General features: G+C 43.3%; 1 pseudogene; it reads right to left on the reverse strand.

Annotated features, from left to right (window-relative positions):
• Positions 1 to 2909: 2909 nt before the first annotated feature.
• LOC148435843 (kelch domain-containing protein 7B-like) lies at positions 2910 to 60418 on the reverse strand (annotated as a pseudogene).
• Positions 60419 to 67712: the final 7294 nt, after the last annotated feature.

Below are 67712 nucleotides of genomic sequence, written 5' to 3' on the forward strand. Positions count from 1 at the left end.
GCAAATGATTCCCTCGCAAGTTGCGTCCCTAAGTTCGGATCGGTAGCTGGCCGACCATACGCCCCCTTCTCGTACGCATTACACGTTCTCTCCGGGCATATAAGGATTAATCGAGACCATCGAGAACCATCGGAATTGGTCGTAGAGCTTAAGATTGACCATACCCTCTCTTAAGCTCTACGATCATGTCAGTGTAAAAACCTCCCATGTCACATGTGCCATGACGCTACTTTGTTAATTATGCACTCCCATAAACCGTATGCACTCCCATAATACGCCGTTCGCATAATTAGGCATGCCTGCGTTCGGATCTCCACTCCCCCGTTTTCAAGCACCTTCCCCTGTTACCACCCACAAACGCCTCAATCTGTCACTAAAACTACCGACCTGGCTGTGTTCAAGGAGAGAGAAATTTCTGATCGTAGCGGCTAGTTTGCGCACGCGCATTGCGAACTTTACGCATGCGCAGTATAGCGAACATCGGTGGCGTACGACGGTGCGGCTGCTTCGACCGACTCTGAATGAGGTCCTTAGTTACATTTGCAAATATATGAAAAGCACCAGGCCAGCATCAAGGCTCCTGTATACTGGCGTCCCTAACATTATGGAGTTCACGTCCGAGGCGCAGGGAACCCCAAAAAAAATTCCAGCCAAGGGCCATCCCCAGGGCATCACACAAAAAAGGGAAAAAGGTGATAGTGAAGTGTAAAGTATAGATGGGTAAAGATAAATCAATAAGTGTTAATATGATGACAGAGTTAAAATTACATAAATAATAGACAAACAAATATAAAAAAATAATTATTTATGTAATTTTAACTCTTTCTCATCATATTAACACTTATTGATTTATCTATACTTTACACTTCACTATCACCTTTTTCCCTTTTTTGTGTGATGCCCTGGGGATGGCCCTTGGCTGGAATTTTTTTTGGGGTGCCTTGCTTCTCGGACGTGAACCCCTTAATGTTAGCGACCCCAGTATAGAGGAGCCTTGACAACTGGCCTGGCGCTTACTCATATATTTGCAAATGTATGTAACTAATACCTCTGAATTTCTATTATTATGTAGGATTCAAGTATTTTTGTTGATATTGCTGCAGTGTGCTGGAGGGCAAATCTCTCTTTTTTTCTGTAGTTCTCAGCCTTTATTCAGCCTATCATCCCCTAGGATTATGGCCAGACTGAATGAGTAAACCAAGAATTGGAAAAATTAATTAGGATGTATGTTTCAGCCAATCAAGATGACTGGGTCTCTCTGCTACCTTGTGCTGAATTTGCCCACAATAACCTGTACCATGAGGCATCGGGACACTCTCCATTCTTTGTTCAGTATGGTCTGCATCCAGTGTTACCCGAGTTACCAGGCCTTCAGCCAGTATCACTTCCAGTCGTACGTGGTACAGTGAATCGATTCTTTAGGATCTGGAAGATGGTAAAAAGGAATTTGTGTAAAACTTCTTCAAGGTACAAGCTGTTTGCAGATAGGAGAAGGAGGAGAGGTCCGGTGCTGGCTCCTGGTGATAAAGTCTGGCTGTCAACCAAACATCTGAGATTAAGGGTTCCAACAATGAAATTCGCTCCCAGATTCGTTGGTCCTTTTCAGATCTTGCAGGTGCTTAACCCAGTAGCATATCGTTTGAAACTTCAAACACTCTAAGAATACCCAATGTGTTTCACATTTCTCTGCTCAAGCCCTTGGTACTTAATCATTTCTCAGCACCTTGCAGCCCTCCTCCTGCGATTCTGGTAGACCATCAGGAGGAATATGAAGTGAAACAGATTCTGGATTCTAGGGTTTCTAGAGGAGCTGTTCAGTTTCTAGTTAATTGGAGGGGGTATGGTCCTGAGGAATGTTGCTGGGTCAAGGCTTCTGACATTCATGCGCCTCAGCTTCTTCAGAAATTCCACCGGAAGTTTCCCAACAAACCATTTGTGGGGTGTTCGGTGCCCACCCCTAGAGAAGGGGGGGGGGGTAATTTCACAGTGTGCCGGACACCGGCTACCACTTAACGGGGCTGGCAGTACTGGAATCTCCGTTGGAGGCAGGCAGCGGGCTGGGAGTCCCCAGCGCCTGCTGCCATGACGTCTGCTCCATGCCCCCCTCACGCTGGCTGGAAGTGCAGGTGGGCGCGGCTCTCCTAGGAGCTCACGCCAACCTGCAAAGAAATTTAAAGTGACAGGCGCGCCAAACGTGAAGTCACGTTTGGTGCAAGATTTGAACTTACTCTATTAAAGGAAGTCTCTGGCATCAGACAGGTGCCAGAGTATAGGCTCCATACCATACTCCAGCATTCCAGTACTTACCTGTTATCCTGATCTTGACCTTGGCTTGTTTGTGACTCCGATTTCGTCTGATCCCTTGTACTGCTCCTGATATCTGGTTCTGACCTTGGCTACTCCCTGTGACCCGTTTACGTCTGCTCCCTGGTACCGTCTCGTCTGTTTTGACCCGGCCTGTCGACTACGTTTATTCTTCTGCACCTCATCCAATATTCACCAGCACCTGTATAGGAAAACCTAACCTGAGGGCCGCGACCTGTGTGTCGGACGCAGCCAAGTCCATACCTTCTTGCGAGGGTCCCTGGTGAATACCGCCGGCACATTAGACTCTGCGCCTCAGGCATAGGTCTAGCCAATTCCCTAAATATGGGCCCCATCCACAATCCGTCCAAGAGTTCTGACAGATATTAACACCTATTCAGGCACTGACCCCCCTGCTGACACAGGTGACACATTATCATTTTCCCAAACACACCATTGTATGCACCAATAAACTCAGAATTATAAATAAAAAATATTTTCTTCCAAAACTAAAACAAATGAGGAAATGTATTTGATGTTAATACATAGCGCAAATATTTGGGTTATTTTATTGAAGATGTAGGTGTAAAAAGTCCTTCAATGATTTATATAGATGTTTCTGTAACTGCCCTGCGCAGGTGTAAACCAGTGAAGCAAGGGTAGTCTATACACCGAACGGGGACTGCGTTGAAATAAGCTGGCTTCAATGCGGCTTTTCCATTGTTCACTGAGAACAACGCAGTTGTCTGACTGTTTACGCAGTATATGTTGTCATCCAGTGTAGCGCATCTAAACGGAACCTTGCATTCTGGGAAAGTTGTTTTGTATTGTGACCACTTCTTGGAAGCGGTATTGTACCTGATAATATTGATGCAGTCCTTGTCTTTGTCAAATCTGTAAAAAGTGCGGCCAACTGCCACCATGTCCCAGGAGTGTCCCAAGCAGGCTTCATAAGGACGTTCTTTCTAACTGTCACTGCTGGTTTTGTAATTGAAGAGGCGGTAATATAAATTACCCCCTGTGATATAAATCTTCCCTCCATAGACGGCAGCTTCATGTGCCTCTGACAATGAGACTTTAAGATGGGAAGCTGCAAGGCTTCAGGTGTCTGACCTTGGATCGTATCTCTCAACGGTAGAGAGGCAGGCCTTTTCCTCCAATGGCGTACAGATAGCTGTCAAGCGGGATTAGCTTTAGGTAGCACCTTGCTTTTATCATTGGTGCAAGTCTTCTCCAGATGCTAGTAAGAGGGTTATAGCACATGAATGTGTTGGAGCAAACTGAGCCCTCATTGGTCTTTCAGAGGCTTCCTGCAATGAACAGGTAGTTGTGCATAGAGCAGCGGTGGCCAACCCGTGGCTCTCAAGCCAAATGTGGTTCTTCTGATGCTGCTCTCCTGACCAGGGCGCCCCATCAGGAGGGAACTGCCAGAACTGGAGACCCGGGCCTAGACAGAGAGGGGGGCCCGCTCCCTCTATCCCACTGACTACCTGCTGCCAGCTCTTATCACCAGTGCTGTGTTGCAAAGCTTGAAATACAGCTTTTTTGGTTTGGAGACCTGGTGGCAGTGCGCTTGATGTCATGATGTCCGATAACGAAAGGAGCCACGGTGTGTGAGGACCGAGGAGAAAAAAGAAGTAGCAGGTAAGTTTGGGGCTGGGGTTCGCTGTCTGGGGCTGGGCTGGAGAGACAGAAGGTGTCAAAATAGAAAAGAAAGCCAAAAGACTGTGCTGCCTGGTGTCACTTCAGTGCTGTACTGAAAGATTATATCTCAATTATCAAGGGCGTATATAATTATTAATACCCAATTAAAAATACTATTACCCCACATAATCGCTGTTCAAAAAAAAGGTCCCCTAAATAACTCACCACCAGCCTGACTAAAAATAAGGGTGTGACACATGATCACGCTCCTACAGACGTTATACCAGAGGTGTGGACCATGCCCCTTTTTGCATGTGCTTTTGGCGCGTGCAATATTTTTGGTCTCTGACTGATTGGCCACCACTGGCATAGAGCATATGCTGCATCCTATGAGACAGGCTTCCTCTGGGATATTTGTTATGATTTTCCAGTGGTTTGTTTGCATATCAAGCGAGTAAAATTGCGCTTCTAACTGAGTCTGCTCTTCCTCCGCTGAACAAGCAATGTACGTATTGAAGTCAAATGCTCTCCTTGCCTCAACTTTACACATGGACAATGTTTCTGTCATCCATAGCTGCAGAATCCAATCCGTTTTCTCTCCCAGCCAGTCAAATGCCCATAGATGGCAGAATCCTTCAGCACACTGAGGTAGTTGTCGCTTATTATGGTGTACAGTGCTTGAAGAAGTCCTGGCACACGGTTCTTCCTTGCCGGCTGTAACTCCAATGTCAGCTGAAACCTCTCTGTTCCGTCTCTGTACTGAAGGTACTTAGGAATAGATATTAAAGTTCCTCTTGCGACTCTTTCAACTGCCCCGTTCTCCAAAAAATGCTGAGATGATAAACATAATTGGGTTAGCAAATGGGTTTCTTCCAGTGTGGGCTCCTGGCACGATCATCCAGGCTGGAACTCTGGTAACATGAGCTCTGGATTCTCAGCTATAGAGGATATGCTATTTCTCCTGGAAAGGGAGATGTAATCGGCCATTACTGCACACGGTGGTTTTATATTAGCGAATGGTATGACATATCTTCATCCTGTGTATGACTAGGAATGGAGTTACAACATGTTAACTAATTTTGCAGCTCTTGTTCAATACTGCTGGAACTTGTACACATCATATCCAGAACAGTCTTTACTGCAGGTCCAGTCTGTGGCAAGAAGGTGTCGAATGTGTCAAATGTTAGTTCTCTACTATCTTCTTTTACATGTCATTAGCTTCAGCAATACAAGATGTATCTACAGAACTTACTGAGAGTCCTGGTAGCTGAAAATCATATGGTAGAGCTGTAGACTGTCAACCTCATCACTGACCTGTGGTACCTTGACGTTCTCCCCTGGTACTTCATCAGACACTTTAGGACTGTCCTTTGGGGTGTGTCCATCCTCTATTAAGACTTGGTTTATCTGTAAGCTAGCTTCATTATCCTCTGCAATTCCTTCTGGCTGTCACAAGAAAGATATCAATGGATGGCTGCAGTTATGCTTGCAGCCACAGTGCATGACCAACAGCTCGGATGCCTGGGCCTGAGACCCAGCCGTTGCCAGTCATTGCTGTGGGTATCTGTATCACATGATGACAGGTCGTTACAGGTCGCAGACAATGGTAGATGCAATGTGCGTCTTTTTTCCAGGTTACTGGGAAGAAAAACAGCTAGGTTTCAGTGATGTCATTAAAGTATATTTTCGAAACAGCTTTACCTCTAATTTTGTAGTGGAACATATTTCAGTAATTGCTTCATTTAATGTTACCAACTGATATCCTTTCTGCCTGTAACATGCAACAATTTCGTCCATTTGTGGGTGATTATTATATATATTTAGCAGTAATTTATATAGAAGTGTCACTTTTTTTAAAAAACAGAAGTCTCATTTCTTGAACACCATTTCTGATGCATGTACCGGTGTGAGATTTTATACCTAACCCATTGTCTTGAAAGCTCAGAACATAAGAAATTATAGAAAATTTTTGTTGCCATTTTATTCCCTCAACATTTTCTAGCAAGTACTGCTAAAGAGTTTTATTAGGCTGGATACCCGAAGGCAGTGTGTATAGTCTATTTATATAGTGCCAGCAGTGCACACAGCTTCTTTCAAGATTTGTAAGTTGCAGACAAGGGAAAAAGTTGCAGAATATAATAGAATAAGTTTGATAGCATCCGTGAAATTTACTATTAAACTTAAATATTTATATATACATAATTGTGTGTGTGTGTGTGTGTGTATATATATATATATATATATATATATATCAGGGTATCAATAAGCAACAAGCCTGCAGTAGCCAGTGGTGGCGATTCATTTAGCCGTGAGGTTCCGTAATTGCTTTACGCTTAAAGGAAACATTGCTCATTTTAGTCTGTGCCCCTTGGAGTAGCAAGTGGAAATAAACAAAATTAAGCCCTATTTCCATAGATGATAGTTACTGCTGATCTTGTAACTTTTTTTACCAGATTATTAGACATATTTTCTACTACTACCTTTTTTTTTTTTAAGGAAGTCCTCTGACATGATTATCACAGCCCAGCCGCTGCAGCCAGGACACTGCAATCAGCGCCTTGAGTGCCACCTGATGTTTGGGAGTCTCCGGCAGTTCCAGGAGAGTAGGAAAGTATGGATAATTGCTTTGGATTTCCAATGAGAAGGCACAGTAAAGACAACTCCACTTTCAAAATGGCATTTATATAGCAGTATTGGCACTTCCCAGTATCAATAACTCCCAAAGTGCTCTTTAATCATCTTGTAATTCACACAAAATGGTTGCAGCTGTATACACTGGTAGACTCAGGCACAACTACACTATCAGCTCATACAAGATGAATACCACGCTGTCTGTGCACCCGCAAACTCCTAGTTCTGTTGCTAGCTGGTCTCTGTTTTGGCACGTAAAGGCTCCACCTAGTGGCAGCCTCCTAAATTACAACGTCCATTGTCTTCTATTAAACCAGGGGTATCACCAGTACACCACCTCCAGTAAGGTCAGCACTCTCAAACCTTGGTGCTGTGACTATTAAGATGAACTGATATTTTGCTTTATCCATGCTGACATAAAAGCTGGGAAGTCACAGATGTCTGACACACTCCAAATGCAACTTAGAAATGTAAAATTACTAGGGAGGGAATTTACAGACGTGCAGCCTGACAGTCCTGGGGTATGATGCTTAATGGCAGGCTCCCGTTTTCACTGTTGCTAACCACAATGGGGCCAGGGGCAACTCGCACATTCCAAACATTTGAGGGGGGCACCAGGCACCTACTTGCTGGGAAGAAATCAGAATTTTACCGTATAATTGACAGTGAGGACGTCGGGTCCATTAGAACATGCTCTGACCAATCAACAGCACTATCCTGAGCTGTCAATCACACGTTCTCCAGCAGAGGAAGGGGAGACCATTGTGAGTGTGCTGTCCCTCCCTCCCCTCACCCTCTACTCCTCACAGGATCCGAGCAGCCCTCCTGCTGTGTGGCTGGAGGCTATCACTAGAGGACTGTACTGGGGCTAAAGAGGAGGCAGTATGTGGGAATTATATCTGCCAAAGACTCTAGAATTTGGTGGAGGTTGCCTTGGGGGATACACTTTGGGCAGCTAGGGGAGTGGGAAACACTAAGGGGAGTGGGGGGATACACTAGAGGTGGATACACTATGAGGCTGCCATGGACAGAAAGAGTAGACAAAAGATGGGGGTAATACAAAGCAAAACACATATAGGATATGTATCAGGCATAGGCGAGGGGCCTAGTTCATATAAACCCCTGTGTGCATATATGAACTGTGCCCATCTACTATACAAAACCCATATCCAGTATGTGTTCTGCTTGTGTGTAATGTCAGTGGGAGCAGGTCAGGGATAAGCAGTAGAGGTGCATTATTTATGTCAGGTGTAGGTAACATGCTGTGAACTACATATCTCAGCATTCCTCAGGGTATGCAAAAACTATGGCGGGGCATGCTGTAATGCAAAGTTCGATAGCAGCTGTAGTGCCACAGGTTGCCTGCCCTGATATATTTTATGTCAATGGTGGTACTACAGTGAAAGTGGAGTATGGGTAGTCTATATATACAGTATATGAATTGTCAGTAGGGGTAGAGCCAGGGTAGTATATGACTGGTATGTCTGTATATTATATACCACAGTTCTGGAGCATCCTCCAAGCTTTGTGCAGTGTAATAATCACACTACACACACAGCAAAAATAACATGACTGTGCAACTTACATAGGACCCTGACTGTCATCTACTAGCAGGATTAGATGTGCATTATAAGGGGCTTGCAGGAAGGTCTGAGGGCATGTGAGAGTAATTGAAGGGACATGTGGAATCATCTGAGAGTATGTGGGGGGGATCTGAGAGGCATTTAAGGAGTATGTGGGGTAATCTGATGCCATGTGTGGAGGTCTGAGGGACACAAAGGTCTCATAGAGACCTCTGAAGAGGTCTTTGGGGCAGTTAGAGGACATGTGGAGAGGTCTGTGGGCATATAGGGACATTTGACGGGCATATAAGGGGGTGGCAGAAATTCAGCAATTTAGGGTCGCAGAAATTAAATAAAATTATATCTTGCCCTGATTTGTCTATATATGTCAGTGCTAGAAAGGTGTCTACAATCTGAAAATGCTGATGTAGATATAAATGCCTTGAAGTGAGAAGCAAGCCAAGTATGTAAAGAGCATCAAGTGCCTGTGCAATAAGTGTGTCCAAAATGAGGTTACTAGTGTCAAAGAAGGGGTTAAAACCTTCTAATAAAATGTTTAATGTATCACATAAATCAGCTGATGCGGGTTCAAGTAAACAACCTATGCAAATTTAAAATGACTTTATAGCTCATCTATTAGGTACCAACAACAATGCAATTGAAAAGTTAAAAATAAATTTATTTAAACTAATTTCGTATACAGACAAAACCAAATCACAGCAAAATAATTTTAAAAATACTGGCAGCCAAATTGGTATACTCAAAGCATTTTATTAAATATTTTTATAAAAAATGCAATACTTCCAACTTTGTGGCAACAGTTTTGGGAAGGCCCTTTTCTATTCCAACATGACTGTGCCCCAGTGCACAAAGCAAGGGCTATAAAGACATGATTTGAGGAGTTTGGTGTGGAAGAACTTGACTGGCTCGCACAGAGCCTTGACCTCAACCCCATCGAGTGCCTTTGGGATGAACTGGAACGGATAAAAGTAATTCAGAAACTATGTGAGTTCAAGTTGAGTCAAGAAGAAATCAATGTCAGACCTACATATAAAGGATTATTAGTCAATACCCTCCTGATAGCTTGCAACCCCCTATGGTGGGGGATACTGGTATACAGGCTAACCATATCTATAGTGCACATTAGCTGCTTGTAAAATGCCAATTTTCAGACTAATAGCATTTTTGTTTTTATTTGCAGGTGTTTGACGTCATAAACTGAACCATGTCAATGCAAAGTATTGAAATATCGAATGTGGAACTCTGGGCTGTCATGAAGTTTCTTTTCCTGCAGAAGAAAACTAGAAAGAAAATCCATGAATGTATGATGCAAACATTAAGGGACAAGTGGCCCTCTTATTCCACTGTGAAGAAATGGTTTCCAAACCTTTAAAAAAAACTTTGAAAGGGAAGCATTTATTTTAATGATTTGGAGGTAATATCAGCAGCAGAGCAGTATTTGAGTTATCAACCTTCAGAATTTTTTTTGGAAGGGTTAAAGAAACCCCATAAATGCTGTGCCAAGTGTGTTGAACTTCGTGGTGAATATGTGGAATAGTCTGTAAGTTTCATGGCTCTAGCCCATTTCCTTCTTGGGAGAGGCCGAGGACTTTTCAGCAGAAGCCAGAAGCTCTCCGGGGCTTACGACAAGTGAGATCCTACCCTAGGGTCTCGTCATAAGCCCCGATGGTCGCGATGGTCTCTGACCATCGTGACCATCACCCGAGCAGTCGTTAGAGCTGTGGGTGTAAACGACCGAAACAGAGGCGGGCGGTCAGGATGCAAGCGGCCGCCCAGTTTCTGAGCGACCGCTTGCATCCTCCGACCGCCTCTGAATGAGGCCCTCTGTGTGGGACTGGAGGTATCGGCCCACACAGGGTAGTTAAACTAAGTTTTTCCACACCTAGGGGCTGCCTTCTGGAGAGAGTCCAGGTGTGGGCTGATGAGAAGGCAGACCAGTCAGGCTGCCTTTGGAGACAGTCTAAGTGGGACTGTGGCAGCCAGAGCGCCCAGTGAAGCTAAACCAAGCCTTTGGGGGCCAGGATGCCTGAGTCCAGACCTGTTGGAGGCAGGAAGGACAACAAACCTCTCAGACTGTGTGACGTAAAAGAAACCAGTGTTCATACCTGCAGGAGGCAGGGAGGACCACAAGAGAAACTTTGTGTGAAAGCCAGGCCAGAGCCTGTGATAGACTTTGCAGGAAGCAGAGAGAGACTTTGGACTTTATTTGCAGATTAGCTGACCAAGGTTAGTCAGGGGCGCAGAAGTGAGTCAGTGCCCGAATGGGGCTAGGCGTTTGTTATTTTTGTTTCCAGATTTATGCTGACAGTAAAGCACTTTTATTTATAACCTGAAATGCTCCTAGCACTGAACCATTGACACTCAACCAAGCTAATTAACCCAAGTCATCACATTATATATGTGTGTGTATGTACAGTGTATGTATAATATATATATGTATGTATGTGTGTATGAACAGATATAATAGTCAGTACGCTATTCCAAATATTTTGAATTATACCAATGTCCTGGGAACACTCTCAAATACGATTGCGTCTGTCTGCTTTATGAGATCTAGCATATGCAAGTATAATCCAAGGCACGGATCCCACAGTATTAGAACCAGCGTCTTCCCCGAAGGTAATGCCCGAATCCAGTCTGGGATCATTCTATAAGTGAAGCATGAATAGTGGGCGCCACATTGTGCGTAAAAGTATAACAATTTATTGCAATCAACCGAAAATTATGATAGTGTGTGTACCGAAGCATGTGGTCTGAACCACCGCAAGTATAATAGGTGATGGGAAAAAGATAACCTGGCCAGTGACCGGAACATCTTCAGGAACTTCTCCGGGAGCTGCTTCCTTTACACAGTCAGAACTCCAAGCCACGCCCCTACGCGTTCTGTCATTGGACTTAGGGCCTGATTCAGACCCACTCGCGAGCGGCTGTCCGCTCGCAAGTGGGTCGATGTTCTGGACTGAGCATGCGCACAACGGAGGGAGCTCCGTCGTGCGCATGCGCCAGAAGCGACGAGCGAAGGAAAGTCCTTCGCTCGTTGTGTCTGATCAAAGGGGGCGTGCTGTCGATGTTGATTGACAGCACGCCCCCTTTGGTAGGCGTGCCGGGGGCGTGCCTCCATGACGGGGGCGTTCCCACGGGAACGCCTCCCGTCAGAAGCCGGCCCACTGACATCACTAGTGATGTCAGTGGGAGTGATTTTGGCTCTGATAGAGCCAAAATCACTCCGGAGCTTGCGGTTGAAAACCTCAACCGCAGGCTCCGGCTCACAGTTTCGATGGTCGCGATGGTCTCGACCATCGCGGCCAACAAACTGCACGCTCGTATAGCCTGTGGGTGGTGACCCACAGCTATACGAGCGTCCAGGAGGACGCTCCATTTTCATGGAGGCCGGCCCTCATTCAGAGCGTGCGCTCTGCTCAGAGCGTACGGCTCTGAATGAGGGCCTTAGTCCAATATAATATTAGTATAAAATAAAGTCCCTGGTAGGCGTCTGCCTGTTTATTCTGGCTAATCTCAATAACCACTCAATGGATTTTGATGCATTTGTCGAGGAAGGTGTATGAAACATTATTGTATGACAAATGGGAACCGAGCAGTGATGATTTTAGTAAAGCAAGTCAATAAAGAAAATAAAAAATGGACATCCAAGCGCTTTCTTGGCTTATGCTGCCTAAATCGTTAAATAAAAAATATCACAACAATGGACTTTATTTTATACCATGTAGAGATTGATTCGTAATATCCAGTTATGTGAAAAAAGATTCCTTAATTTCAAACAAGTGAAATCCCCGGTAAGAGTCTGCTTCGGCATGACAATAAATAAAGCACAGGGACAGACACTTACCGTGGCTGGAGTTGACCTAAGTAGAGACTTTTTTCTTCTCTTGGTAAATCTTTTTGTGTTGACATCAGGAAGAAAAACGACTAATGACGTCTACAAGGCAATCTTTAAAAGCCCCTTAATTAAAAAAGACTATCGCCATAAATTCAAAATAGCTACCATCCAATGTGGGGGCAGGTCTCAGATATATATATATATCATACAATTTCGGCACTCACTTTTCAAACTGTAATTCCTTAAATTCAGGGAATGTTAATTCCAAAATATTGCAATAATTTGTCCAGCTAACCTACCATGTCAGTCCTTACACTGACTCTCAAAAATATGAGCATTGCTCTGCCACGTATAAGTCCTGGTTTAAACAGACAGAACCACACCTAGGCATATCCATTAATGAGCACCTAGGAATAAGATGACAAAGTTTAGTTTACATTTGAAAAAGCAGGGTGCCCTAGAAAGTGTGACCACAAACGTGGCAGAACAATGCTCATATATTTGAGTGTCAGTGTAGGGACTGACCAAATGGGGAAGACCTTGATGTGGTTGATCAGCTGGACAAATTTTATTTTGGAACGAACATTCCCTGAAAAATAAGTGAGTTCTGCAGATGGTTGAATGCCGTGAATTAAGCCTATGACATATATATATATATCACAAGGATGGATGGACGGCACTCGTGGCTTGATAAAGGTCTTGATAAAGGAGTTAATACTTCGAAGCGTTGACGGATTAAACGCTGGTCCTAGCGTGTTATTTTCATATGTTGAGGAAAGCCACGAGTGCCGTCTATCCATCCTTGTGATATTACTATTGTCCAGGAAGGGCACCGGGCACGTTGTCTATTCTTCATTGGGAGTGTGTTGAACTTCGTGGTGAATATGTGGAATAGTCTGTAAGTTTCATGGCTTTAGCCCATTTCCTTCTTGGGAGAGGCCGAGGACTTTTCAGCAGAAGCCAGAAGCTCTCCGGGGCTTACGACAAGTGAGATCCTACCCTAGGGTCTCGTCATAAGCCCCGATGGTCGCGATGGTCTCTGACCATCGTGACCATCACCCGAGCAGTCGTTAGAGCTGTGGGTGTAAACGACCGAAACAGAGGCGGGCGGTCAGGATGCAAGCGGCCGCCCAGTTTCTGAGCGACCGCTTGCATCCTCCGACCGCCTCTGAATGAGGCCCTCTGTGTGGGACTGGAGGTATCGGCCCACACAGGGTAGTTAAACTAAGTTTTTCCACACCTAGGGGCTGCCTTCTGGAGAGAGTCCAGGTGTGGGCTGATGAGAAGGCAGACCAGTCAGGCTGCCTTTGGAGACAGTCTAAGTGGGACTGTGGCAGCCAGAGCGCCCAGTGAAGCTAAACCAAGCCTTTGGGGGCCAGGATGCCTGAGTCCAGACCTGTTGGAGGCAGGAAGGACAACAAACCTCTCAGACTGTGTTGTTCCATCCTTGTGATATTACTATTGTCCAGGAAGGGCACCGGGCACGTTGTCTATTCTTCATTGGGAGTGCCAGACAAAGTGGATTATATATATATATATATGTATGCGTATATATATATATATATATATATATATATACACACGTGTGTATGTTTGTATATATACGTTGTATGTATGTATGTATGTGTGTGTGTATATACTGTATATATATATATATATTGTGACAAAGTTAGGTTAGGGGGTCCCTCTCCTGGGTAGAGGACTCCTTCCTTACACACACACACACACACACACACACACACACACACACACACACACACACACACACACACACACACCACACCACACCACACCACACCACACCACACCACACCACACCACACCACACCACACCAGTCTGGATGCAAGTAGAAGCTGGTCGGCGCCAGTCTTTATTGTACAATGTCAGAAACATAAAGAAAACATAAATATAAATCCTAGCCCTGTCGGGGCACTAACTTCACAGGTAGTTCCCTCAATACCAAAACCTGGCAGGGCCTAATGCCCTCGCCAGCAACAAAAGCACAGCACAACACTCACAGTTAGGTATCCAAGTGTCTCTGAGCAAACTCCCTGTCTGCTCTCCCAGGTGAGACAATCAGCCCTAAACACACTAGGCTTATATTGGCCACTCTCAGGTGGAAACCCTAACAAGCCTGTACCAGGCTGCGAGAACCAAAACCTGGAGTGGCCGTGGGTGGAGCCCTCCCTCTCCTCTCACCCACAACCCCCAGGTCCCAAACCGGCTTTTCAAAAAGCCGAAACTCAAGCCTGCTACACTGCAGACTTTCTCCTGGGGATTTTAAACACATAGGACAGGAATCTGGGATAAATATCCCTGTCACAGACCACTTTACCAGTGATCCTATCACATATCCCCCCCCTTTGTTTCGACCTATGGGGCGGAACAACTGAAGCCCCCAAACAATGAACGCGTGACAACGCGTCTGCTTTAAACAACAGGCCCCCTGGCCTGTGTTCCAACGAAAATTTTAAAGTTTGTAAAGCCCACTTTATGGCCAACGCCTCCTTCTCCACTGTGGCATCGGGTAGGCATCGAATTTTGAAACACTGTTTAACTTTCGGAAGTCATTGCAGAAACGCACACTCCCGTCGGGCTCTGGAATCAACAAAATGGGACTTGACCACTCACTATGTGATACTTCAATAACCCCCAACTCCAGCATATTTTTAATTTATTTCGACACCGATGCTCTTGGTGCTTCTGGTAACCTATAGGGCTGTAGATTAACTTTAACCCCCGGGTCAGTGATGATGTCATGTTTAACGACCGAGGTTTTCCCAGGTACGTCAGAGAACAGCACCCTATTTCTAACCAGAAACTCCTTGACCTCTCGTTGTTGAATTGCCAACAGGGTTTTTGCCACTGTCACTTCGGGAACTAAGGGCCCTGGACTTACTGGAGGGGCTCGGACGGCCGACAGTACCGTTCTATCTTTCCAGGGCTTTAACAGATTTATATGGTATATCTGTTCCGGCTTTCTTTTCCTCGGCTGGTAAACTTTGTAATTGACCTGTCCCACTCTGTCTAAGATTTCAAAGGGCCCTTGCCATTTAGCCAAAGGTTTATTTTCCACAGTGGGAACCAACACTAACACTCTGTCCCCAGGAGCAAATCTGCATAACCGAGCATTGCGGTTGTATACCCTCTGCTGTGCCTGTTGAGCCTGTTTCAGGTGCTCTCTCACTATTGGCACCTCTACAATAGGCAATGGAACTAGTGGACCCTTAAAACGTGGTCTGGGAGCATGATACTGACACTCAGGGCAGGATAAATCCTGACACATTGCCAGGTGGGGATAGGACAAAGGACTTTCAGGGTCTACGGGTTTACCATCAACTACCTTTACATTCTTCCTGGCTTTTACCAAAGTAGGGTCTTTCAACTGCTCCACGGCAAAGACCTCTCTTCTGACCTCTAAATCAGGCAGATGATCAACTGGCCCAACAACACTTCCCACCTCAATGGGAGGCACATCAGTTGGCGGGCCACCGTCACGCTCCGCATTCTCTAGTTCGCCAATCATAATAGAAAAAGGGAATAACTCTGACTCAGAAGAAACTCCCTCCTCCACTATATCGACAACCTTCTCAAGTGGACCGGGGTTGTTCACTTCTGGAACAAAACGGCTTTCCCACAACTTCCAGAAGTGAGCAAAGTCTCTCCCCAATATTGCATCGTACATCAGACCAGGCACCAAACCCACAGAAACTATAGCAGAGCCACATGGTGTCTCAATGTTCACCTCGGCAGTAACAGAATAGCGATTTTCCCCATGTATGCAGGTCACACCAACAGTTTTCCCCTTATGCCTCAAGGGGTTCACCAGCTCAGCTTTTATAAGTGTCACCAAGCTACCAGAGTCTAACAGTGCCTCTACTCGGTTGCCATCTACAGTGAGTACACACATGTGCTTATCAGACTCAGCCTGCCGGTCAGCCGTACAGGCTGTCTGTGCAAAGAAAGACCCCCTGCGGTAGACATGAGCAGTATCACATTGCATAGGTTCAGTTGTAAGTGAACAATTAGTGGAAATATGGCCGAAGTCACCACACCGGGAACACTGAATCATATTAATGTCTAGTTGTTTACGGGGCAAGAACCTTCCTGGCCTGGCAGGCCTGTCTCCAGGTTCTACACCCTCAGTCTTAGGTACATCCCACCGCCCAGCACCCTTCTCCCCTGGAACAGTCTTACCAGTGTCTGTGGGAGTTCGCCGGTGCGCCATCGGGGCTTGGTGGGGCATACTCCTCAGCTCCTCAGCCGCCACGTACCTCTCCACTAGCTCGACCAACTTGTCCGCGGTCTTAGGGTCTGCATGGCTCACCCACTTGCGCAGAGTCGCGGGTAATGATCACAGATACCGGTCCATCACGACCCTTTCCACGATCTGTGGTCCCGTCAGCGTCTCGGGCTGTAGCCATTTTGAGGACAGATGGACGAGGTCATGCATCTGTGAACATGGAGGCTTGTCCATATGGAACTCCCAGCGGTGGACCCGTTGGGCACGAACAAAGGTGGTGACTCCCAAGCGAGTTAGGATCTCCTGTTTTAATTTTTTATAGTCCTTGGCATCAGCCAGGCATAAGTCGAAATAGGCCTTTTGTGGCTCCCCAGACAAAAAAGGTGCCACCAGACTTGCCCACTGCTCCTGGGGGCCAACTCTCCCTTTCGGCCGTTCTTTCAAATGCGGCGAGATAGGCCTCCACATCATCGCCCGAAGTCATCTTTTGGAGGAAGTGACTGGCTCGGACGGAGTGAGTGGTGGTGGGAGGACCGGTATTAACATCTCTGGGCCGGGCGACCAGGTGCTGTACCACCTCTTTTATGGCCTGGCTGTTTTCCGCGATGGCGACCTGTTGTTGCCTCTGGGCTGTCTCCAAGGCCAACATTTGCACCCTGGAGGATTCCTGCTGAGCCCAGGTAGCTTCCTGCAGAAGTTTGTTCGTCTCCTGCTGAGCTCTGGTAGATTCCTGCTGAAGTTTGTTTGTCTCCTGCTGAGCTCTGGTAGATTCCTGCTGAAGTTTGTTTGTCTCCTGCTGAGCTGCTGTAGCTTGGAGCAAAGCCTTTATAATGTCCTCCATTTTGTCCTGGGGTGTAGGTTGGAAGCTGAACCTTGCCTCTCTGAGCATTGGCTGACGCCTCCTCTATGGGACTCCAAGGACACAGTGTTATTTCCACACTCACCAATTGGGTGTCTGTCCCTTTAATTTTTAAACGGAAAGTTTTCCTCTCGCTGCAACTTCAGTGTGTGTGGTTGCCCGCATTCTCCACCATATTGTGACACAGGTTAGGGGGTCCCTCTCCTGGGTAGAGGACTCCTTCCTTACACACACACACAGCAGCAGGGAAGCAGCACACCAGTCTGGATGCAAGTACAAGCTGGTCGGCACCAGTCTTTATTGTACAATGTCAGAAGCATAAAGAAAACATAAATATAAATCCTAGCCCTGTCGGGGCACTAACTTCACAGGTAGTTCCCTCACTACCAAAACCTGGCAGGGCCTAATGCCCTCGCCAGCAACAAAAGCACAGCACAACACTCACAGTTAGGTATCCAAGTGTCTATGTGCAAACTCCCTGTCTGCTCTCCCAGGTGAGACAATCAGCCATAAACACACTAGGCTTATATTGGCCACTCTCAGGTGGAAACCCTAACAAGCCTGTACCAGGCTGCGAGAACCAAAACCTGGAGTGGCCGTGGGTGGAGCCCTCCCTCTCCTCTCACCCACAACCCCCAGGTCCCAAACCGGCTTTTCAAAAAGCCGAAACTCAAGCCTGCTACACTGCAGACTTTCTCCTGGGGATTTTAAACACATAGGACAGGAATCTGGGATAAATATCCCTGTCACAGACCACTTTACCAGTGATCCAATCACAATATATATATATATATATATATATATATATATAGAAAAAGAGAAGTACTGCACTCTCAAAAATAATAAATAAATGCTGGGTGCACAGACATATGAAATTGCATAATAATGACCACGGATTGGAAGACCAGCACACCAGATAAAGTATCAAAAAAAAATCAGTTTATATAGAATGCATGTAAAAACATGAACATTGGTGTCCAGAAAAAATATTTTCAGTCACAGATAATCGTGCAATACAGAATATACTTATCAACACACTGGCACCAATAGTAGTATAAGCCACCTTAGTAGATGGACAGCCCAGGCTGTCCATCTACTAAGGCGGCTTATACTACTATTGGTGCCAGTGTGTTGATTATACAGATTGTGATAAGTATATTCTGTATTGCACGATTATCTGTGACTGAAAATATTTTTTCTGGACACCAATGTTCATGTTTTTAGTTTTTACATGCATTCTATATAAACTGATTTTTTTTTGATACTTTATCTGGTGTGCTGGTCTTCCCATCCGTGGTCATTATTATATATATATGAAGCTGCAGATGTATATATTCTATAGCTGTATTGTATACTGGTTCACAATCAGGTTACAGTAACCACATAGATGCATGAGTGTTAAGATTAGGGGTGAGCGGGTTCGGATTTCTGAAATCCGAACCCCCCCGAGCCCCCCCGATCCGAGTCCGATCCGAGTCAGCCTCGACTTTTCCCGCCTGACTCGGATCTGAAATCGAGACAAAACGTCATCATCCCGCCTTCCGAGTCTCGCGGGTTTTGGATCCTATATAAGGTACCCGCGTCGGCGCCATTTTCTCACTCGGCTGTGGACAGTGAAGAGGGAGGGTGGGAGTTAGGGCTGTGTAGTGTAGTGTAGTGTAGTGCTGCTGTTGTCCACTACTTCAAAGTCCATAGGGGCTGGCTGTGTTGTGCTGTGCTGCTGTTGTTAATAGGGACTGTGTCCACTACTTCAAAGTCCATAGGGGCTGGCTGGACTGTGTTGTGCAGTCAGTTCTCCATAGGGGCTGTGTCCACTCCAAAGTCCTGTGCAGTGTCCCAGTCCTAAAGGGGTGCTGTAGTGTTGTCCAGGGGGTGCTCTGTCCATCAGGGGTGCTCCCCCCAAGTGCTAAAAAAATAATATATTTTCTGTGTTTGTGATTTGTGTGCGCAGTAGCAGCACATGCATCAACAAAGTAGTGCCAAGCGTGCGCCTGTGTCATAAGTAAAGGGCCGGCTGGCTTGACCGTTAAAGGGTGCGGTAACCCCCAAAGTACACTCCAGTCCAAACCAAAAAAATAATTATTTTCTGTGTTTGTGAATTGTGTGCGCAGTAGCCGCACGTGCATCAACAAAGTAGTGCCAAGCGTGCGCCTGTGTCATAAGTAAAGGGCCGGCTGGCTTGACTGTTAAAGGGTGCTGTAACCCCCGAAAGTACACTCCAGTCCAAACCAAAAAAAAAATTATTTTCTGTGTTTGTGAATTGTGTGCGCAGTAGCCGCACGTGCATCAACAAAGTAGAGCCAAGCGTGCGCCTGTGTCATCAGTAAAGGGCCGGCTGGCTTGACCGTTAAAGGGTGCTGTAACCCCCAAAGTACACTCCAGTCCAAACCAAAAAAAAAATTATTTTCTGTGTTTGTGAATTGTGTGCGCAGTAGCCGCACGTGCATCAACAAAGTAGTGCCAAGCGTGCGCCTGTGTCATAAGTAAAGGGCCGGCTGGCTTGACCGTTAAAGGGTGCTGTAACCCCCAAAGTACACTCCAGTCCAAACCAAAAAAAAAATTATTTTCTGTGTTTGTGAATTGTGTGCGCAGTAGCCGCACGTGCATCAACAAAGTAGTGCCAAGCGTGCGCCTGTGTCATAAGTAAAGGGCCGGCTGGCTTGACCGTTAAGGGTGCTGTAACCCCCGAAAGTACACTCCAGTCCAAACAAACAAAAAAATTATTTTCTGTGTTTGTGAATTGTGTGCGCAGTAGCCGCACGTGCATCAACAAAGTAGTGCCAAGTGTGCGCCTGTGTTATAAGTAAAGGGCCGGCTGGCTTGACCGTTAAAGGGTGCTGTAACCCCCAAAGTACACTCCAGTCCAAACCAAAAAAAAAATTATTTTCTGTGTTTGTGAATTGTGTGCGCAGTAGCCGCACGTGCATCAACAAAGTAGTGCCAAGCGTGCGCCTGTGTCATAAGTAAAGGGCCGGCTGGCTTGACCGTTAAAGGGTGCTGCAACCCCCAAAATACACTCCAGTCCAAACCAAAAAAAAAATTATTTTCTGTGTTTGTGAATTGTGTGCGCAGTAGCCGCACGTGCATCAACAAAGTAGTGCCAAGCGTGCGCCTGTGTCATAAGTAAAGGGCCGGCTGGCTTGACCGTTAAGGGTGCTGTAACCCCCGAAAGTACACTCCAGTCCAAACAAACAAAAAAATTATTTTCTGTGTTTGTGAATTGTGTGCGCAGTAGCCGCACGTGCATCAAAAAAGTAGTGCCAAGCGTGCGCCTGTGTTATAAGTAAAGGGCCGGCTGGCTTGACCGTTAAAGGGTGCTGTAACCCCCAAAGTACACTCCAGTCCAAACCAAAAAAAAAATTATTTTCTGTGTTTGTGAATTGTGTGCGCAGTAGCCGCACGTGCATCAACAAAGTAGTGCCAAGCGTGCGCCTGTGTCATAAGTAAAGGGCCGGCTGGCTTGACCGTTAAGGGTGCTGTAACCCCCGAAAGTACACTCCAGTCCAAACCAAAAAAAAAATTATTTTCTGTGTTCGTGAATTGTGTGCGCAGTAGCCGCACGTGCATCAACAAAGTAGTGCCAAGCGTGCGCCTGTGTCATAAGTAAAGGGCCGGCTGGCTTGACCGTTAAAGGGTGCTGTAACCCCCAAAGTACACTCCAGTCCAAACCAAAAAAAAAATTATTTTCTGTGTTTAGCCGCACGTATATATCAAATCGATATAACATAAATGGAGGACCAAACTTTCTCCGATAAAAATAAAATAGAGAAAGATCAAGAACCACTTCCTCCTAGTGCTGAAGCTGCTGCCACTAGTCATGACATAGACGATAACATGCCATCAACGTCGTCTGCCAAGGCCGATGCCCAATGTCATAGTAGAGGGCACATTCAATCCCAAATGGCAAAGTTCAGGAAAATGACCTTGAAAAAGACATTTAAATCAGCTGATGAGAAACGTAAACTTGCCAATATGCCATTTACGACACGGAGTGGCAAGGAACGGCTAAGGTCGATCCCTAGTATGTTCATGACTAGTGGTTCAGCTTCACATGACGATGGAAGCCCTCCTCCCACTAAAAAAATCAAAAGAGTTAAGCTGGCAAAAGCACAGCGAAGAACTGTGCTTTCTAAGAAGATATCACAAATCCCCAAGGAGAGTCCAAGTGTGGTGGTGGTTGTGATGCCTGACCTTCCCAGCACTGGACGGGAAGAGGTGGCTCTTTCCACCATTTGCACGCCCCCTGCAAGTGCTGAAAGGAGCACCCACAGTCCACTTGCTGATATGCAAATTGAAGATGTCACTGTTGAAGTACAACAGGATGAGGATACTGGTGTAGCTGGCGCTGAGGAGGAAGTTGGCGAGGAGGATTCTGATGGTGATGTGGTTTGTTTAAATCAGGCTCCGGGGGAGACAGTTGTTGTCCGTGGGATGAAAAAGCCCATCACGGTCATGCCTGGGCAGAAGACCAAACATTCCACCTCTTTGGTCTGGCAATATTTCTATCCAAATCCGGACAACAACTGTCTTGCCATATGTACCATATGTAAAGGTGAAATAAGTAGGGGTAGGGACGTCAACCACCTAGGAACATCCTCCCTTTTACGGCACCTTCAGCGCGTTCATAAAAAGTTACTGTCAAGTTCAGAAACTTTGGCTAAGACCGTAATCAGTCCAGGGACACCTAAATCCCGTTGTCCTGTTGTATCCAAGCTCCTGCAAACCACACCGTCAACTCCCTCCTCGTCAATTTCCTCCTTAGTCAGGATCGGAAGTAGTCCTGCAGGCCATGTCACTGGCATGACTGACTCTCCTATCCGGGATTCCTCCGGAGGATCCTGCATTGCTACGCCTACTGCTGCCGCTGCTGCTGTTGCTGCTGCTGGGAGTCGTTCATCATCCCAGAGAGGAAGTAGGAACACCACTACTTTTACTAAACAATTGACCCTCCAACCGTCCTTAGCGAGGAGGATGAAGTACGACAGCAGTCATCCTGAAGCAAAACGTATAACTGAGGCCTTGACTGCTATGTTGGTGTTAGACGTGCGTCCGGTATCTGCCATTAGTGCAGTGGGATTTAGACAATTGATGGAGGTAGTGTGTCCCCGGTTCCAAATCCCGTCTAGATTCCACTTCACTAGGCAGGCGATACCGAGACTGTACAGAAACGTCAGAAAAAGTGTCCTCAGTGTCCTGAAAAATGCCGTTGTACACAATGTCCACTTAACCACGGACATGTGGACAAGTGGAACAGGGCAGACTAAGGACTATATGACTGTGACAGCCCACTGGGTAGATGTATCACCTTACGCAGCAACAGCAGCAGCGTCACCAGTAGCAGCATCTCAGAAACGCCAGCTCGTTACAAGGCAGGCTACGCTGTGTATCACCGATTTCAGTAAGAGGCACACCACCGACAACCTCTTAGAGAAACTGAGGGAAATCATCGCCCAGTGGCTTACCCCACTTAGACTCTCCTGGGGTTTTGTGATATCTGACAACGCCACCAATATTGTGCGGGCATTACATCTGGCAAATTCCAGCATGTCCCATGTTTTGCTCACACAATAAACTTGGTGGTGCAGAATTTTCTGAAAAGTGACAGGGGCGTGCAGGAGACGCTTTGGGTGGCCCAAAAAATTTCTGGCCACTTTCGCCATTCAGCGACTGCGTGCCGAAGACTGGAGCGCCAGCAAACACTCTTGAACCTGCCCCGCCATCACCTGAAGCAAGAGGTTGTGACGCGGTGGAACTCAACCCTCTATATGCTTCAGAGGATGGAGGAGCAGCAAAAGGCCATACAAGCCTATACATCCACCTATGACATAGGCAAAGGAGGGGGTATGCACCTGACTCAAGCGCAGTGGAGAATGATTTCCGTGTTGTGCAAGGTTCTCCAGCCCTTCGAACTTGCCACACGTGAAGTCAGTTCAGACACTGCCAGCTTGAGTCAGGTCATTCCCCTCATCAGGCTTTTGCAGAAGCAGCTGGAGAAAGTGAAGGAGGAGCTAAGACGGAGCGATTCCGCTCGGCATGTGGGACTTGTGGATGAAGCCCTTCATTCGCTTTGCCAGGATTCCAGGGTGGTCAATCTGTTGAAATCAGACCGCTACATTTTGGCCACCGTGCTCGATCCTTGGTTTAAAGCCTATGTGGTGTCTCTCTTTCTGGCCGACACAAGCCTGCAGAGGTGCAAAGACCTGCTGGTGAACACACTGTCAGCTGAAGCGGAACGTGACACGTCAACGGCTCCTTCTTCATTTTCTCCCGCAACTGGGGCTGCCAGGAAAAAACTTAGGTATCCTAAGCAACCCGCTGGCGGTGATGCAGGGCAGGCAGGACCAAGTTTGGACATCTGGTCCGGACTGAAGGACCTGGCAACAATTTCTGACATGTCTACTGTCACTGCATATGATACTGTCACCATTGACAGAATGGTGGAGGATTACATCGGTGACAGCATCCAAGTAGGCATGTCAGACAGTCCATACCTGTACTGGCAGGAAAAAGAGGCAATTTGGAGGCCCCTGTACAAACTGGCTCTATTTTACCTGAGTTGCCCCCCCTCCAGTGTGTACTCCGAAAGAGAGTTTAGTGCAGCCGGGAACCTTGTCAGCGAAAGGCGTAGGAGGTTGCTTCCACAGAATGTGGAGAAGATTATGTTCATCAAAATGAATTATCAGCTCTTCCAGGAAGACCAGCCTCCAGAAGGTACAGAGGGACCTGTGGTGGTGGATTCAAGTGGGGACGAGTTAATACTTTGTGAGGATGAGGATGTACACACTGAAGAGGGTGAGAAATCGGTGGATGAGGAGGATGAGGATGACATCTTGCCTCCGTAGAGCCAGTTTGTGCAGGGACAGATTAATTGCCAGCTTGTTTTGTGGGGGCCCAAACGAACCAATCATTTCAGCCACAGTTGTGTGGCAGACCCTGGCGCTGAAATGATTGATTTGTTAAAGTGTGTGTGAGGACATGAGATGTGTGTTACAAATGTACTGGCAGCATCTCAGTCCTTGCAGAGATCAATTTACTTTTTAGTCCTTTTGTGTTCAACTTCCCATCTCCTAGTGTATGTGTGATCATTCTCAGGACACATATTTCCATTAGCATGTCTATTATGTACTGTAATAATGTAAGTTATTGAAATGTTTAATACTGGATAAGCCTTGATGTTAGCCTGGTCCATATGTCTGTGTTAGAGCAAGGTGACACCTCCCAAAACAAAAGACCCTCTAAGTTAATTCCCACCTCCCCAGGGGACGCTCAGGATTTACTCCTCCTTCCATTTGCCTGTTTTGTGCTTCACGTGAACCTGGTAGACTGAACGGAACCATCCCAGCAGGTGTTCGTCAGGGAAGTAATACCCAGAGGAGGTAGGAGAAAGTGACAGCATAAGGGACTCGCACCAATCAGGAAACGGTGCAACCCCCCCTGGGAGGTCACAATATCGTGGGAAATTGGAAGATTTTAAAACAGGTCACTGAAGGCAACTCCACTTGTTAGTCGCTGACTTTGGCTAAGAGGCCTCGCTCTGCCAAGGTGCTAGTGGAACGCATCACCAGTTCTGTGGATTTATACTTGGAAATTCTGCAAGGACCTATACGCTATTCATTGCTGTGTGTTCTGTGATTAGCTTCTACTGCATGGGGTCCTGGAAATGCTTGATTGTACCCAGGGACTATCACTGCTGTGTGATCTCTGATAGTTTCTACGTGTGGGGTCCTGGAAGTGATTGAGTGGACATACGCTATGCACTGCTGCGTGATCAGTGATAGTTTCTACTGTGGGGACTGAGGGTCTCTAGCTATTTCGTGGAATTGTTCTGGGACGTTATACTCTACTGGGACTGCCTCTGTCTGGACTGCTACCTGTTTATTGCCCGTTCACTGGATTTACTGCTTGTCCTGACATATTATCTATTTCTGTGTGCTGTGGAAAAATAAACCATCACGTTGGTTTCATCTGCTCGGTGTCTGGGTGATTGAGTGAACCCCGTATCCTCACAGTGTGCATGTCCTGTTTATACAACATAAGGGTGGGTGGGAGGGCCCAAGGACAATTCCATCTTGCACTTTTTTTTTTTCTTTGCATTATGTACAGTTTGGGGCCTAGTTTTTCTAACTGCCATCCTGTCTGCCACTGCAGTGTCACTCCTAGATGGGCCACGTGTTTGTGCCGCCCACTCGTGTTGCTTAGCATAGTCATCCATCTACCTCGGTGCAACCTTTTGGACATAAAAACACTATTGTGAGGTGTGAGGTGTTCAGAATAGACTGGAAATGAGTGGAAATTAAGGTTATTGAGGTTAATAATAGCATAGGAGCAGAGAAACCTACAAATTCTGTGATTTTAGCTGTTTTTATGCTTTTTTTAAAAAAAATACAGATCCAAAACACAAAACCCAGAACCCAAAACACGGAAGGGTGGTTTTGGCAAAACCAATCCAGATTCAAAACACGAAGAAAGATCCAGATCCAAAACCAAAACACAAAACACGAAAAGTGGCCGGTGCACACCCCTAGTTAAGATAGGAATTTACTTTGTGTTTATGTGGTGATGTTATACTGCAACAAGCTGATCCTGATGAGATTGTATGTCATCTTCCTCATTTAAGAATAGAAGGGTAAGTTCATGTTGTGAAAGATCTAGTTCTGGGGCGTGGCCTGGAAGCCGAGGTTGAAAGCTGCATGGAGTCGGGGCTCCGTTACGACTGAGCCTGCTGATCCAGTCCCTCCGGCCGTGCGCGGTGCTTCTTGGCTCTCCTACCGCCACAAGCCATCTCTGCCCCCAAGGCGGGTGTTCCCATTGCCTAGCGGGATCCTGGTTCCCGGACTCGGGCTGCCGGACCTCGCGGCCTACTGCAGACGCGGTGCGTGGTGCTGGGTTCCGGCCCTCGCCTCCCGGCTCCTGCATCGCGCCTGGTCCACTGCCAAACCCCGCGACGCTGGCTCACAGACAGTCAGCTGATGGGCGCGAGCAGCGAGGGGAACACACGGGGACGCCGCTGGACGGGTCCCCGCGACCGCATATCATAATTGCAGAAGGCAGACGCTGGCTCCCTTCAAGGTCCTTTTACAGACGGCGCCATTTTGCAGACACTGCATATACAGGAGACAAGGTACTGTGTGTTACCAGTTAAAGCCCTATACTGGAGAACGTGCAGCTGCTTATAAACAGAAGTCTTGCAACTCTATACTTCTTTTGAATCCCCAGCTATAGCTGATGATAAATTTGACAATATTTATGTACATATCCTTTACTCTGGGGAATAGTTACAGTACCAGCTTCTACCACCAGATGGTGCTCCAGCCCTATTTTTCAAGTTACTTCACAATTATTTGAAATGTAAAGGATCTCCTGTCTGTGATCACAGCCATTTCTAAGCAACACACTCCTCAGTATTATCATAACCTGGTGAAAATTAGGACCAATCTCTAAATGGATAAGTTCATGGCTCCACAGCCCACCCCCAAGGCAAATCGAGCCAGGGGTAGTAGCAAACGTACAGATCAACCTACAGTGTATGTGTACAACTATGTGTATGTGGCATGGAAAACATGCCACATACACATAGTTCCGAACCCGCTACTACCCATAACACAATGGGCCCGGTTCCTGCTCCTCTCTCATATGCAGAGATAGTTAGAGCCATTAAAGAAACAGTGGAACCACTACTGCAAAACCAAGCGGATAAATTCATGGGGGCACTGGCGGATATTAAGACGCAAATGTCTTCTGTCTCACAACAAGTGCGTGAAAATGAAAACAGGATCGGAGTCAACTTTCATGAAATTTCGGAACTAAAACAACAAGTTGCTACCATGTCGACCACTCAACAACAATTACTATCCAAGGTAGACGATCTGGAAAATAGGTCCAGACGCAACAACCTGCGACTTCTGGGTCTTAAGGAAACGATTAAAGGCAACGATCTCACTAAATTTCTTCAAACCGATCTCCCTGAGCTACTCGGCATCTCGGCTGAACTGAATAATTTTGAGATAGAACGAGCACATAGATTAGGTCCTTTTCGCGATTCTAACATCTCACGACCTAGAGCTGTTATCTTCAAGTGCTTACATTTTCGTCACAAGGATCTGATATGGTCAACTGCTCGACAGAAGGGCCCTCTTCAGTGGGATGGCCAACGTATCCTCTTGTTCCAGGACTACTCCGCGGAGGTTGCCAGAGCACGCAGAAATATGTCCCCTGTCTGCTCTCAGCTCATCCAATCAGGGACTCGCTTCGCGCTCTTATTCCCAGCTAGACTTCGCATTTTCTCATCTCAAGGCCCTAAAGATTTCACAGAAGTTGCTGATGCCCAAGCTTTCCTTAATGAAGTAAAAGAGTCCTCGGACCCCTCCACGATGGATCATAATGATTGATTACGGGAAGATGTCCCATACCCATTTTGATGCCTTTACCAGGTTTTACCCTTTTCTTCAAAAATATGTTTATAATCTGATTTAGGATTATAATTACATATATACTTGTGACGTTGCTTTATAGTTATTATTAATACTATTGTCTTTTTTTTTTCTTTTCAATAGGCTGAGATCAATGACTATAGTTTTGGTTATATGTTTGCATTTGATTCGCAATCTCTGCATATAAGCGTCTATCTTTATTTTCTTTTTATGTCTATGTCCATTTGTTTATTTGTTTCTTTATACTGTATGAATCACGAAGCTCATGCCCTTCATAGCTTATTTATGACTTATACTAGAGCCGACATTCATATTATTATGAACCTACCTAGCACCAACCGGTATTATGGGGAGTATATTAACATTTATACTACACTTTTTTACTATTTGCATTACCTAATTTCCACACCTTGTGATGCATTCCCACCTTAGGTTTTGCACCTGGAATGTCAGGGGGATTCACTCACCAGTGAAAAGAAAGCGAATATTGACATATCTTAATAAGCTTAAATCCGATATCACTTATTTACAGGAGACCCATTTAACTCCCACAGAACACGCCAAGCTAAACACACTGCACCACCAGGTATTGGCGTCATCATCATTTGGTTCTAAGTCACGTGGAGTGGTAATCCTAATATGCAAGGGTATTCAATTCGATATTCATTCCTCTGATGTAGACCAAGAAGGCCGATACATTCTTATGGATGTCACGCTAGACGGCACTAGATATTGTTTGTGTAATGTCTATGGTCCCAATATATATGATAAATCTTTTTTCCTAGGATTGATTAACAAATTATATTCTTTTGCAGATTCTAAGATTATATTAGGGGGTGATTTCAATCTGGTCGCTTCCCCAACCTTAGATAGGAAAACTTTCTCTCATTCCTCCCCCAAACAACCAAAAATAGGTTTAAATTATATAGCCAAAGAATTGAATTTATTAGATGTGTGGAGAATGAGACTCCCCACTGATCTGGAATACACGTACTACTCAGCCACTCATAACGCCTTTTCTAGGCTTGATTATTTTTACTTATCTAACTCAATATCCCCAATGATTATCGATACATCGATTGAAACTATAGCTATTTCGGATCATGCGCCGGTGTGGGTGGATGTACAGGGGAAATTCCTTTTGGGTTCATACTCCCAATGGCGATTTCCGGCAAAATTAGCCTCATCCCTTAAATTTAAGTCAATGCTAGAGTCTGCTTGGGCCAATTACGAAATGAACAACCAAATACATAAAGATAACCCAGGTTTATATTGGCAAACTGCTAAGGCGGTGATTAGGGGGGAAATTATCTCCTTTATGACAAAATATAAGGCTGAACAAGACGCCACTTATAGATCTGCACAGATGGCCTTAACATCCGCATTTCAAGCTCTAAGAGCTTCACCCTCACCGGTGACTAGAGCCGCATATGGTGAGTGCAAGTTACACTTTGATAAAATCCTCACTCAAATGGATGATAAATATGTATACTCAGGTAAATTACATTTCATTCGATACGGCAACAAACCTAGCCGACTCCTATCAAACATGCTGAGAGGTACCAAGCCACATAATAATATTGCAGCTCTCAAAGATGAAAGCTCTGCCATACAATACAATGGCAAAGATATCGCGAATATCTTTTTCCGTTACTACCAAAACCTCTATTCCCAAGACCCAATAGATATCACTAAAAAGGAGGCTTTTTGGGAATCACACACCCTGCCACAGATTTCATCTGCACAGGCTGATATATTGATTGGCAAAATTACACATGAAGAGGTAGATCAGGCTGTTAAATCTCTCAAGACGTTCAAGGCCCCAGGCCCAGATGGTCTGAGTGGGGAGTTTTTCAAAATATTACGTCCCCAAATCACAGAGACTTTAACTAATGTATTTAACTCCATAATGGATAGTAAAATAATCCCTCACTATTTTAATTCGGCCATTATAAAAGTTCTGCCGAAGTCAGGCAGAGACCCCCTTTTGCCTTCATCATATAGACCCATTTCTCTACTTAACGTAGACTATAAATTATTGACAAAAATTTTAGCAGAGCGGTTGAAGTTGATTCTCCCGTCTATCATACACCCGGACCAAACCGGGTTTATTTGTGGCAGAAATTCTGTCACAAACATTAGGAAAGTCCTTACGGTGCTGCAGTCTCTGCATATGGGCGAGACGGGTGATTCCCGGTTCTTGTTGTCTTTAGACGCAGAAAAAGCGTTTGATCTGGTAACCTGGGATCACCTGTTTGAATCTCTGCGTCGGTTTGGTATGCCCGCCCTTTTTGTTGAGATCATACGATCCTTATATACTTCTCCCCTTACTCAGATTCTCACTAATAGATATTTGTCACCTGTATTCTGTACACAGAGAGGGACGAGACAGGGTTGCCCGCTTTCTCCACTTTTGTTTGCAATTGCGCTAGAGCCATTGGCGATAGCAATAAGACAGGAAACGGAGGTAAAGGGTATTACTATCAGAAACCAAACATGTAAATTGTCTTTATTTGCAGACGATATGATGCTTTTTATATCTGATCCCCTACGATCCATCCCTACACTTCTGGATCTAATTACCACATTTGGATCATTTGCAGGTTATCGCATCAATGTGAGTAAATCTGAGTTGCTCCCTATTGATGCAGCTACTTTTTTAGCTACACATCCCCACATAGCCTCTCTTTTCACAATTGCAACACATAAATTAAAATACTTAGGTATATTTATACCAGCTCAATTATCCTCTCTATATGCTTTTAATTTCTCTCCATTGCTAAATAGATTAAACTCCCAACTCCAGAATTGGAAAGATCTTAAACTCTCTCTACTCGGACGAGTAACTGTAATAAAGAGTGTGGTGTTCCCGAAACTAGCTTATCTTTTACAAACTTTACCCATTACTTTAACAAGAGCGGATGTACTGAAGTTTACGCAGATCTTTTTTAAATTCATTTGGCAGTACAAGAAACCCAGAATGCCGCGTTCCCGAGCTTACCTACTGAAAAAAAATGGAGGGCTGAGCATCCCAAGCATCTCTGCATTTGCAAAAGCTGCCATATTCCGATATATAACTGATTGGTTATTACATACCGATCACTATACTAATCCTGACTTGGAGGAAGCATTATTTCACCCATATGCCCCAGCAGCCTTGTTACACACCCCTAAAATACACATTCCTAAGATATTTTGTTCTAATATTTTATTCTGGGACACTTACACTACGTGGTTGAAGGTCAATACACATTTGGGGAAAAATCCTTTTTCATCCCCGTACATCCCCTTATGGGGTAATCCCTGTTTTCCCCCCTCACTTGACATTCCTCTTTTTAAAATGTGGAATCAAAAGGGAATCATGTCCATCAAAGATGTATTTGATCCGGGTGGCAATTTGCTCTCCTTTGTACAATTACAGGATAAATATGACATCCCTCGTACACAATTTTTTATGTTTCTACAAGTACGTCATTTCATTCAATCCTTAGATAATCCTTTATGGATCTCAGTTAACACAGATACAATGGGTCGCATTCTACTCTTATGTCGCTCAACCAAATTCAGAATAGCTCATTTATATAAATACCTGATTGAAATTCCTATACATGCTTGGGCACCAGTTGTGGAAGCTTGGCACACAGAGATACCCGAATTATGTGACTTGGAGCCATTTGTTGCGAATCTGGATCGTGTTTTACCCTGTCTTAAGTCAGCGAGACTTCAAGAAATTCATCTTAGAATTTTAAATCGTACATATATGTCCCCGGCCCAACTGAGACATTTTGTGCCACTGGAGGAGGGAAATTGTGTGAAATGTGACTGCTCTAATGCCTCTCTCTCGCATAACCTCTGGTACTGCAGAAAGATCCATAGATTTTGGAATAAAATTTTGTGTTATCTAAATAATACAATACATCTTAAATTGTCCAAAAATGCGGCAGCTCTTATTTTCGCAGAATTTTCAATATGGGAGTCTGAGTCCTCCTTGGGCCCATGGAAACCTGCTCTGAGAGTCATGGTTACAGTAGCTAAACAACTTATCCTTAATTACTGGATCTCAAAATCAGCACCTACATTAACGGAATGGAAAACTGCGCTGCTGGAGGTAATTTATGCGGAGAGACGTATGGCTATCTTTAACATCGAAAGAGGGGTACGGATTTTTTCCAAAAAATGGGAACCATACATACAATGTTTACCGGTCCAGATTCGGAATAACATATGGAAAGTCTTTGATCACACGGAATGGTTTATGCTAAGAAATATCACTTAAAATGCCCCTATTGTTGCTATTTATATGTAGCTCTCTGTGAATCCCCCCAGACAAGGTATCTCTCACCTTTTGTCAGTGATTCCCCCTCTATTTCACCTTTCTTTATTCTTCTGTTTCTTTTATCATTTATTCTAACTCTCCCCCTTTTTCTAATATAATTCTGCATTGATGTAGATTATATTGACGCAACGATTGACTGATATACCGAAGTTGATGTGATAATTGGTTAACTCAAAATTCAATTGCTGCTTACACTGGCTCTATAAGTTGCATAGTTTGAGTGACATTGATTGTATATTTACTTGCATTTCTATACGGTGTACTATATCGATTTTTTTTTATACAGTATTTGTAATTTTGTAAATTTCTACATTATATTATATTCAAGTACTTTGTTTCTTTGTACTTTGACATAATTTCAATCTATATTTGTACTATTTTCCAAAAAAGTTTGAAAAGATTAACAGTAGTTTGTATATTGTTTGTTCCAAGAAACAGACTAGTCGTTTATCAGATAATTTTATTTTATTTAATTCTTGGATTGTGCAATGTATAATTGTTTTATTGCTGTTCAATAAAAAGATATTTAAAAAAAAAAAAAAAAGATCTAGTTCTAATTTGCACCTATTTCCCTTAAGGTGCGTACACACTAGGCGATCAGGAAAGACAGTACGATTACGACATCGTAATCGTACAGTCGTTCCTGATCCCCTGTAGTGTCTGCACTGAATGATCAGTCGTTCAGTGCAGACACTGTCCATCATTCCTGAACATGCCAATCTGTCGTTATCGTCAGATTGTGCTGCATGTACAGGCGATGGACAATGTCGGAAACGACCAGCGGGAGTGCGCATCGCTGGTCATTTCCGACATAAAAGTGCACGATTTCTGCACGATTACTGGGCGATTGCACGATTACGATGTCGTAATCGTGCAGTCGCTCAGTAATATCGCCCAGTGTGTACCCACCATTACAAAGGTCCAAGAGGAGAAACAAGTAATTTTCCAATATGTCAATCATCCTGTAGAGCAGACTGATTCAGGTAATTCTACCAAGAGAAGGGGTTACAAGACATTTATCTCCCATTGTTCAGATTGAAAAGAACTTTGTTAACGTTTGGACTTGTGTTGGACCTGCATGATAAAGTCGTCAGCAAAAAATATAGAAATGACTGCACTGGATATTGTTTTAAGGATGCATATCAACATTTTCCAGTTGCAAGATTCACAAAAATGTTGACATCCGCTTTAGCTGTCTTCCATTTGTGGTATCAATATCACAGAAAGATTTTCAAATATTCTTTTGACCTTGATCGCTCATATTAAAGAAAACTATAATACATTTTTATTTAGATGATTGTTGCCTCAAACAAGTTTGTCTGGCAATCAATACCTAGAAAAGCTAACACTAGCACAGTATATCTTGTTCCGTACCAACAAGGGTCCATATTGATTCCAGTCTACAAAGTGCAAACCATGTAAGAGAAGGTGTGGTATATTAAGTCACAAATCCCTACTAGCTAAAGACTCATTTGTCCTGCTTGGGAACCCAGTGGTCCGGGATTTCGATGGGCCAGGTGGCATTCTTTCACAATGATATTGATATTTATCTAAAAATTTGGATACACAAGAATGTAAAGGAAAGTTTTCAATGGTGGATGAAAGGGACCAAGTGGTGAGTTAATATTAGCCATTGGATTACATCCATTAGATAGTAGTGAGCTCAGAGCTTATTATGGCCATCCTAATGGTACAGTGGTTGGCATTGTTGCCTAACAGTGCCTGGGCAATGGGCACTATATGTGTGGAGTTTGTGTGTTTTCCACGTTTGCCTGGGTTCCAGCATAGCTGGGATTTTTAACTGATGTGCAAATGTTAATTTCCACATGATTTAAGTAACATATTGCTTGCTGAATAGACCCCTTTCTTTCATACTAACCTTACTTTAACCCCACCACTCCTTGAATGTTACCCATATCCTTCTGCTGCCTTCTCTCTATCTCCATCTTTCCTAGCTTGTCTCTACCCCCCCTCTCCCCCACACACACTTTCCAATGCCTGAGGTTCCATATGCTGAACTCTGCTCTCTGGAACTGAGCAGCTCCTGAGAGTGTGGAGTTTGGATAGGACTGTCTCCGCTGCTGGGATATCCTCTAGGACTACTTCTTTGTGAGTGGCTATTACTACTACATACCTGCTTGCCTCCTGGGTGCTCAACCTAAGTAGATCAGACTGACCTTTGCCATCAGGACCCTGGCTTTACTGTCCAAAGGTTGCTTTGTGATTTTTTTTTTTATGCCAAATTACTTTTATTTTTGTTGTGTGCTATCCCCCATAGGGACCCTGATTTTTGATTTTTCACCTTAATATAATTTCACTGATGTAACCTGTAAAGCCACCTAGTAATTGTGGTGGGTTGGGCACAGGATCATGGCGGTTGTGATGCCGATGTTCAGAATACCGACAGTCACAATCCCGAAGCATGGAGGTAAGTACCCTAACCCACCTTTCCCGTAGCCTAACCCTAATCTTAACCTCCTCTACTGCAACCTAACCCTAATCCTCCGCCCCTGCAGCCTAACCCTAACCCACCTCGCAGTAGAACTCTAACCGTCCCCCAGTGCCTAATCCCTAAACCTAACCTTAGCGTCAGAATGTCAGCAGTCAGAATTATGAAGCCAGGATTCTGACTGCTGTCAGGATTCAGATGCCAGTATTCTGACTGCTGGGATGCCGACTATGTCCTGTTTTGGTGTATACTGGCACTTCTCTTTCAGCTGTGCGTGCCGAATTACCCTTTGCCATATATCTGTCCTGCCTATTAATGTTCATTATTCATTGTGATTTTACTGTTGAGGCACCAGTACATGTTTTTTGTTGTACTATATTTGCTTAATTTTTTATTCATATTTACATAAACCACTGCCCCCGTATTACTTCATTTACATCCATATAAAAGTAGAGGGTACTTTTGACATTTAGGAGTCGATTTACTAAAAATTGATTTTGATCTAAAATTAAATCTATGTTGTGTTTCTGGGGCTAAATCACACATTTACTAACACTTTAAAAAAAAAAAAAAATGTCTCTTAGTAAATATGTGATTTAACCACAGAAACACATCGATTTAGATCGATTTAACATCGACTAAAATCGACCTTTAGTAAATATACCCCAGAGGGTACATTTAATAAAGCTTCTAAAATAGACAAGTGGAGGTTTTGCCTATAGCAACCAATCAGATTCTATCATTTTCAAGGATGCCATAGAAAATGATAGCTAGTTTGGTTGGGCAACAACACCAGTTTAAATTTTTAGACGCTTCAGTAAGACTATGGGGCCCATTTATCATTCAATATTTGAGGTAAAATCCCCGAAAACACACGTTTTTGGGGGTTTACCTCAAATGCTAAGTATCCCCCGGATGTATGAAGGAAGGACCGCAGCATACCTGCTGCGATCCCTCCGATGCCGTTGGTTTCTATGGGGGATGCGATTCTGCCAAATTCTGCCAAATGTACCAATATCCAGAATGCGAAGCATTCTCGATATTGGCTCCACCAGCTAACGCCATCTGAAGATAGCGTTAGCCGCTGTAGTCTATAGGCACTTACCGCATATAAGCCAGCGGAGGGATCTCCCAGATCCCTCTGCCGGCAATGGGCGCTGCTCATGTGCAGTCCGCATGACTGTGCATGCGCAGCAGCCCCGAATGCACTCCGGTCACATCGGAGCCCGTCATCCTGCATGTCCTGGTTAATACATCCGGCCGCTATGATCGCATTTTGCAGTGCGATCATGGGCGGTACTGCACTGATAAATGGGCCCGTATACCATAAACAGCATTTGTGTGTTTTTCTTATACCTGGCTAGGCTGGGCTGGTTACCTGCCTCTATTTCTTCTACTTGCTATATATACCTTTTTACTCTTATGTACATTAATTATCCTGTTGCTTTGTAGTGTGTATTACGTTCTCAAGTAGCTCTATCAGTTTTATCTGCTGTATCCTATCACATAACCATTAGTGTCACAGTTTACACCTTTTTGTTTTATGTTACACTAACGGTGCGCTCTGTGATTTATACTTTGTTTTGGTGGATGTGCTATGGACAAATACAGGGTGTTTCACTCGCTATTGGCCCCAAAGTTTTACTTATAACTTTTAAAGTAGTTGACATAACTTAATGAAATGTGACACAGACATCCCTTGGTCTATGAGAAACATGATGAAGTCATAGCAAGTGTTGAAAGTGTTCACCATTATCATCCAGGCCAGCTGTTCACCACCCTAGTCAATTGAGAAAGCAGAAGTGAAACGCGCATCTTGGTGACTGGGGGTCCCGCTGTGCACGAGTGGGACTAAATTGGTACATGGAACCGCTAACCTTCAGAAATATAGGCTGATCCATGCACACTAACTTCCAATAGGAGGTATTTTTTCTGTTTTCAGTGCTGCTGACACTGGGGAATTTTACAAGTTGAGACCTTGCAATGTCAGGGGCAACAAGGTCCACTTGAATGAGCTCAAATGTATGTTGAGCGCTAATAATCTTTTTTCAATTCTCAACACAGGCACACGCCGCTCACCTGCCATCAATGCATTTGCAAATGACAGGCAGCAGCGTTTGTGACTGATCAGGTGGAGTATACTTCTCCCTATCTAATAATGAACTGTTTTAGTGACTCTCCATTTTGCCTATTCTAAGTACTCTAGTTGCATGTGGCTGGATTGTGGGTTCCTGCTCTCAGTGATTAATCAGGTTCCCCATCCAGCACACTGCAAAAGCAGATACTGTACTTCCTTATTCATGTCCCACAGCACAGGGAGACACGCTCACAGGTTGATCACTGTGTATGCATACAATCTGCAGCAGCTGTTCAATCTGTAACAAGTGGGGTATAACTATATTATTTCTTCCTAGCTGATACTCTGAGGAACTATGGTTTTTCCCAGATACAGTAAATACATTATGGTCTCTCTCTGAGTATGTAGGAGGCTTCTGTAGAGGCAATGACAATAGAGTTCTAACTATTACTGCATAGTGTATATTTTCCAGTGCTTAGATATAATACATTGTATCTTATCGTTTCAATTTACTAAAGAGCATACAAAGATCCATTGTAATGTATTGAAGAATCTGGTTATGGGACTATCCATTACTTTGTGGAAGTGGCCAGGACTGAAGTTTATGTGCTGTGAAGTATCTTAAGAGTTTTTTTAAAATAATCTCTTTGGAAGAAATGAAAGGATTTAAAGATGATTAGAGATAATCCGCGTATGCTTATGATTATGAAATATTTTCACATGTATTGAATACAAATAATTGTAATATTTTCACCATGTACGGATATGGTTATAATAATGCATTATGCTCCACCTAAAAATGTCAGTATTTCCATATTTTTAGAGTGATTTTTGATTATTTGAACAAGACATATATCTGTAGGTAGTTTATGTTTGTATGTTTTTTTTTGTATGTGGTTTTTACTAATGACATAAATTTCAAATATTCTTGAATAAAAGTTATGTATTAATTTAACTAACTAATGAAGTGTGCCCCCAAAAAAGAGAGTTTTCCTTTCTTCCTTTCTCCAGTCTCAATTTCCCGCCTATTATCCACTCGATCTCACCTGAGCTGGAGACCTGGAAAAATCTTCCATAATCTTACATTAAATTACATTTCCCCGTCTAATGTATTTGATTCAGATTTACCTTTGTTTATGTCACCCAAAGATGTCCAATATCTGAATTTCCTTTTCCAAAAATGTATATGGCAGGGAAAAAGAACCTGTATAGGTCTGCTGATACTGCAACAATCTAAACAAACTGAGGTATTGGGTTCCCTAATATTCTGTGGTTTCTCATGATGCTATTCTCAGGTATATTATGAACTGGTAATACTGTATAATTTGGAATTAAATTCAACTTCATTGTTAGATAGGGAGTTTCTCTAAGCGAGTGGGGAGGGGGGGGGGGGCTTTCTGCATCTTCATGACCAGGAGATCTCAGTCTCACTCGGATTAATTAATTGCCATGGACAACTAAAAAGTTATGGCATCTGCTCAGACTCAAATATGGCCTAAATGCCCATAAGTCTTTGTGCCTCCCATTCACAGCTAATCCTGATTTTCAAGAGGGGCAGGCTTCTAATCCATTTAATTTGTGGAGGTTTGAGTGATCGCTAAATATTGGTTGCCTTGTGAATAAAGTATCCAAACGGTCTCTCGCATTCCAGGAGGCCACTGATAAATATGGAGTTCTGGCTGCATATCCTGTAGTGTTTCTCTTAGCCCAACACTATGTTAATGCCACGGTTAGTAATCTTTCCTTTGCGGACTGTCAAAATCTAGTGGACTACATGTATCAGCGACAGCCTCTGAATAAAAGAGCATATCCCTTGCTTATAACCATTTTCAAGTTAATTTGACTCTTTGGATTTCAAAATTACCAGGCCTATGAACAGATGATCTACTAGCAGGCCTGGCCAACCTGTGGCTCTCCAGCTGTTGTGAAATGGCAAGTCTCAGCATACCCTGCCATCAATCAGCTGGTGAAGCATGCTGGGACTTGCAGTCTGACAACAGCTGGAGAGCCACAGGTTGGCCAGGCCTGTACTAGAGGCAGATGCTATATCTTGCAGACTTTTGTCCTCTAAACTATATATGGAAATGTTCCTGAACATACTCCATAGAGCCTGTCTTTCTCCACATAGATGTTTTCTTATAGGAAAAACAAACTCGCACAATTGTTTTAAATGTGAGGAACCTTATGCTGATTTATTGAATTGCCTTTGGCATTGCCCTTTAGAATGCAGGTTTTGGTTGCAGGTTAAGGCTCAATCAGAGACCCGTTTTGTTACTTACCTACCTTTTACACCTGAGTGGGCACTTTTCAGTATTCTTTGACAAAATGGGAGACTGACTAGGGGCAGTATTACTGGCCATTAGTGCAGCAGCCTGCAAGTCTATTTGGCAAATATGGTACATCAGGACTGCCCTTCTATGTCCCTCTTCCAGCAAAACTTTTTTACCTCTTTAGAATAAAGTGGGTGGATGTTACTCTAGAGATGGAAAGAAAAACTGAGACTTCTAATACCAACTGGTACCTATTGCATATTGTGGCAGGTGATCCACTTATCGCAGTGTGAGTGCGATAAGTGGAATTAGACTGGTAGAACACGCCAGGAACATTAAAAAAGGATTGAGTACACATAATGTTTCCTTACATTTTCAGCAGAAACATCAGTGCAATATCACAGAACTTAGGGCCTGATTCAGACCCACTCGCGAGCGCCTGTCCGCTCGCAAGTGGGTCGATGTTGTGCACTGCGCATGCGCACGACGGCGGGAGCTCCGTCGTGCGCATGCACCAGACGCGACGAGCGAAGGACTTTCCTTCGCTCGTTGTGTCTGATCAAAGGGGGCGTGCTGTCGATGTTGATTGACAGCACGCCCCCTTTGGTGGACGTGCCGGGGGCGTGCCTCCCTGACGGGGGCGTTCCCAAGGGAATGCCTACCGTCAGATGCCGGCCCACTGACATCACTAGTGATGTCAGTGGGAGTGATTTTGGCTCTGATAGAGCCAAAATCACTCCGGGCCTTGCGGTTGAAAACCTCAACCGCAGGCTCCGGCTCGCAGTTCTGATGGTCGCGATGGTCAAGACCATCGCGGCCATCAAACTGCACGCTTGTATAGGCTGTGGGTGGTGACCCACAGCTATACGAGCGTCCAGGAGGACGCTCCATAATTATGGAGGGCGGACCTCATTCAGAACGTGCGCTCTGCTCAGAGCATACGGCTCTGAATGAGGGCCTTAGATCCTTCTGTGGTATTAAGGTTATCCATCCTAATTGGAGGAAAAATAATATGGAAGAACGTCTTGCACAAATGGAAATGAAAAAAATCTATATGTTAAAAACACTAGCCCCGAGAGGACTTAATATAGATTTCGAGACAAAATGGTTTCTGTAAGAACGTAGAAGCCGTGTACACATATATATATATTTTTTATTGTTATATGGTTTTTATGGGTTATGTTTATTCTCTAATGGTGTTTACTTTCCCCTTTTTACATGTACAACGGAGGATATTTTATTTGGTACTATGGAAAAGTACTAATTCAGAATGTTTGGAATATATACTACCCCACGGTGATGCGATGTTAAGGATCTGGCTGCATATCTCCAGAACTCTATATATCAATCTACGAATGGAGTGGACCTTCGTGATATTTCACATATGTGAATATAACTATTGTGGAACTAAATAAGCGAGCCCATGGGGAGGAATTCCTTTGAAACCAACTTCCGGGTTTGTGGGTCAGATTCCGGATGTGGACGTGAGACGCATCGTATAGAGATTTCCGGAAGTATGCGTGACCGCTTCTAATCACATGGTTTATGTGTTAGAGGGGGCGGATGGAGCGCCTGATCGTTTTCACTTCCGGGTGTGGTAGTCGACTACTCCGGAAGTATTGGCTCATATATATGGGCTTTAGGACTTATGGGGGAAGTATTACGGAGGGGTATTACCTTATAAGGACTTCCGCTGTGCAGACTGGAAGAAGCGGTGTGGCAATAAGCAGGAGCCACAGTCTTTTTCCTATGGTGGGTGGTGGATTACATTCCAGGATTTTGTTGACGCTGAATTGATGCATATTATCCTTTTTTTATATCCTTTTTTATGTTATTTTGGATACTCTATGGGAGATTATCATGTCTATGAATTTTGAAGTAAGGTTATATCCTGTAAGGGACTTCAGATGGTAATAGGAGGTTTCACAATGTGGTCTATTGAGGGTTTTTTGCGATTTTTAGTATAATTGGTTAATTGTCTTTTAATTTAGAGGAGGGGTATATTAAGCCCTTCCTGGGTTACAGCTCCACATCCTGAGGAAGGACAATCAGTCCGAAACGCGTAGATAGTGGAGTAAGCAGCAGGAATTGGACAACAGGCGGTATTATACCATCTCTTTTTGGATATTTCTCTAAATGGTTTTTTCTTCCACGTGTCATCCAGTTGGATTACCTTCTCTGATTATGCCCGAGTCATCAGAAAGGTTTTAAAACCATATTGTGAATATCCTATTGCCACCTATAGTTCCAATACTGCTATATGTGCTTTTTTTTGTGATGTGACTATTTTTTACTTTTTATGGTTCCGATTTGGAATAAAGAATTGTTTTAAGAAAATAGATAAATTTTTTCATCAATTGGATATATAAGGGGAGTCGTAACAAGAAACCTTTATACGTATGAACCAAGGTGGATTTATGGTGAGTGTCTGTTGATAGACCCCTAAGAAGTGTGATGTGTTGAAAGAAAAAGGAGGTGTTAAAGAAACCTTTCAGTGAATGGTATTAGAGTGCCAGTGGTGAGTTCTATCCAGAATACGGTTCCGTGTCTTGAAATGAAACAGTGGTGAAGACATTCTGTGAGACGAAGATGGATACCTTGTAGACCTCTCCATACAGACTGCGCTAGTGACACTATCTTGTTGTTTTGAAATTGTATATTTAGTTTTTGGGTATACCTTAGATAGGACACAGCAGCGGTCTGTGGTCGTGAGTTACTTCTTTTTTGTTCTTTGGAATAGTGTTCTCTTTTAGTTTGGGGGTGGGGATGTGATCTATTTATGTTTATTTTATTTTTTTATTTAATATCTTCATTCTGCAAACGAGCTTGTGGCCTGATTCAGAGATGGACGGTATTGCACAGCCACACAGAAGCAGCTGTGTTATACCAGCCAATAAAATGTAAATGCAGCAGGAGGTATCTGGAGGAAATAGACACCATCGATCGCAATGGTTGCCCTTTGACCAGGCTGCGTAAGCTGAAATTTGCCTCCACCAATGCAGACCCTGGCCTCGTTCTTCCTGGAAAATGGTGGTGACATGCCTCCATTTCCTGGAGCGGTGGCCAGTAACGTCCCCCAAATTCCGCAGCCTGTCAGTCAGGCTTCGGATGGGAGACACTGTGAGCGGGCTCTCAGATTGAGTGTTACACATATGTGGTACACATTCTGCGCATGCTAAGTTCTCCAACAATCGGAGATGTGCGCTAACCAAATTAAAAACGTTGTCATTAATAGTGTAGTCTCGTATTTGCATAATGTTTTTTTAATACTTGTGTTTAGCTATTTACGGTGCACTGAACCCTTCTTTGCAACCTAACTTACCTGTTACAAACTCTTTTTTTGCACCATGTCTTTTAATTGATCTTCCTATGCCCTGCCGTTACATGTATTCTATTCCTACTAATGTGTTATGCATTATCTTCATGTACTAATAAATTGTTACATTGGTTCATGCTTGCCATGTATATTTCTGTTTGCATTGTTCTACCTTACTAATTTGTATGTTGTTGTATCACTTGTTGCTTTAATAAAAGAAAAGAAAATCTGAACTCTCAAATCACTTATTTGTTCTTGCAGCAAACCAATTTGGAGGAGTCTTTATAAAGAGAATATGCCTCTTACATTTTATCATGACCCAGGGTCTAATGGCCTGATTCAGAGCCGGTCGCTCTGACACAGCACTCGCTCTGAATCAGGGCCAATCTTTTTTTTTTTTTAGAACGGCCTCCTGGCCGCTCGCATAGCTGTGGGTGACCACCCACAGCTATAGCGAGCGGCCAGGAAGATGATCCATCGAGCTTCCGACAAGACCCTTGTGGTAGGGTCTCGTTGCCGCAAGCCCCAGAAATATTTCGGTTCTACCAGTGGGGCCGGCCCCAAACGGAGGCGTTCACATGGGAACGCCTCCGTTTGGGCAGCCACTTCCCCGGCCCACCCACCAAACGGGGGCGTGCTGTCACTCAACATCTACAGCATGCCCCCTTTGTTGTGAGACCCGGAGCGACGGAGTGCCCGTCACTATCCGGGTCTCGGGCATGCGCACGACAGAGCTGGCTCCGTCGTGCGCATGCGCACTGGCCCACCATCGCCCCGGTTGCGAGCGCACAGTGCTTGCGACTGGGTCTGAATCAGGCCCTAGGTTCAAAGGCATTTGGTTTACAGGTAATTTCACTTTGAGCAGTTTGAAAGATGCAGTCTTGGGATGATGGTTGAGTTTAAAAGTTTACGGTACTTTAGTCGCTGGACTTCAAGTTCAGAGGACCTATGAGTGACCATCTAGTCTGCATGCTAATTTATGATATATCCTGAATGTTGTACTTAACAAAAGTGGTTTTCACTCTATCCTTTTCTTTTGAAAATAATTAAATAAACATTGTAAAATTTAAATACCATGTAATTTAAACTTTGCCCACTAGAGGGCAGACCTGCCATTCTCTTTTTATTGAATTCTGTTAGCTACATTTGTACAAAACATTTCAAATCACTTAATAGGGGGTTGGGGTACCACATACAGCTAGTACAGGCTTTGGCATTGTGTGTAACTTAGGGGTCTATGTACTAATAATTGTGGTACTGTCGCAATTATTATGTATCTAGCTTCCCCGCTATGTACAAAGGAGAACTCGCAGGGACAGCGGTTGCAGTATATCTGTGAAAGACTTCTCCAGGGGAAGCTGACACTGTGCATGCGCACACCGTCAGCGTCTGGAGCCGCCTGGGCTGCAAGGGAGAGAGATCTCTCTCCTGACCCTGGAGCCTATATATGCTAAAGGGGCATACACACTAGATGATAAAACAGAATGATATGGACGATAATGTTATCGTTCATATCGTCCAGTGTGTATGCGCCAAACGACCAACAATGCGCGGTTCCGCGGGTTGTTAACGATGTTTGCTGTCGTGCAAACATGCAGGCCAATCTGACAATAACGTTAGAAAGTGCCTGTTCAGGGATGTGGCAGGATGATGTCACTGAATGATATCGTTAATGATATCGTTCAGTGTGTACACTCAATATCGTTTGTCCTGCACTATGGAAAGTTCAAGGGAAATCTTTCACCAGTATCTTTCACAACACACATCGTCTAGTGTGTATGAACCATTACAGTAGTTTACACCATCTGAGGATTATATAAACTACCTGAGCTAAACTCCGAAAAGCTTTGATTTTCGTAGTCCCCATTGATAATATAATTAGTACTTTGCCAGAGATTTCTGTGAAATCTCCTGCATTGTGCTTTTAGTCAGGGCCGTAGCTAGGGTAGTGCGGCCGGTGCCATCGCACAGGGCACCGCAGGGCAGGGGGCGATGTTTGGGCCTGTAAAATTTCTGTTTACTATCATTCTCACTTGTAGCTCCCTCTTATTTCGTCTCCAGCATTTCATGGCCTCCACTATCTCTTCCCTGGCCCTTCCCCATGAGGCCATTCCCCTTTTTTGGGTGCATTATGTCCCTTTGAAAAATTAGGGGGGCGCCAATGCTCTTTCTGACACAGGGCACCAAAAAGTCTAGTTACGGCTCTGCTTTTAGTACATATGAACTATACATAAAATTATGCAGAATCCATAGGCTACAACAGCACAATGGGTGGGAATATACCACAAATAGTTCATGACAAATAGACCCCACGGTCTTTCAGCAATTAGTTAAGGGTCTTTATTAAGGGTCCCATCAAACTCAAACATGCCCCATGAAGGCATTTCACCTTGTTACTATGGCCATGTCCCCTTGAGGCATTTTGCCTTGTTACTCTTGTTACATATACACAGCTCAAGTGCAGCTAGAAATAATGTGCTACAAATATGCGTAAAAAATATAATGCATTTAATCAAACACATAGAAAGTTACAGAAATCCACCATGCATTGTATATAAATATACAAAACAATGAGAATCTAACAAGTATTGCAATATCATCTTGAAAATCAGAGTTCTGCTGAATGAGGTATATAATAGGCTGGTACTTTCTGCTGAGAGAATCTGATACAGCAACACAACATTGGGTAAAAATTATAAGGATCCGTGCATACAGTATAATGTGCAGGTGATTGACAATGTAGATCAAAAGCAGCAATGCAAACCTTATTCCTTTGGCAGAAGTTCACAACATATTCTGTGTATCAGAGCAATGGGAGAGAATGATGATATGTCTGCACCCAGGCTGCCGTGAGATCCAGTTTGGCCTATGGGAGAAGCTGCAGCGTCTGGGCATGTGTGATACCCCAGAACTAATTTGCTCCATTTCCTGGGAGAGTCTGTAGCCATAATTAAAGAGGTGAGAATGCCCATCATTATATATATAGAGAGAGAGAGAGAGAGAGAGAGAGAGAGAGAGAGAGAGAGAGAGAGAGAGAGACAAAGAAATAGGTGGGTACGGCGCCAATAATAAAGGTGAACAGTGATATACAATTTAGTGTTTAAAATTGTAGCAAACTTAGCCTTAAAATATTATGGCGTCAGCTCTAAGTCAGTAATAAGATACTGGTAAAAGTATTGATAGCCAATGGATTTAAACTGAATTGACTAAATAGCGACTAGTTTGCTAAGTGGAGGTGTAATCTATTAACATTTACTACTGAATGTGTCAGGAGGTATATATAAACCATATGAGTAAAAAAGTGCACGTGCAATAAATAAATAAATAAATAAATAATATATATATATATATATATATATATATATATATATATATATATATATATATATAGAAAATAGAAACGGTCCGGCACTCCTGTTAATGATGTACATTAGCCCAGGTGCCCTCTGTAGAGATAATCCAAATCCTTGACAAAGGGGCTACGGGCCCCGAAACGTTGGACTTATGTCGTGATATTCTTTAAATACACCAGTTTGATTTTTTTCAAGACCCTGAATCCCCCCAGACAAGGTATCTCTCACCTTTTGTCAGTGATTCCCCCTCTATTTCACCTTTCTTTATTCTTCTGTTTCTTTTATCATTTATTCTAACTCTCCCCCTTTTTCTAATATAATTCTGCATTGATGTAGATTATATTGACGCAACGATTGACTGATATACCGAAGTTGATGTGATAATTGGTTAACTCAAAATTCAATTGCTGCTTACACTGGCTCTATAAGTTGCATAGTTTGAGTGACATTGATTGTATATTTACTTGCATTTCTATACGGTGTACTATATCGATTTTTTTTTATACAGTATTTGTAATTTTGTAAATTTCTACATTATATTATATTCAAGTACTTTGTTTCTTTGTACTTTGACATAATTTCAATCTATATTTGTACTATTTTCCAAAAAAGTTTGAAAAGATTAACAGTAGTTTGTATATTGTTTGTTCCAAGAAACAGACTAGTCGTTTATCAGATAATTTTATTTTATTTAATTCTTGGATTGTGCAATGTATAATTGTTTTATTGCTGTTCAATAAAAAGATATTTAAAAAAAAAAAAAAAAAAAAAGATCTAGTTCTAATTTGCACCTATTTCCCTTAAGGTGCGTACACACTAGGCGATCAGGAAAGACAGTACGATTACGACATCGTAATCGTACAGTCGTTCCTGATCCCCTGTAGTGTCTGCACTGAATGATCAGTCGTTCAGTGCAGACACTGTCCATCATTCCTGAACATGCCAATCTGTCGTTATCGTCAGATTGTGCTGCATGTACAGGCGATGGACAATGTCGGAAACGACCAGCGGGAGTGCGCATCGCTGGTCATTTCCGACATAAAAGTGCACGATTTCTGCACGATTACTGGGCGATTGCACGATTACGATGTCGTAATCGTGCAGTCGCTCAGTAATATCGCCCAGTGTGTACCCACCATTACAAAGGTCCAAGAGGAGAAACAAGTAATTTTCCAATATGTCAATCATCCTGTAGAGCAGACTGATTCAGGTAATTCTACCAAGAGAAGGGGTTACAAGACATTTATCTCCCATTGTTCAGATTGAAAAGAACTTTGTTAACGTTTGTTTGTGGTATCAATATCACAGAAAGATTTTAAAATATTCTTTTGACCTTGATCGCTCATATTAAAGAAAACTATAATACATTTTTATTTAGATGATTGTTGCCTCAAACAAGTTTGTCTGGCAATCAATACCTAGAAAAGCTAACACTAGCACAGTATATCTTGTTCCGTACCAACAAGGGTCCATATTGATTCCAGTCTACAAAGTGCAAACCATGTAAGAGAAGGTGTGGTATATTAAGTCACAAATCCCTTCTAGCTAAAGACTCATTTGTCCTGCTTGGGAACCCAGTGGTCCGGGATTTCGATGGGCCAGGTGGCATTCTTTCACAATGATATTGATATTTATCTAAAAATTTGGATACACAAGAATGTAAAGGAAAGTTTTCAATGGTGGATGAAAGGGACCAAGTGGTGAGTTAATATTAGCCATTGGATTACATCCATTAGATAGTAGTGAGCTCAGAGCTTATTATGGCCATCCTAATGGTACAGTGGTTGGCATTGTTGCCTAACAGTGCCTGGGCAATGGGCACTATATGTGTGGAGTTTGTGTGTTTTCCACGTTTGCCTGGGTTCCAGCATAGCTGGGATTTTTAACTGATGTGCAAATGTTAATTTCCACATGATTTAAGTAACATATTGCTTGCTGAATAGACCCCTTTCTTTCATACTAACCTTACTTTAACCCCACCACTCCTTGAATGTTACCCATATCCTTCTGCTGCCTTCTCTCTATCTCCATCTTTCCTAGCTTGTCTCTACCCCCCCTCTCCCCCACACACACTTTCCAATGCCTGAGGTTCCATATGCTGAACTCTGCTCTCTGGAACTGAGCAGCTCCTGAGAGTGTGGAGTTTGGATAGGACTGTCTCCGCTGCTGGGATATCCTCTAGGACTACTTCTTTGTGAGTGGCTATTACTACTACATACCTGCTTGCCTCCTGGGTGCTCAACCTAAGTAGATCAGACTGACCTTTGCCATCAGGACCCTGGCTTTACTGTCCAAAGGTTGCTTTGTGATTTTTTTTTTTATGCCAAATTACTTTTATTTTTGTTGTGTGCTATCCCCCATAGGGACCCTGATTTTTGATTTTTCACCTTAATATAATTTCACTGATGTAACCTGTAAAGCCACCTAGTAATTGTGGTGGGTTGGGCACAGGATCATGGCAGTTGTGATGCCGATGTTCAGAATACCGACAGTCACAATCCCGAAGCATGGAGGTAAGTACCCTAACCCACCTTTCCCGTAGCCTAACCCTAATCTTAACCTCCTCTACTGCAACCTAACCCTAATCCTCCGCCCCTGCAGCCTAACCCTAACCCACCTCGCAGTAGAACTCTAACCGTCCCCCAGTGCCTAATCCCTAAACCTAACCTTAGCGTCAGAATGTCAGCAGTCAGAATTATGAAGCCAGGATTCTGACTGCTGTCAGGATTCAGATGCCAGTATTCTGACTGCTGGGATGCCGACTATGTCCTGTTTTGGTGTATACCGGCACTTCTCTTTCAGCTGTGCGTGCCGAATTACCCTTTGCCATATATCTGTCCTGCCTATTAATGTTCATTATTCATTGTGATTTTACTGTTGAGGCACCAGTACATGTTTTTTGTTGTACTATATTTGCTTAATTTTTTATTCATATTTACATAAACCACTGCCCCCGTATTACTTCATTTACATCCATATAAAAGTAGAGGGTACTTTTGACATTTAGGAGTCGATTTACTAAAAATTGATTTTGATCTAAAATTAAATCTATGTTGTGTTTCTGGGGCTAAATCACACATTTACTAACACTTTAAAAAAAAAAAAAATGTCTCTTAGTAAATATGTGATTTAACCACAGAAACACATCGATTTAGATCGATTTAACATCGACTAAAATCGACCTTTAGTAAATATACCCCAGAGGGTACATTTAATAAAGCTTCTAAAATAGACAAGTGGAGGTTTTGCCTATAGCAACCAATCAGATTCTATCATTTTCAAGGATGCCATAGAAAATGATAGCTAGTTTGGTTGGGCAACAACACCAGTTTAAATTTTTAGACGCTTCAGTAAGACTATGGGGCCCATTTATCATTCAATATTTGAGGTAAAATCCCCGAAAACACACGTTTTTGGGGGTTTACCTCAAATGCTAAGTATCCCCCGGATGTATGAAGGAAGGACCGCAGCATACCTGCTGCGATCCCTCCGATGCCGTTGGTTTCTATGGGGGATGCGATTCTGCCAAATTCTGCCAAATGTACCAATATCCAGAATGCGAAGCATTCTCGATATTGGCTCCACCAGCTAACGCCATCTGAAGATAGCGTTAGCCGCTGTAGTCTATAGGCACTTACCGCATATAAGCCAGCGGAGGGATCTCCCAGATCCCTCTGCCGGCAATGGGCGCTGCTCATGTGCAGTCCGCATGACTGTGCATGCGCAGCAGCCCCGAATGCACTCCGGTCACATCGGAGCCCGTCATCCTGCATGTCCTGGTTAATACATCCGGCCGCTATGATCGCATTTTGCAGTGCGATCATGGGCGGTACTGCACTGATAAATGGGCCCGTATACCATAAACAGCATTTGTGTGTTTTTCTTATACCTGGCTAGGCTGGGCTGGTTACCTGCCTCTATTTCTTCTACTTGCTATATATACCTTTTTACTCTTATGTACATTAATTATCCTGTTGCTTTGTAGTGTGTATTACGTTCTCAAGTAGCTCTATCAGTTTTATCTGCTGTATCCTATCACATAACCATTAGTGTCACAGTTTACACCTTTTTGTTTTATGTTACACTAACGGTGCGCTCTGTGATTTATACTTTGTTTTGGTGGATGTGCTATGGACAAATACAGGGTGTTTCACTCGCTATTGGCCCCAAAGTTTTACTTATAACTTTTAAAGTAGTTGACATAACTTAATGAAATGTGACACAGACATCCCTTGGTCTATGAGAAACATGATGAAGTCATAGCAAGTGTTGAAAGTGTTCACCATTATCATCCAGGCCAGCTGTTCACCACCCTAGTCAATTGAGAAAGCAGAAGTGAAACGCGCATCTTGGTGACTGGGGGTCCCGCTGTGCACGAGTGGGACTAAATTGGTACATGGAACCGCTAACCTTCAGAAATATAGGCTGATCCATGCACACTAACTTCCAATAGGAGGTATTTTTTCTGTTTTCAGTGCTGCTGACACTGGGGAATTTTACAAGTTGAGACCTTGCAATGTCAGGGGCAACAAGGTCCACTTGAATGAGCTCAAATGTATGTTGAGCGCTAATAATCTTTTTTCAATTCTCAACACAGGCACACGCCGCTCACCTGCCATCAATGCATTTGCAAATGACAGGCAGCAGCGTTTGTGACTGATCAGGTGGAGTATACTTCTCCCTATCTAATAATGAACTGTTTTAGTGACTCTCCATTTTGCCTATTCTAAGTACTCTAGTTGCATGTGGCTGGATTGTGGGTTCCTGCTCTCAGTGATTAATCAGGTTCCCCATCCAGCACACTGCAAAAGCAGATACTGTACTTCCTTATTCATGTCCCACAGCACAGGGAGACACGCTCACAGGTTGATCACTGTGTATGCATACAATCTGCAGCAGCTGTTCAATCTGTAACAAGTGGGGTATAACTATATTATTTCTTCCTAGCTGATACTCTGAGGAACTATGGTTTTTCCCAGATACAGTAAATACATTATGGTCTCTCTCTGAGTATGTAGGAGGCTTCCGTAGAGGCAATGACAATAGAGTTCTAACTATTACTGCATAGTGTATATTTTCCAGTGCTTAGATATAATACATTGTATCTTATCGTTTCAATTTACTAAAGAGCATACAAAGATCCATTGTAATGTATTGAAGAATCTGGTTATGGGACTATCCATTACTTTGTGGAAGTGGCCAGGACTGAAGTTTATGTGCTGTGAAGTATCTTAAGAGTTTTTTTAAAATAATCTCTTTGGAAGAAATGAAAGGATTTAAAGATGATTAGAGATAATCCGCGTATGCTTATGATTATGAAATATTTTCACATGTATTGAATACAAATAATTGTAATATTTTCACCATGTACGGATATGGTTATAATAATGCATTATGCTCCACCTAAAAATGTCAGTATTTCCATATTTTTAGAGTGATTTTTGATTATTTGAACAAGACATATATCTGTAGGTAGTTTATGTTTGTATGTTTTTTTTTGTATGTGGTTTTTACTAATGACATAAATTTCAAATATTCTTGAATAAAAGTTATGTATTAATTTAACTAACTAATGAAGTGTGCCCCCCAAAAAGAGAGTTTTCCTTTCTTCCTTTCTCCAGTCTCAATTTCCCGCCTATTATCCACTCGATCTCACCTGAGCTGGAGACCTGGAAAAATCTTCCATAATCTTACATTAAATTACATTTCCCCGTCTAATGTATTTGATTCAGATTTACCTTTGTTTATGTCACCCAAAGATGTCCAATATCTGAATTTCCTTTTCCAAAAATGTATATGGCAGGGAAAAAGAACCTGTATAGGTCTGCTGATACTGCAACAATCTAAACAAACTGAGGTATTGGGTTCCCTAATATTCTGTGGTTTCTCATGATGCTATTCTCAGGTATATTATGAACTGGTAATACTGTATAATTTGGAATTAAATTCAACTTCATTGTTAGATAGGGAGTTTCTCTAAGCGAGTGGGGAGGGGGGGGGGGCTTTCTGCATCTTCATGACCAGGAGATCTCAGTCTCACTCGGATTAATTAATTGCCATGGACAACTAAAAAGTTATGGCATCTGTTCAGACTCAAATATGGCCTAAATGCCCATAAGTCTGTGTGCCTCCCATTCACAGCTAATCCTGATTTTCAAGAGGGGCAGGCTTCTAATCCATTTAATTTGTGGAGGTTTGAGTGATCGCTAAATATTGGTTGCCTTGTGAATAAAGTATCCAAACGGTCTCTCGCATTCCAGGAGGCCACTGATAAATATGGAGTTCTGGCTGCATATCCTGTAGTGTTTCTCTTAGCCCAACACTATGTTAATGCCACGGTTAGTAATCTTTTCTTTGCGGACTGTCAAAATCTAGTGGACTACATGTATCGGCGACAGCCTCTGAATAAAAGAGCATATCCCTTGCTTATAACCATTTTCAAGTTAATTTGACTCTTTGGATTTCAAAATTACCAGGCCTATGAACAGATGATCTACTAGCAGGCCTGGCCAACCTGTGGCTCTCCAGCTGTTGTGAAATGGCAAGTCTCAGCATACCCTGCCATCAATCAGCTGGTGAAGCATGCTGGGACTTGCAGTCTGACAACAGCTGGAGAGCCACAGGTTGGCCAGGCCTGTACTAGAGGCAGATGCTATATCTTGCAGACTTTTGTCCTCTAAACTATATATGGAAATGTTCCTGAACATACTCCATAGAGCCTGTCTTTCTCCACATAGATGTTTTCTTATAGGAAAAACAAACTCGCACAATTGTTTTAAATGTGAGGAACCTTATGCTGATTTATTGAATTGCCTTTGGCATTGCCCTTTAGAATGCAGGTTTTGGTTGCAGGTTAAGGCTCAATCAGAGACCCGTTTTGTTACTTACCTACCTTTTACACCTGAGTGGGCACTTTTCAGTATTCTTTGACAAAATGGGAGACTGACTAGGGGCAGTATTACTGGCCATTAGTGCAGCAGCCTGCAAGTCTATTTGGCAAATATGGTACATCAGGACTGCCCTTCTATGTCCCTCTTCCAGCAAAACTTTTTTACCTCTTTAGAATAAAGTGGGTGGATGTTACTCTAGAGATGGAAAGAAAAACTGAGACTTCTAATACCAACTGGTACCTATTGCATATTGTGGCAGGTGATCCACTTATCGCAGTGTGAGTGCGATAAGTGGAATTAGACTGGTAGAACACGCCAGGAACATTAAAAAAGGATTGAGTACACATAATGTTTCCTTACATTTTCAGCAGAAACATCAGTGCAATATCACAGAACTTAGGGCCTGATTCAGACCCACTCGCGAGCGCCTGTCCGCTCGCAAGTGGGTCGATGTTGTGCACTGCGCATGCGCACGACGGCGGGAGCTCCGTCGTGCGCATGCACCAGACGCGACGAGCGAAGGACTTTCCTTCGCTCGTTGTGTCTGATCAAAGGGGGCGTGCTGTCGATGTTGATTGACAGCACGCCCCCTTTGGTGGACGTGCCGGGGGCGTGCCTCCCTGACGGGGGCGTTCCCAAGGGAATGCCTACCGTCAGATGCCGGCCCACTGACATCACTAGTGATGTCAGTGGGAGTGATTTTGGCTCTGATAGAGCCAAAATCACTCCGGGCCTTGCGGTTGAAAACCTCAACCGCAGGCTCCGGCTCGCAGTTCTGATGGTCGCGATGGTCAAGACCATCGCGGCCATCAAACTGCACGCTTGTATAGGCTGTGGGTGGTGACCCACAGCTATACGAGCGTCCAGGAGGACGCTCCATAATTATGGAGGGCGGACCTCATTCAGAACGTGCGCTCTGCTCAGAGCATACGGCTCTGAATGAGGGCCTTAGATCCTTCTGTGGTATTAAGGTTATCCATCCTAATTGGAGGAAAAATAATATGGAAGAACGTCTTGCACAAATGGAAATGAAAAAAATCTATATGTTAAAAACACTAGCCCCGAGAGGACTTAATATAGATTTCGAGACAAAATGGTTTCTGTAAGAACGTAGAAGCCGTGTACACATATATATATATTTTTTATTGTTATATGGTTTTTATGGGTTATGTTTATTCTCTAATGGTGTTTACTTTCCCCTTTTTACATGTACAACGGAGGATATTTTATTTGGTACTATGGAAAAGTACTAATTCAGAATGTTTGGAATATATACTGCCCCACGGTGATGCGATGTTAAGGATCTGGCTGCATATCTCCAGAACTCTATATATCAATCTACGAATGGAGTGGACCTTCGTGATATTTCACATATGTGCATATAACTATTGTGGAACTAAATAAGCGAGCCCATGGGGAGGAATTCCTTTGAAACCAACTTCCGGGTTTGTGGGTCAGATTCCGGATGTGGACGTGAGACGCATCGTATAGAGATTTCCGGAAGTATGCGTGACCGCTTCTAATCACATGGTTTATGTGTTAGAGGGGGCGGATGGAGCGCCTGATCGTTTTCACTTCCGGGTGTGGTAGTCGACTACTCCGGAAGTATTGGCTCATATATATGGGCTTTAGGACTTATGGGGGAAGTATTACGGAGGGGTATTACCTTATAAGGACTTCCGCTGTGCAGACTGGAAGAAGCGGTGTGGCAATAAGCAGGAGCCACAGTCTTTTTCCTATGGTGGGTGGTGGATTACATTCCAGGATTTTGTTGACGCTGAATTGATGCATATTATCCTTTTTTTATATCCTTTTTTATGTTATTTTGGATACTCTATGGGAGATTATCATGTCTATGAATTTTGAAGTAAGGTTATATCCTGTAAGGGACTTCAGATGGTAATAGGAGGTTTCACAATGTGGTCTATTGAGGGTTTTTTGCGATTTTTAGTATAATTGGTTAATTGTCTTTTAATTTAGAGGAGGGGTATATTAAGCCCTTCCTGGGTTACAGCTCCACATCCTGAGGAAGGACAATCAGTCCGAAACGCGTAGATAGTGGAGTAAGCAGCAGGAATTGGACAACAGGCGGTATTATACCATCTCTTTTTGGATATTTCTCTAAATGGTTTTTTCTTCCACGTGTCATCCAGTTGGATTACCTTCTCTGATTATGCCCGAGTCATCAGAAAGGTTTTAAAACCATATTGTGAATATCCTATTGCCACCTATAGTTCCAATACTGCTATATGTGCTTTTTTTTGTGATGTGACTATTTTTTACTTTTTATGGTTCCGATTTGGAATAAAGAATTGTTTTAAGAAAATAGATAAATTTTTTCATCAATTGGATATATAAGGGGAGTCGTAACAAGAAACCTTTATACGTATGAACCAAGGTGGATTTATGGTGAGTGTCTGTTGATAGACCCCTAAGAAGTGTGATGTGTTGAAAGAAAAAGGAGGTGTTAAAGAAACCTTTCAGTGAATGGTATTAGAGTGCCAGTGGTGAGTTCTATCCAGAATACGGTTCCGTGTCTTGAAATGAAACAGTGGTGAAGACATTCCGTGAGACGAAGATGGATACCTTGTAGACCTCTCCATACAGACTGCGCTAGTGACACTATCTTGTTGTTTTGAAATTGTATATTTAGTTTTTGGGTATACCTTAGATAGGACACAGCAGCGGTCTGTGGTCGTGAGTTACTTCTTTTTTGTTCTTTGGAATAGTGTTCTCTTTTAGTTTGGGGGTGGGGATGTGATCTATTTATGTTTATTTTATTTTTTTATTTAATATCTTCATTCTGCAAACGAGCTTGTGGCCTGATTCAGAGATGGACGGTATTGCACAGCCACACAGAAGCAGCTGTGTTATACCAGCCAATAAAATGTAAATGCAGCAGGAGGTATCTGGAGGAAATAGATACCATCGATCGCAATGGTTGCCCTTTGACCAGGCTGCGTAAGCTGAAATTTGCCTCCACCAATGCAGACCCTGGCCTCGTTCTTCCTGGAAAATGGTGGTGACATGCCTCCATTTCCTGGAGCGGTGGCCAGTAACGTCCCCCAAATTCCGCAGCCTGTCAGTCAGGCTTCGGATGGGAGACACTGTGAGCGGGCTCTCAGATTGAGTGTTACACATATGTGGTACACATTCTGCGCATGCTAAGTTCTCCAACAATCGGAGATGTGCGCTAACCAAATTAAAAACGTTGTCATTAATAGTGTAGTCTCGTATTTGCATAATGTTTTTTTAATACTTGTGTTTAGCTATTTACGGTGCACTGAACCCTTCTTTGCAACCTAACTTACCTGTTACAAACTCTTTTTTTGCACCATGTCTTTTAATTGATCTTCCTATGCCCTGCCGTTACATGTATTCTATTCCTACTAATGTGTTATGCATTATCTTCATGTACTAATAAATTGTTACATTGGTTCATGCTTGCCATGTATATTTCTGTTTGCATTGTTCTACCATACTAATTTGTATGTTGTTGTATCACTTGTTGCTTTAATAAAAGAAAAGAAAATCTGAACTCTCAAATCACTTATTTGTTCTTGCAGCAAACCAATTTGGAGGAGTCTTTATAAAGAGAATATGCCTCTTACATTTTATCATGACCCAGGGTCTAATGGCCTGATTCAGAGCCGGTCGCTCTGACACAGCACTCGCTCTGAATCAGGGCCAATCTTTTTTTTTTTTTAGAACGGCCTCCTGGCCGCTCGCATAGCTGTGGGTGACCACCCACAGCTATAGCGAGCGGCCAGGAAGATGATCCATCGAGCTTCCGACGAGACCCTTGTGGTAGGGTCTCGTTGCCGCAAGCCCCAGAAATATTTCGGTTCTACCAGTGGGGCCGGCCCCAAACGGAGGCGTTCACATGGGAACGCCTCCGTTTGGGCAGCCACTTCCCCGGCCCACCCACCAAACGGGGGCGTGCTGTCACTCAACATCTACAGCATGCCCCCTTTGTTGTGAGACCCGGAGCGACGGAGTGCCCGTCACTATCCGGGTCTCGGGCATGCGCACGACGGAGCTGGCTCCGTCGTGCGCATGCGCACTGGCCCACCATCGCCCCGGTTGCGAGCGCACAGTGCTTGCGACTGGGTCTGAATCAGGCCCTAGGTTCAAAAGCATTTGGTTTACAGGTAATTTCACTTTGAGCAGTTTGAAAGATGCAGTCTTGGGATGATGGTTGAGTTTAAAAGTTTACGGTACTTTAGTCGCTGGACTTCAAGTTCAGAGGACCTATGAGTGACCATCTAGTCTGCATGCTAATTTATGATATATCCTGAATGTTGTACTTAACAAAAGTGGTTTTCACTCTATCCTTTTCTTTTGAAAATAATTAAATAAACATTGTAAAATTTAAATACCATGTAATTTAAACTTTGCCCACTAGAGGGCTGACCTGCCATTCTCTTTTTATTGAATTCTGTTAGCTACATTTGTACAAAACATTTAAAATCACTTAATAGGGGGTTGGGGTACCACATACAGCTAGTACAGGCTTTGGCATTGTGTGTAACTTAGGGGTCTATGTACTAATAATTGTGGTACTGTCGCAATTATTATGTATCTAGCTTCCCCGCTATGTACAAAGGAGAACTCGCAGGGACAGCGGTTGCAGTATATCTGTGAAAGACTTCTCCAGGGGAAGCTGACACTGTGCATGCGCACACCGTCAGCGTCTGGAGCCGCCTGGGCTGCAAGGGAGAGAGATCTCTCTCCTGACCCTGGAGCCTATATATGCTAAAGGGGCATACACACTAGATGATAAAACAGAATGATATGGACGATAATGTTATCGTTCATATCGTCCAGTGTGTATGCGCCAAACGACCAACAATGCGCGGTTCCGCGGGTTGTTAACGATGTTTGCTGTCGTGCAAACATGCAGGCCAATCTGACAATAATGTTAGAAAGTGCCTGTTCAGGGATGTGGCAGGATGATGTCACTGAATGATATCGTTAATGATATCGTTCAGTGTGTACACTCAATATCGTTTGTCCTGCACTATGGAAAGTTCAAGGGAAATCTTTCACCAGTATCTTTCACAACACACATCGTCTAGTGTGTATGAACCATTACAGTAGTTTACACCATCTGAGGATTATATAAACTACCTGAGCTAAACTCCGAAAAGCTTTGATTTTCGTAGTCCCCATTGATAATATAATTAGCACTTTGCCAGAGATTTCTGTGAAATCTCCTGCATTGTGCTTTTAGTCAGGGCCGTAGCTAGGGTAGTGCGGCCGGTGCCATCGCACAGGGCACCGCAGGGCAGGGGGCGATGTTTGGGCCTGTAAAATTTCTGTTTACTATCATTCTCACTTGTAGCTCCCTCTTATTTCGTCTCCAGCATTTCATGGCCTCCACTATCTCTTCCCTGGCCCTTCCCCATGAGGCCATTCCCCTTTTTTGGGTGCATTATGTCCCTTTGAAAAATTAGGGGGGCGCCAATGCTCTTTCTGACACAGGGCACCAAAAAGTCTAGTTACGGCTCTGCTTTTAGTACATATGAACTATACATAAAATTATGCAGAATCCATAGGCTACAACAGCACAATGGGTGGGAATATACCACAAATAGTTCATGACAAATAGACCCCACGGTCTTTCAGCAATTAGTTAAGGGTCTTTATTAAGGGTCCCATCAAACTCAAACATGCCCCATGAAGGCATTTCACCTTGTTACTATGGCCATGTCCCCTTGAGGCATTTTGCCTTGTTACTCTTGTTACATATACACAGCTCAAGTGCAGCTAGAAATAATGTGCTACAAATATGCGTAAAAAATATAATGCATTTAATCAAACACATAGAAAGTTACAGAAATCCACCATGCATTGTATATAAATATACAAAACAATGAGAATCTAACAAGTATTGCAATATCATCTTGAAAATCAGAGTTCTGCTGAATGAGGTATATAATAGGCTGGTACTTTCTGCTGAGAGAATCTGATACAGCAACACAACATTGGGTAAAAATTATAAGGATCCGTGCATACAGTATAATGTGCAGGTGATTGACAATGTAGATCAAAAGCAGCAATGCAAACCTTATTCCTTTGGCAGAAGTTCACAACATATTCTGTGTATCAGAGCAATGGGAGAGAATGATGATATGTCTGCACCCAGGCTGCCGTGAGATCCAGTTTGGCCTATGGGAGAAGCTGCAGCGTCTGGGCATGTGTGATACCCCAGAACTAATTTGCTCCATTTCCTGGGAGAGTCTGTAGCCATAATTAAAGAGGTGAGAATGCCCATCATTATATATATAGAGAGAGAGAGAGAGAGAGAGAGAGAGAGAGAGAGAGAGAGAGAGAGAGAGAGAGACAAAGAAATAGGTGGGTACGGCGCCAATAATAAAGGTGAACAGTGATATACAATTTAGTGTTTAAAATTGTAGCAAACTTAGCCTTAAAATATTATGGCGTCAGCTCTAAGTCAGTAATAAGATACTGATAAAAGTATTGATAGCCAATGGATTTAAACTGAATTGACTAAATAGCGACTAGTTTGCTAAGTGGAGGTGTAATCTATTAACATTTACTACTGAATGTGTCAGGAGGTATATATAAACCATATGAGTAAAAAAGTGCACGTGCAATAAATAAATAAATAAATAAATAAATATATATATATATATATATATATATATATAAAATAGAAACGGTCCGGCACTCCTGTTAATGATGTACATTAGCCCAGGTGCCCTCTGTAGAGATAATCCAAATCCTTGACAAAGGGGCTACGGGCCCCGAAACGTTGGACTTATGTCGTGATATTCTTTAAATACACCAGTTTGATTTTTTTCAAGACCCTGAGTGCCGCTGTTCTTTTCGTCGTTTATATATATATATATATATATATATATATATATGTATATAAATCACAATTTATTCAGAAACAAAAAATAAACAAGTATATAGGTAAGGATCTAAAACATGAACGGGTTTCCTTTAAAATATATTTTAAAAGATAATAGAGCATATAGCTAAAACCCAGAGGCAATCAATAGTACACTTAAAACAAAAAGATATATGTTATAAAAAAATAGCCCCTTCATCAAGGGGATGAAGTCCCAGGACGAAACGCGTTGAGAGTGGTTGTCCATTACCTCATGAACTTTGCAGAGAAATACACTTTTCCATACATTCAGGTAAGTTGCTATTTTTTTATAACATATATCTCTTTGCTGCCCTTACAGCTCCCCGGAGCATCCTCAGGTTGCTTCGGGCATTGCTGTAATTACCAGTGAACGTAGCACTGCCATGTGACATCACACTGAGGGGGTATATATCAAATTGGTTCTCTGCAGAAAAAAGGTTCCCCACCCCTGTTCTAGAGGATATTAGCTACCCGAGCATCGTTGTGCACCATCCAAGTGATCAGTCTGAATATACTCACTGAACTTGCTTAATGGTAAATAGTTAACTGGCCAGTAGGATTTAGTTATAGTTAAACAGAAAAATTGCCGATTGCTAAGTGAAGTGAAAATCGATATAAAGTTGATATTGCATGTTTGTTCTACTTACCTTTTCCATTATAGTGGTCAGGTCAAATCCTATGATCTTCGTGGATCCAGAATTCCTGTAAAATAAAATTGTAATGATATTGCTGTTGTACCTGTTCACAGTTAAAACACATTGAGATTGTACATTGTCAAATTGAAATGTTATCGGTGTATTAACAAAAGTGAAGGGTTTGTTAAATAAATCTAAGTCAGTCGAATCGACTTTGTATCCCATCATTGCCTCATCCTTACCTCTCTGGAACCAGGATCTCGGAAAAGAACCTCCAGCTTCTCAGCTGATTCCAGTTACAAGTAAGAGGGTATTACACACATGCACAACTCCATTTTAGCCATTTTGGTAAACAGTGCCTGCGGTGCTTATCTCTGCAACAGAAACCTTTCAGCCTGTCCAGCAAGGGGGGTGATTTCGGGCCGCCACTCAGTGGGCAATGTTGCAGCTGGTCAAAGGGTGTGTTTGGCCTGTAGCTTTGCCGCCCCTTCATTACACTAGTGATTACTTACCTTCTATAAGAATGACTGAACCCAACCCATGCTAGAAAAAAAGTTCTCCACCACATAATAAAGCCCGCATATCCTATCACTGCTAGAAACAAGCACTCAGCACTGTAGAGTTCTTTAAGTTGGTGCTGCAATGTGCACTTGGTCATTTGTCAAGAACATGGTGAATGATGATTCATCTGACCAGATCACCTTTCACCACTGCTTGCTAGTTCACAGCCTGTGCTCGTTGCACCACTGAGCTCAAAAACATGTAGTGCCAGGTGTGAAAGCAGTTCAGGCACTGCAACCTGACTATGATATCTTATGGAGCATACACACGGTCAGATTTGTCAGACTTGTCAGATGAACGATTGAACGATTTGAACGATTTTACCAAAGTTTTGAACGATTTGAACGATTGAAAGATTTTTGACTGCATTAAAATGAATGGAATCGTCCAAGTCTGACTGCAAACACATCAGATGTCAGAAATCGTTATCTGACCATCGGGAACGCGCATCGTTGATCGTCCATCATTCAGGTATGTCAGATATGTCAGATTTTCCTTCAGATATGAACGACTGAACGATTTTTACATCGTTATCGTTCATATCTGAAGGAAAAATCTGACCATGTGTATGCACCATAACTCTGTGGTGTTCTATTGAGACAGTTTTTGAGTAAACCGGCTACTTGTGCCACATGTTAACACTTGCAGTAAGTTTATCTGTATTCTCCTTTGACTGATAATGGTTCCATACTGTTGTAATCGTCTATATCGCTGCTTGTGCAACATAAGCAAGTAGAGTTATCTTGGTTACTGGACACTGAAGGTCTTACCAACTGTTTCCCAGCAATAACCTGACTTTCAAAATCGTTGAGATCTTCTCTTGCAGCTGAGCTAGCTATAATAGCCAACCAGGGCGGTCCAACGTCTTTATACATGGCCTTGACAATTCTGGGATGCTATATGCTTATTTAATGCTAGTGTGGAAAACATCCCTTTCAATCATTTTTTTGTCCCTCATTTACCCAGATGTTTGCAGCGTTTGTCCACCATGTGTAAAACAGTGATGAAAGAAAATGTAGCTTAAAAATATCTTTATTATTTTATGGTAGAGTAAGTTTGAGCTCTGCAGATTATGGGCCTGATTCAGCACAGATCGCATTGCGATCGCAGCTGCGTAATCACACGTTATGCAGCTGTGAAAATATGCTAATGTCTGCCACCGCTCAGCCAGCCTAGAGACACCCACTACTGCATTCTCATATCCATAATACCTTGCAGTCCTGCATATACATCGGTACCATCGAAGCACATCGGCCCATAACGCACAATTACAGCAGGTCTGACCAGTCTCGTCGCACACAGTGAGTACTCAAGCTGTGTAGGCAATCGCAGTGGCTAATTTATGCATGCCCATGCAATTGCGTTCCAACCGGCAGGCACGCCTGCATTTCTGCAACCACTCTCCCGTGACCACCCCCAAATGCTCACGACCTGTCACTCATTCTGCGATGAATTTCTGTCTGTGTGCGTAATCGCACTGCGATTGGCGCACATGGATGGTGCATGCGCAGTACGTAATAATTGGCCGATCTGAGTACGTGATTTCAGTTGTAATCGATGCTGAATCAGGCCCTATATACCAAAGAATATGTATGTATATATATATATATATTTTACGAAAGATTATATACTTGTTCTTTTCTTTATAAAACTCATCCATTTTTTTTTTCTGGTTAACATTACATTCTACTCTTATACTGAGAGTGTCCAATATACAAATGACATCTGCTGTACAAAAATTTTTGTAGGAAAAATGCACATAGTTCAAAATAAATTACTAAGTGATTTCAGCATAACTGATTTTCGTGTTTGTAATAATGCTTTTATACCATACCATAACTCCAATTCATCATTTCAACCATTGTCTTATAACATACATACTAAGCAAAATTTTAGCCACTCTCTGTGTCAAGAATACAGTAAATAAGGTATGTTTTGGATTTTGGCTTTTATAAGCGCCATGACAGCATCCAGTTCTGCGGGTTACACTGACTGGAAACTTTTGAGCGAACTGTCTTGACTGCTCAGAGACTGTGACCTAAACTGTATTCACTTTAGCTGTTCTTTAAATGGATTAAAGGTAACTGGTTTCATATATAGGCCCGTATTCAATAAGTTTCACACCCGTGATATTTTTTCGCCTGCTGGACTTTTCGCCTATATCGCGTGTTTTGCAGGTGAAAAAGTATAACAATACTGCCTTTGAACCTCTATATACCCCTGCCTATACCTTCTAATATCCTGCCTATAAACCTCTAAGGATGACGCTAATTTGCGTACGCAGTCATACAGTAAATAAAGACTCCAGACCTACAACCTGTGGTGCCAAAGCACAAAGTATTATTCAAGTAAAAGTACAGCAGTTACACGCTATGATCCTCATATAATCTTAGCGCAAAGAGATTATACAGACCCAAGTACAATTATACATACGCAGCGCTCTCTGGTCCAGATGTTAGGCATCAGCAAGAAACCCCTCGTCAATCAGCATTCAGCACAAAGACTAGGAACCCAGGGCCAGAGCACACATATTTATACCCCCCAGGAATAAACAACACAATAGAGAAGTTTGTTGCTAATACCATTGGTCCTAAAGGAGAGGGCATATGTTACAAGGAATTTAACAGGTTGGTTCAAATAGACACAGTCCAGCCTCTAACAACTGGAGGTCTCTGGTTTACCGCCTCATGCAAATCCTAACAGTTGTTCATATAATGTACATTTTGTTGCTTGAAGTCTCTGCGGTCCATAAGTTGAGAATGCATGTTGCAATCTCTCCATCGATATTACTGGAATACTGTTGAGAGAGTACACATCAGTACAATACCAAACATGGCTTACTTATCACGTATAAAACCTTAGTTACAAAATAATCTTTATTTCATAGCAATTATAGTAAATGTGCATACTTAAATCTTACACCTTAAAGCTTATGGAAACTTGTATGTGAATATGTAATGTGTGAGTATTTGGGGTTTGATGTAAAGACGCTAGTTAACTTGGGGCAGATGCATGTGCATGGAGCTAAAATTCAGCGTTTTCATACAGGGTCTTATGCATTCGCTAATATGTGACTAGTTAACAGCGCAATTGTGCGTATTAATGTATGTATGAGAAATGGTGCACTTAAATCTCACTTAAACTCACAGTGATTACGCAATTATAGCATGAGCCTCTACAGGCACGTGAATTCATTAGAGCACAGAGATAACGCTAATCTGAAGTCTTAGAGAATCTGTTTGGAGGGAGACCACCATAGACCGACATGGGGAGCACTTCTTCGCTCTCAGCTAGCCCTAGAAGTGAAAACACCTAGCAGTGTGGAATGCTGAGCATTATAGTTCCATGACTTGCTCATGCCCCAGCAGCCCCCACCCTTTTCAGGCTGGTCTTTGGCCCTCATTCAGAGCCACTCGCTAGCGGCAGTACGCTCGTTCCGAGCGATGTTCGCACATCTGCGCATGCGTACGGTTTTTAGTACGCATGCGCGAACCAGTCAGTGCGGCTGAAAATCGTTTGTACGCAATATAGCGAGTGCCTGCTATTTTGAGTGACAGAATGAGGCGTATGTGGGTGGTAACAGGGGAAGGTGCTTGAAAACGGGGAGGGGAGATCAGAACACAGGCGTGTTTAAAGGTCAAAACGGGCGTTTTATGGGTGTGCATAAATAATATAGCAGCGTCATTCACCACGTCACTTGTTTTTTTTTAACTCAGAACTGCTCGCAAAATAGCGGTTGAAAAAACCAACCACAAGAATAGCGAGCAGTTCATACGCTGGTCGATGTACTCGATTAATCTAATAAATAGCGGACATGACATATGGTGCGAGCGGCCAGGGGGCGTTTTTAACAAAAAAACAAGCGTATGTTTTGCTCGCTCGTTCAGACTTAGAGGTGTGAACAGACTGCAATGTGCGAACGGATCATTTGAATAGCCACCCCTTGTTTTTGAACGAACGAACGCAAATAGCGAACGGCTCTGAATGAGGGCCCTTGTTCTCCCAGGGCCTGTGTAGATACAAATTAGCACAGCTACAAGACCCAAACCTTAGATAACACTCTTGGCTTTGAAGGTATTTTATTGTAGGAAGCCTGCTAATGTAAGGTGCTACAAACGACCCTCTTGCTGTATTCGAGCAGGGCCACCTGGAGTGAGAGCAGACGTTATGTCCATGAAGCTTGTCTTCACAGGCTAGTTGTCACGTGGCCATTTGCTCTGTTTAGCTAATGCAATCCAATTTTGACATACTGTACAGCCATTTCTGAAATATATCCTTTAGGGGAATTATAATAATATACACTTTATCCAGAGCACCCAAACTACGTAAAGTCATGAAATGGGCTTTTGATGAATCGCCGTAACTTATGGCGATGGTCACAGATGCAATCGCATGATGCTAATAGTAATATCGCCACATGTACTAAAGTGTGAGTTTATCTAAAATGGCGCTTAGGCGGCCATTCGTAAAATGGCGTCTTGCGATCTCATTTCCAAGATGGTGTCTTGCAGCCAGTCGCAAGATGGCGTCGCTGCGATCCAATTTTAAACTGATCTTGTCTCAGCCAATTATCCAGCTTCGACAGTATCGCGCACGTCCTCGCTTATCCCCATATTCAATTTGAAACAACGCAAAAACGGGACCCGGCAAAACTTAAACAGGCGAAAAGTCCTGTCAGTTTTGGGGAAATCAGCCTGACACCCCCCAAAAGATGCACTGACATGGGGGATCACTATGGATACCCCCGAATAGGCCTACTGAAGGTTTTTGGGGTACTTAAATGTTCGCAATAGGTTGTAATTAGCGTCTTTGCATAAGTGGTGAAGAATAGATTTAGCTGGGTTTTTTTTGGTGAAAATAACTAGTCCCAGCAAATTTTGGGTACATGAAAATGGGGGTAGCATATTTAGCAGTTGCTAAAGTGAATTTTTAAAAATTGTGAAAAATGCACCTGCGGCAAGCACCTGTAATCCAAAAAACACCTGGGGCATACTTGGGTACCCCCCTGGAGTCTATTTCGCTAGTTTTTAACTTTGTACCCCAACTTTGTTTTTTTTTTCACCCCAAAACAAAAGTACTTTTTTTGGGGTGTTCTTAAGTGTTTTTTTTTTTTTTTTTGACCCAGTTTACCTTTGTGGGACTGTCTTAAGGGGGTTCCTGCAATGTTGCACCCCAAAACCCCAATTCTGCACTTTTTTCCGCCTGCTATTCATTGGCTAAACTTTTCCGCCATGTCCATTGCATTGACTTTGAAATTGAATACGGTGAAAAGTTTCCCCTTGGTGAACTTACGTCACCCGCGATACTTTTTTGCCGAAACTGACTTTTCGCCTCAAATTGAATTCGGGCCATAGTCTTGCATCTTACATATAAAGAAAAATATCCTCACACCTTCAGTTGTAAAAGTATGCAGTGCTGTTATACATACAGGGCTGGAGATGTTACGAATTATTACATTAAAGAGTAATGGTATACTACAGTATGTTTTATTCATAAAAATAGTATGTACACTAGAGTATAAAAAAAAAAAATCACTTTTTTTTTTATGTTGAATATTCAGATTTGCAGACAGACAGGTCAATAGAGACTTCAGCTTGTGTATAGTAATATTCTGTGTCAATATACTATGTTATTTTTATGACTTTTGAATTAGCATTTAGCAGTTTGCAGTCTGCAGAAAATCAGATCTTGCTGGTTGTATAGAAATAGGCCAGTAATTACACCCAAGCTTTTCTCTCGGTTATAACATGACAATCCCTTTTCTCTCCATGGCCCCCATTTATTAATGATCACTATTGCAATGCGATCTGGCCATGACATTACCGCCCATGATCACATTGCGATATGCGATCATAGCGCCCGGATGTATCATCCGGGACATGAAGGGACACGGACCTACAATGTGCCGAAGAGCTGCTGGGGCTGCTGTGCATGCGTAGTCACACTGATTGCACATGCATGGCTAATTATGCACGGTGTAGCCCATAGGCTACAGTGGCTAAAGCCATCTTCAGGTGACGTTAGCTGCGGGGGACAGCATTGGGAATGCATCGCACTCCGGATGTTGGTAAATTTGGCAGCATCGCATCCCCCATAAAAACTTATGGGGGATGCGGCTGCCAGAGGGAATGGAGGCATCACAGCATACATACATACATCCGAGGGAAACAATATTTGTGGTTAACACCCGAAAATGATAATGATAATTGGGCCCCCATGTCACAGAAAAGTAGCCATATGTCCTAGTAAGACCAGGGGGTATATGTGATAGCCTGCGGAATGGAGGCATAGGCAAGTCGCGTGTGAGACCGCCCGATGTTTTAAAATAGCAGTCATTTAAAAGGCAATTTCGCACAGGACTTACCAATGCTTGCAGTCCGCAGGCTATTACATATACCCCAAACCTTTTCTCATGCTGATAACTCAGACTAGTGCCCTATTATAATCCCACGGAACCTTGCATGCATAAACAATCCCTTTCCTTCCCCATATGTTAATGAGATTGTGTAAAATCATTTCATGCCACGTTACCCTTTTTCCATACTGTCTACAGTATTTTGTAGCTTGTCATTACATTTTTATTACGTCATCACAAAAGGAAAGAGCTACTTTTATTTCTCACCTTAGCTCAGTGGTTCCCAAACTGGGTGCCACGGAGCACTTGCAGGGGTGCCACGAGTTGGTGGTCCAGGACCAGGGCTGTAGCAAGGGCACCTGCTCCAGGGCGCTGGAGATCAGCCATCTGACGAAGGGCAGAGCACCTGCTGAGCATGAAAAACATAAAGAGATCAGTGCTTCCAGAAAAGGGGCATGGTGTGAACGGAGCGGCGCTTGTGGCTCCGCCCACACCACATCCCCAGCAGGGAAGCACTGATCTCTGTATAAGGCATAATGTGAATAAGGGCACTACTATGGCATAATATGAACTATGGACATTACCGTGCCATAATATGAAATGTGGGGTCTACTGTATAGCATAATGTAAAAAAATAGCCCAAACTGTGGCATAACGCATATTAATGGGTACAAATGTGTGGCATAACGTGCATTGTGGCCATTATTTTGTAACAATGTGAATAAGGGGCACTACTGTCATGTAACATGAATAATAGACACTACTGTGTGGCATAATGTGAATAAGAGGCATTACTGTGTGGTTTAGTTTAAATTGGTTGAATTACTTTAGTGGGTTGTAATTGTAATATATCAAGCCCTCCATGTCCCAGTTTGATACTGCCCCTAATGTTTATTTTTTTTCCCTTTAATTTGCCCCTACATGCTGGACACGCCTCCTACTTGGCACACTTGGGGGTGGGGGCGCAGTAGCACACACATGCTCCAGGCGCCATGGGTAAATGCTACACCCCTGTCCAGGACCAAATCAAATTATT

This window comes from Taudactylus pleione, unplaced genomic scaffold, assembly GCF_031769625.1.
Source record: "Taudactylus pleione unplaced genomic scaffold, aTauple2 ptg001990l, whole genome shotgun sequence".
Classification (NCBI taxonomy): Eukaryota; Metazoa; Chordata; class Amphibia; order Anura; family Myobatrachidae; genus Taudactylus; species Taudactylus pleione.